Source organism: Euphorbia lathyris, chromosome 1 (assembly GCF_963576675.1).
Source record: "Euphorbia lathyris chromosome 1, ddEupLath1.1, whole genome shotgun sequence".
Classification (NCBI taxonomy): Eukaryota; Viridiplantae; Streptophyta; class Magnoliopsida; order Malpighiales; family Euphorbiaceae; genus Euphorbia; species Euphorbia lathyris.
In genome coordinates, this window is record NC_088910.1 from 83,978,748 (window position 1) to 84,050,836 (window position 72,089).

At 34.9% G+C, this 72,089-nt stretch overlaps 3 protein-coding genes and 1 pseudogene across 5 annotated transcripts; 2 read left to right on the top strand and 2 right to left on the bottom strand.

Moving 5' to 3' along the window:
- Positions 1 to 2,256: 2,256 nt before the first annotated feature.
- On the top strand, positions 2,257 to 18,078 carry LOC136204170 (abscisic acid 8'-hydroxylase 1-like). Its single transcript, XM_065995371.1, has 9 exons — positions 2,257 to 2,588; positions 12,750 to 13,074; positions 13,162 to 13,311; positions 13,393 to 13,650; positions 13,727 to 13,813; positions 14,562 to 14,640; positions 14,731 to 14,837; positions 14,923 to 15,041; positions 17,312 to 18,078. The coding sequence occupies exons 1-9, from the start codon at positions 2,368 to 2,370 to the stop codon at positions 17,415 to 17,417; spliced, it is 1,452 nt and encodes a 483-aa protein (XP_065851443.1). The 5' UTR covers positions 2,257 to 2,367; the 3' UTR covers positions 17,418 to 18,078.
- A 2-nt stretch (positions 18,079 to 18,080) lies between these two features.
- Positions 18,081 to 31,413, bottom strand: LOC136218558 (toMV susceptible protein tm-1(GCR26)-like; annotated as a pseudogene).
- A 17,060-nt stretch (positions 31,414 to 48,473) lies between these two features.
- On the bottom strand, positions 48,474 to 50,148 carry LOC136204179 (heavy metal-associated isoprenylated plant protein 43-like). Its single transcript, XM_065995380.1, has 2 exons — positions 50,064 to 50,148; positions 48,474 to 48,804 (listed from the first exon to the last, which is right to left on the bottom strand). Exons 1-2 carry the CDS (start codon positions 50,146 to 50,148, stop codon positions 48,485 to 48,487), a joined length of 405 nt encoding a protein of 134 aa, XP_065851452.1. The 3' UTR covers positions 48,474 to 48,484.
- Positions 50,149 to 63,921: 13,773 nt separating this feature from the next.
- LOC136204190 (S-adenosyl-L-methionine:benzoic acid/salicylic acid carboxyl methyltransferase 3-like) lies at positions 63,922 to 66,471 on the top strand. 3 transcript variants are annotated; one of them, XR_010675076.1, is made up of 4 exons: positions 63,922 to 64,077; positions 64,148 to 64,472; positions 65,307 to 65,561; positions 65,957 to 66,471. XR_010675076.1 is itself a non-coding variant. In XM_065995390.1 (4 exons), the coding sequence occupies exons 1-3, from the start codon at positions 64,003 to 64,005 to the stop codon at positions 65,520 to 65,522; spliced, it is 696 nt and encodes a 231-aa protein (XP_065851462.1). In that variant the 5' UTR covers positions 63,922 to 64,002; the 3' UTR covers positions 65,523 to 65,561; positions 65,957 to 66,471. The 3 variants fall into 3 exon arrangements, 2 of the variants coding, with proteins under 2 accessions (XP_065851462.1, XP_065851471.1); XM_065995390.1 differs by having other exon boundaries at positions 64,148 to 64,552; XM_065995399.1 differs by having other exon boundaries at positions 64,148 to 64,552; positions 66,238 to 66,471.
- Positions 66,472 to 72,089: the final 5,618 nt, after the last annotated feature.

Genomic DNA, 72,089 nt, shown 5'->3' on the forward strand with positions numbered 1-72,089 from the left:
TAATAGAAGTTTCTTCTACACTAATTTAGAAATATCGGAAATATCGGTGAATGTATATTGCACAAATTTTATTATGAGTATATTGATTAAATTTGAAAATAAAATTAAAAAGAAATAAGTTTTTTTTACGTTTATAACTAATAGAGTAATTTTACACTTTCACATATGAAAGGACTGAAGAATTAATTAATTAAGATATAACTTATGCATCTAAAAAAAAGATGTATAGACCTATTAGTATAATATGTAAAAAAACAAGATTGTAAAAAATGTTAGGTGCTAGTCGAGTGGAACATAATCCTCAGGGATTAATCAGTGATTTTTTATTTTATTTTATTTTATTGAAAACATGGGGAAAATTAATGCTTATTTACAACCCCTACGGGACGTTTGGTATTCTATTGGGATAGAGATAAGGATAAAGGTTGAGATAGAGATAAGAATAAATGATTGGGATAAGAATAAAAATATGATAGTCGAGAATTATTATTCAATGTTTGGTACGTGAGATATGGATGAGGATAAAATAATACATTTTACTATTTTAACCTTATTTAAATTACATAATATTAATTTGAGGGATAAGATGATTTTTCCATCCTATTAAAATGGCAGGAGCTTATCCCACCTTCTTATACTAACCCCCCTCCTGGGTATAGGATTTGAGGGATAAGAAGATTATCCCTCATCCGTCTCACCCTTCTATCTCCCAAACAAACACGGGATAACTTATCTCGTGTTTTTTATCCATATTCCACCTTCTATATCCCTTCTAACAAACACCCTGTTAGAGTTGTATATATCATTTGCCATAAATTATTTATCATAGATCACTTGAATTAAAAAAAAATTATGTTTATCCTTTTTATTTTATTATATTAAAATCCGTAAATGTCAATGCCTTTTATAATAGAACTCCAATCCATTCTTAATAATAGATTGATTGTGAGGTTGTACTATCATGCCTCCAATTGGTTGAAAAGAAACTAAGAATATATCAAATCTTTAAAATCATTTACATTTCAAAAAGTCATAAATTATTCCACTACTTCAACGTCAGAATATTTTTTTTTCATACGAAAATATGATTTTTAGAAGATATACTATTTATATTATACAGTTTGATAGATGACATCTCATACATGAAAATTAAAGACGAGGTGGCATAAGTTTCTTCCCCACACGACGTGTGGAGCAGGATACACGGTATATGGAATAGAAGAAAACCTCCTCAAACTGTTTTTTCATTCCACAAGGCGTGTGTCTTGGAATCAAATGTTGTGTGAGATTAAAGACCTCGAATGAAAAGTTTATGATGTTAGCTACACTCAAAATCTCAATCCAAACCCAAAGATAAAAATATCAGATTTTCTGTTAGTTTTTTTTTTTACTATTTTGCCACTAATGTATTTATTGTTATGCGATTTATGGACAATAACCTAAATGACATTTATCCTTTATTTTCCTTTTTATTCATATCCTTCTTTATTAAGTTGCAACTCTAATTGGGCTTTATGGTTTTTTACTTTTAGAATTATAAGAGATATATAAGCTATAGAATCATCTTTTTATAATCAAATCATATTAATCTTCATTAGAGCTTATTCATTTTTTTTAGATTAATTCCTTCAGGTTTACTTTGAGATTGTGGTTTAAACAAAACCCTCAATTTCATTTCATGTTTAATTTGTATCAATAGGATTATCATATATATAATAATAGAAAGCATATATATATGTATATAATAGGATGAAAATTATATTCCACTAATTAACCAATTACAAGAAGTCTATTAATTACTCTATCTATCAATTTTGATGTCTCATCTTGTGTCATTTTCTAGTTTTCACCTTATAAAAAACCTCCTCTCCTATTTGTTTATTGGACTCACCATTAATAACATTATGGAAACAGCTGTTTAAATTTTATTGGGTAAATAAGAATACAATGAATAACTAAGTGTAATTCATTGAATTTGTTTTAGATAACTACAAGATTAAAATTGACTTTTTCCATTTATTTTATTAAAAATCACGATAACTAAGGTAACTATTTGTATTATGAGAAATTATCAGTTCTATTTTATATAAAAAAAATCATGAAGTTTAAAAAATTTACAAATCAAATTTCTCCCTCGTATTTACAATTTTTTATTAATAAACTCGTGTGTACAATTTTAGAAATTCATTAATTGTGGATTAAATTATTTGATAATTGAAATAACAAGAGGTAAGCAAATCAAAATTGAAGTAGAAGAGTTCATTGAAGAAATTAATTTAGATAAATACAAATATAAATATAAATATAAAAGGAGTAGTACCTACCTACCTAGTGTAAATCGTCTGATGATATATAAAAAAGAATGTAATGGGTGGGTTGATGAAGTTTTCAATGGAAGAGCTTCGTGTTGCTTTGTTTTCGATAGCAATAACGTTAACGTTTATTTACTTGAGAAGTCGGCGAAAGGCAGCAAGCGGTGGCATCTCCGGGCAGCTTGGTTTGCCATTGATAGGTGAAACCTTTTCTTTTATGTCGGCAACTAACAGTGCAAAAGGATGCTATCAATTTGTTAGGCTCCGCCGCTTATGGTTAGTTTTTCTCTCCATCTTTTTTTTTTGGTGAATACTAAACAGTAGAAGCAAAACCAGTGCAGCAGCACATCCTAGGGGAAGGAATTCCCAAAGTTTTTCTCTCCATCTTTACATCTACATCGCACACATTTCACCCAAAAAAAAAAAAAAAAATCTTACGATTTAATATATCAGTATAGCTCCTTCAACATGGATAGAAACAGTGTTTTGTTAGCTCTTCAATATGATTAACATTCTAAGTTTACATGGTCAAATAATACAAAGTTTTTAACAAATTAAAATATATATTTGTTTAAGTTTACATTCTCAATATATAAATAAACAAGTTTGTGAGAATATTAACTCATTATAAACAAATTCGAATAGTCAATAAAACACTCTAAGAAATTTGAAATTCGTTTATAATTCGAATAGTCAATAAAACACTCTAAGAAATTTGAAATTCGGAAACAGGTTTTTTTTAGTAAAATTAGAGTATAATAATGTATTAAACCTTTATTTACATTTCTTTAATAAGCTTTTGAATTTTAATTTGGGCTTAGATTTGTGGTTATATGTTTCGGATAATCTAACTCTTGAATGCTTAATCTATCAAAATATCTCTTATTCAATAGGATTTCTCTTTTTAATCGAGATAAATATTTTTTTTTTTGAGATAGAGATAAATAATTTATCAGTATCTAGATTTGTACATATTACACTAGTTAGTTCATTTATTTTAAAAAACAAACTATAAAATCATTACCTTTTGATAAAATTAACTATTTGGTACATTCGTCCATAAATTTTATATAAATGACAATTTTATTCTTATATTATTATTTTTTGATAAAAATGCCATAGATAACTTCATTAGATGAAACAATACAAATACATCAAAAATATTAGGAGAAATAAAACTCCAAACCCATACAAGAAAGAAAAAACACTATAAAGAGAAATATAAACCACATAAGGAACAAATAAAAAAAACAAACATAACAATCATATCATTCTCATAAGTTGAATTCTGTCGAAAAAACTACTGCAATCTATTGTTCATCATTTAGACTCTTCCGGCATTCGAATCTAAATTCTTTCTTTGTTTGTAACCATATAGATGTATAAATTTACAGATAAAATGAACTTTTTCCGCTCTTCTTAAGACCGAAAAAAGTAAAATTGAAAGAAGTATAGCTAACAGATGCGGATCTGACGGAAAAATAACATCGACAAGATATATAGATTTCAAATCAATAAAAAAAATACAAATATAAAATTAAAAACTAAAACGAAAATATAGATATGAGAGGAAGAAGGAAGACAAATTTCCTTCTTCCTCTTCTTTTAACAAACCTAGTTAAAAGACTAGAAAGGATGAAAGTAATAAAAAAAGAAAGAACGAAAGGAACAAGGTGATGCCAGTGGTTGTGAGAACCATAAGGGATGAGGACCGAGGAAGGAAGTAGTTATAGTAGAATGAATGAAGAGCAAAGCAGTTGCTTGATTATCCTTAGTAACAGAATTACTTTATATAGATATTGTTTAATTAAATTTTATATAAAAAATTTATTATATTAATGCAAGTATGAAAATTAGAGTTTTGAGATCTATCTCTTCTCTTTTAGATCTTTCTCTCTCTTTTAGATCTATCTTCTCTTTTTCAGATCTGTCTTCTCTCTCTCAGATCTGTTGTCATGGTGAAGAATTTTTATGAAGATGGAGAATTTTGAGATCTATCTTCTCTCTCTCAGATCTATTTCTCTCTTTTAGATCTTTTTCTCTCTTTTAGATCTATCTCCTCTCTTTCAGATCTCTCTTCTCTCTCTAAAACACATGATCAATTTTATAACTCAATTTTTTTTTCTCTCTCTCTCTCTCAATTAGTTATAACTAAATTAACTATAACTAATAGTAGAATTTAAGACCTAAATCCTAAAAACAAACGGGCGATTCTTTTGGCGATTTTTCATGGCGAAGGAACGGGAGGCTAGGTCTAGGGTGACGATGGGAGGAGCGGGCGGGCTGCGAAGGAGGCGGCGGCTCGTGTGGCGGCGAAGGGGCTGGGCGTGGATCTGGATCCGGATGGAAGATTGGCGGAGGAGGCTAGGAGATCGGCGGATATTTCTCCGCGGGTTAGACGGTTCAGTACCGACCGTATCCGTGAAAGGTCGAGGGAACGGGTTTTTGTTCCGGAGGAAGGCGTTGCTGGGGCGGGGCTTGGTGGCTCGGAATGTGGCCAGATTATGGCCGCGGCTTCGGGGGCGCTGGGACTGGTTGATGGTGTAGGCATGAGCGCTGGCTCCGTTTCTCTGCCGGCTGCAAGAGAGGGAGAGCATGAGCGGGGGGCGGGATCCTTGGCCTGTGTTGCGGATTTTATCGCCCCGGCTGGGGAGGGCGGTAGGCCTTCGCCTGGCGCTCCTACGAGTGTAGGCAGCGACGCGGGGTTACCGGCACTAAAGGTGGATGCCTAAGGCGAGGCCCCGAAGGATGGCACGGAGTTTAGGGATGTTGGGGATTTTGTGGCTCCCCCGTTGAGCGGGGCTTTGGCCCAGGGGGCTGTTTGCCTAAAAATCTCAGTTCCTAGGTCTAATCCCAGTATTCATGGTAACCCTGGATTAGGGTTGGGGAATTTATCCTGGAAAGACAAGGTAATGGGGGTGGTAGAGGAAGAACCCATGATTGAGGATGACATTATCGAGGAGGTTTCTGAGGGAGATGTTTCTAACTCAGATATTGAGGATGGTGAGCAAGAGGACCCTTTGTGTCCTATTATCCGGCTTTCATCGGAAGACAAGCGGGTTCTTAGATCCAAATGGAAACTCTCCTTAATTGTCACTGTTCTTGGGAAAAGGATAAGCTTCAATTACTTTGCCCAGAGGATCCAGGCCCAATGGGCAAAGAAAGGGAAGGTTACCATCACGGATCTGGAGAATGACTATTATGTCATAAAATTTACAAGGGCAGAAGATTACAATTCAGTGATTAATGGTGGACCTTATATCATATCCAATCATGTTTTAGCGCTGAGGCCTTGGGTACCAAATTTTAATCCGCATGATTGCTCTGTTAATAAGATCCTTACTTGGGTTAGATTCCCAGGTCTACCCATTGAATACTATAATGAAAGATTTCTGAATAAGATTGGTGGCCTGGTTGGGAAAGTTCACCACGTTGACAAGACTACCGTGGGGGCAGAAAGAGGCAAGTTTGCCAGGGTTTGTATTGACATTGATCTTGCTAAGCCGCTTCTGTCTAAATTCTCCGTTCAGAATAAGGTCTTTTATATTGAATACGGAGGTATTCACAATATCTGCTATGAATGCGGTATGTTTGGCCATACCTATGATGGCTGCCCCAGAAGAAGGAAAGTGGTCGAGGAGGTGGTGGTGCCTATCATAGGCAGAGATGAAGGTAGCAAAGGTGAGGAGAAGAATTTTGGGCCATGGATGTTGGCCAAAAGGTCAGCCCGAAGGAAGCCACGTGCTTATGCTTCTCGGAATCAAGTTCCAGACATCAGCAAGGAGATGACCAGCTTCCGGTTCAGGATCTAGATTCGGAGCCCTGTCTATTGTGGATGGTCAGGATTCGGAGTTACCAGCTGAACACATGGAGTTAAGTATGCCAAGCCTGGAATCTGCTGAGCCAGCTACCATCCTTGGTGACTCTATTAATCCTCTCTTCGATCCCAAAGCTTATGCCAAGGGGAAATCCTAGATCACTGGCTCAACAGGGAAAGCAAAGCTTAATGAGGTTAGTGTCCTGAATCCCCTTGTAGACCCCCTAATTGGGAAGTCTATAGGAGTTAATAAGTCTCTTTTGAAGAAACCTAAGGCTAACCTTAAAAAGAACCTTGGTTCTTTGGATTCTTGGGATAAAAGAGGGCCGGCTGGCACCTCTTCTAGGCTCTCAGGAGCCCCGAATAAATACCTGCTCTAGGGTGTGTGCCTGTGATCAGTTGTCTTCCTTCTGATGGACTTCTTTGTTTGGAATGTTAGAGGTGTGGCTAGCAAGGCAACCCGCATCCATGTTAATGATCTTATTAAGCAATTTAACCTTTCTTGTTTTGCTCTTCTTGAAACCAAGGTTAGTGGTTCTAAAGCAGATGAGGTGGTTAAAAAGTTTAAGAATTGGAAGTGTGTCAGGTCGGAGGCGACTGGTCGAGCAGGGGGGGTCTGGCTTTTTTGGAAGCCAGGTCGTGTAAGTATTGATATTATTACTATTGATAACCAATTCATTCATAGCAAGGTGTGTTATCCTGGCAACAAACCTTTCTTTGTGTCCTTTGTCTATGCCGATCCGATCCTGACTAACCGGAAGAGGCTTTGGGCGATCTATAGATTTCCTGAGGTAAACGTGCTGAACCTCCCTTTTCGCCACTCGAACCATAGTCCTATCCTCGTTAAGCTGGTTAAAGGTCATCGGCCCAAAGGGAATAGACCGTTTAGGTACCTTGTTGCTTGGGACACCCATCCTGAGTTTAGGAACTTTGTTAAGGATAATTGGCAACCCCATTCTAATGTTCTCCTTGTTGCTGAGGAGTTTAGAAGAAATGTGGTGGGATGGAATAAAAACATCTTTGGCCATATTATCCGAAGGAAAAATAAACTCTTAAGGAGGATGGAAGGCATTCAACGCTGTTTGGAGATCCGTTTTGACCACAGTATGAATTGTCATCTTAGATCTCTCCAGAACAAGCTAGAAGCGGTCCTTAGACAGGAAGAGCTCCTTTGGTTCTAGAAATCTAGGAAGGCTTGGATTAAGGATGGTGATCGGAACACCAGATTCTTCCACCTTTCTACTATTATTAGAAGGCAAAGGAACCAGATCGATGCTATTAAAGATTCTAATGGTGACTGGATTTATGAGGAAGAAGATATTCGTCGCCTTGCTCTTGAGTTCTATAAAAACCTCTTTAAAGAGGAAGTTGTGGATCTGGACAAAGCCCACTCTGGGGTCACCTTTCCTAGGCTGGAGGAGGAGGTAATTGTTGATGCCTTTCATCCTATCGACCGGAAAGAAATTGATCTTGCCTTCACCAGTATTGGAGCTACTAAAGCTCCAGGGATCGATGGTATCCCTGCTAGTTTCTACCATAAACACTAGGACTCGGTGAAGGAAGGTGTCTATAATTTTATCTTTGGAATCTTCCGCGGTTCCAACGAGATTAGCCTGGTGAATAAAACCCTCCTGGTTCTGATCCCTAAGGTTGAAAAGCCCTCCTCCTTTTTACAAATGAGGTCGATCAGCCTATGTAATGTTTTATACAAAGCTATCACTAAGATTGTGGCGAATAGGATCCGGCGGATCCTTCCTGAGATTATTAGCCAAAATCAAGGTAGCTTTGTTCCTGGTAGGCAAATGATGGACAATGTGGTAATTGCCCAGGAGATGGTCCATTCCATGAAAATGAGGAAGGGTAAGAAAGGGATCGTGGCTCTCAAGCTCGATCTGGAGAAAGCTTATGATCGTTTAAATTGGAGCTTTCTTTTGGATAGCTTAAGTAAAGCTGGTATTCCTGAGAACTGGAGGAGTTTGATTGAAGGTTGCGTGTCTTCTCCTGTTTTCCAGGTTCTGATCAATGGAGATATGTCTGATGAGTTTTCTCCTTCTAGGGGTATCCGTCAAGGAGATCCTATGGGCCCTTTCCTTTTTGTGATAGCAATGGAAAGGCTGGCTCACCTAATTCAAGAAGCTGTGAATAAGGGGAGTCTCCATCCTGTGTCCATTAACAGATTTTGCCCTCCTATTTCCCACTTGTTCTTCGTTGACAATGTGATGATCTTTGTGGAAGGGAATGAGGAGCAAATTGGTGTGGTCATGAATATCCTGGAGTGCTTTTGCGTTGCTTCTGGCCAGAAGATCAATGTCCACAAGTCCCGGATGCTTTGCTCTAAGAACATGGATAGAAGCCTCTATAATAAGCTTAGCGATCTTTCGGGTATCCCTCTTACCCAATCCTTGGGAAAGTATCTTGGGATCCCCCTTCATAGTGACAGAGTTTCCAAAGCCTCCTTTAAGGAGACTCTAGACAAAACTAATGGGTTGTGTGCTAGTTGGAAGGCCAATTCTCTTTCCTTGGCTGGCCGTCTAACCTTAATTCAGTCTGTCAACTGCGCAGCTCCCAATCATATCATGCAAGCATGTAAGTTGTCTGAGCCGGTTCTCAATGAGCTTGATAAAATCAACCGGCGTTTTCTTTAGGGTGAGTCTGGAGAGGGTAGGAAGATTCACCTAGTCCCTTGGAAGGAGGTCTGCCAGCCTAAAAGCAGGGGGGGTCTTGGCATCAGACAAGCTAAAGATAACAATAAGGTCTTGTTGATGAAGCTCCTCTGGAGAATGTGGCAGAACCCTTCTTCTCTTTGGGTTCGATTGCTTTGTGGCAAGTATCGAAAGGACAAAATCTTTGGGGGCCCTAAAGAGAGGATTGGCAATTGTTCTTTCCTTTGGAAAGGGCTCAGTGCTGTGTTTGCTGAGTTCTGTACGGGGGTTGGCCTGGAGGTGGGTAATGGTAAGTCCATAAGCTTCTCGTATGACACCTGGATCGGAGATAAACCTCTTATAGAGGTTTGCTGCTCTCCCCCCGCCTAGCAATTTCTGCAACTGGAGGATTGCCGATGTGGTGGACTCTGATGGGGACTGGATTTGGTCTATGTTTGATTCCTTCTTGAGCCTTGATTCTCTCCTCAGAATCAGGGGAGTGAAGATTAGTAACCTTGAGGAGGACAAGGATAGGCATTGCTGGGCCCTGACAAAAAATGGAGCTTACTCTTGCAAGTCTGCCTTTGAAGCTTTTACTCTTGACAGATCTGACCCTCTTTCGGACACTTGGAAATCCATTTGGGCTCTGAAAATCCCTTACCGAATGAGGAGCTTCCTGTGGCTTGGAGTCAAGGACAGGTTGCTGACTAATTCGGATAGACATAGACGTCACTTGGCGGATTCAGGTGCTTGCAGTAGATGCAGAGGCCAAGTTGAATCTTTGTGCCATGCCCTTAGGGATTGCCCTAAGAGTAAGGAGGTTTGGCAGAAAGTTCTTCCGCACCACATTCTCCCCTCCTTCTTTGCCTACCTTGAGAATGACTGGTTCTCCAATGGGGTTAAAGGTAGGTTAATGGCTAGCATGGAGCAGGGAGACATTTTATTTGCTATTATCTGCCACCACCTTTGGAAGTGGAGAAACGAGGAGATCTTTGGTGAGAAGACTGTTTTTATTCAGAACTTACCCGAGTTCTTCTCTAAAAATCTCCTTACCATTACAGGGAGCTTCAAAGGGGACCCCCTTGCCAATTCTACCCAGAATAAAGAGGTTCAACTCGTTGGGTGGTGTAGGCCGAAGGATGGGGTGGTTAAGTTGAACACAGATGGCTCCTGTCTCAACAATGGAAAGATCGCGGCTGGAGGCGTGCTCAGGAACGCGGGAGGTGCCTGGTTGTCTGGATTCACCCATAACCTGGGTTTGGGCTCATCCTTTTCAGCGGAACTTTGGGATATTCTTTCTGGAGTCAAGCTTGCCAGAAAACTGGGTATTAAAAGGTTTGCTGTGGAGTTTGATAATATGGAGGCTAGTAGTATGATCTCTAATAATCATGCTTTTTGTCTTAGTAGCCAGAACCTTATCAAAGCAATAAGAAGTCTTGGCTCCTCCTTTGAGTCCTTAGAGTTCAGCCACATCTACAGAGAACAAAATCGAATTGCGGATCGCTTGGCGGCGGCTGGGCACGGGGGGATGTTAGGTGTTTCCACCCTTTCTGATCCTCCTATCTATCTTTTTCTCTCCTTTTAGAGGACAGAGTTGGGGTTAGCTTTCCTAGGCTGATCCCAGGTTAGCTTTTGTCTCGGTGTTGGTTTGTTTTCTTTCCTGTTTCTACCAAAAAAAAATATACAAAATGACAAGGTTATTTATCTAACATAAATTATTTTAGTATTTTATAATGTTCAATAAATATTAAAAAACACTAATTATTATATATTATATGAAAAAACCAATAGTTAACTATTTGTTACTAAATCGATTAAGATTAGCTTGAGTTTTTAAGGACTTTGAATCACTTAAGAGATCTCAATTCGAGTTCTAATTTACACATAAAACTTTAGTTAGAAGATAATCCATGTAAAGGGTGTTTAACGAGTCTCAAACAAATAATCAGATAACTTTCATAAAAAACTATTATTTTACTGAAATAGTATGTGTTAAATTTAAATATTTATTGATTCATATTAAGTTAAAAAAATTAATGACTATTTGATTTATGTTTTATTTTTTTTAATCGATCATTAATTAATAAATTAAAAATTCCATCACACAACGAAGCATAAAATAAATATTATATAAAAGATTTTTTTATAAATTAAAATCCTAAATTATAATAAATTTGATTATATATTTTATTACAAATGCACTAAATATCATTACAATTTTATTATGAATATTATTTTCATGCTTGTATTAATATATAATAAAAATATATATAAACTCTAATTAAACATATAAAAATATAAAAATCAATTAGTAATAGAATGGTAAATTTGTTATTTATATAAAAAGTTATGAATGGAAAGAAGGAATTATTTCAAAACTAATAAACTCTATAGGGTATTTTTTTAAAATAGAAAATTGACTGATATAATATGTATAAAATTAGAACTAATAAATTATTTACTCTAATTTTTTTTTAGCTTCTATTAAACTAATTAATAGAAAATGAGAGACATGTCTAAAAGATTTGTAAGCTAAAAACTAATAAATTATTAAAAAAAATATATATCCTTCATCCATTTTAAAAATAGATAACTTTTTTAGAGATTTTTTTTAATTTCATAGTACAAGGTATTTTAATTTAATTCTACAAGTAATTTTTTTTAATCAAATATACTTTTTTAAGCTACCTTTGCATAAGTGATGCATTAATTCACTGTTCAAAATTAAGGCCATTTGGACCATTTAGATCTTATCTAGGCACTCGAAATCGAGAATTCGTCCCGATTTTTTTTATTAGTCTTTCTAAACATCCTTTTAGCCCATAGACAATTTTTAGCTGCCTAGACTACCTCGATGACATCTGCACGCCTAAGCGACAATGAACAAACATATTTTTTTACTGTGAATTTATTTTTTATTTTATTATAATCTACTTTTGGATTGTTTCGTTGATATTGTTGTTGAAATGTTGATGTTTGTATATTTGTAAAGATATATGTTACAAATACACATGTTTTTCTATATTAAATAATTTTATATTATTATTTTTAGATAGTATAATATATATTTTAATCTCCAAATTCGATTAATCTCCAAGTAATTCCCAGCTAATTTCTGATTAATCATCGAGGATCTTATCCGTCTGACTAGTACCTAGCATTTTTACAAACTTTTCAATGAGTGATGCAATTAATATAATAACAAAGTCATTTACTTAAAAGTATTAAATCAATTAATTAAATTTATAAATTTGCATGCATACTCTTAAAAACTCATCGAGTAATATATTCTGCTCCCACGCAGTTGTTAGATATAATTGTATATTGATTTAGACCTTGTTTGTTTGTCGAAAAATATTTTGTTTTGAAAAATAAATATTTTCTGATGTTTGGCTACAACATCAAAAAACGGAAAAAATGGTGGATGACTAGTGTTTTCAAACAGGTAAGAAGGAATGTAGTAGGCTTTCAAAAGCTTGGAAAAATATTTTACTCTTTTTAAAGGGTAAAACATTTTCTTCACTTTTTTCGTAAATTTTCCTATCAACTAACATGAAATTTTCTGTTGACTTATTTTCAATAACAAACAAACACCCAAAAAATCAGGAAAATATCTTTGTGTACAATACTCTTTAGATATTTTTTAGCAAACAAATGAAACCTTTGTATATAATTACACATCTAAATATATAACTTTTTACGTTTTTGACACAATATATTTACATTTAGAACTATCACACTTGTGAAATTTGGAACTTCCATATTCTTAATGTTTTCGCAAACTTCAAATGTGACTTGTGAAGTCATGCCATGTATTGGGCGTAAATATAGCCTATAATTAGAAAATAACATTGAAATAATTTCAATCATTAGACTGAAAATAAATTACTGATATTCAATTATGTAATAAATTTTAAATTTTGAAAAATTAATGATTTTGAAAAAATGAAATTGATGGAATATTATAAAAAAATATAGGTATGGGAAGTGGTTCAAGACAAGAATATTTGGGAAGATACATGTATTTGTACCAAGCAGAGAAGGAGCAAGACAAATATTCAGCAATGAGTTTGTTGATTTTAACAAAGGTTATGTTAAATCAATGGCAGATGCTGTTGGAATCAACAGCTTACTCTGTGTACCACACCACACCCATTCAAGGATCAGACGTCTTCTTTCTCATCCTTTCTCATTGCCTTCTCTCTCTATATTTCTTCATAAATTCGACAATATTCTCACTCACAAACTCAGCACTTTGGAACTAACTGCTCAAACCTTTTCCCTGCTTGATTTCACCATGAAGGTAAGTAAGCTAATCAATTCTTCTTCTTCTTATACATTCAGATATAACGCCTGAGTTTCTAAAAAGAAATGTGTCTTCCTTTCATAGGTGACATTTGATGCAATGTGCAACATGTTAATGAGTATAACTGAAGAATCATTGCTACAAATGATAGAAAAAGATTGCACTGCTGTTTCTCATGCCATGTTATCTTTTCCTCTCATGATTCCTGGCACAAGATACTACAATGGAATTAAGGTAAACAAGAGTTTCAAAATCATATGCATATTTTAGATATGATTACTTACACTAATAGATGACATTAATTAATGAAAACAGGCACGCAAAAGGTTGATGAAAACATTCAGAAAAATAATAAATGATAGAAGAAGAAGAAGAGGAGTTGAGGGTCATAATGACTTCCTTGAGACAATGTTACAAAGAGATTCATACCCATTAGATGAAAAGCTGGATGATTCAGAGATAATGGATAATCTGTTAACATTAATAATTGCAGGCCAAACCACCACTGCTGCTGCTATGATGTGGAGTGTCAAATTCTTAAATGACAACGAAAAAGCACAAGATAGGCTTAGGGTGACTCACAAATTTCTTTTTCAACTTCTTTTTTTGTTCTTCTTTTGACATCCATTCATTTTTATAAATTTTACAGGAAGAACAACTATCTATAGCCAAAAACAAGCAATGTGGATACTCACTTACCCTTGACGATCTTAACAAAATGCCCTATGGCTTAAAGGTTGGTGCATGGGTTGAACTCAAGATTTAGGTTTAAGAGGGAAAAGAAAATCATAATTCTATGCAATCATAATCTAATTTAATGCCTCTAAACTTTGTATATATGGGTTATTGAGCTCTATAACTTCAGTTTTATTCTATTTAATCCCCTAAACTTTATAAACTAAAAGATAGACTTAACGTACTTTGACTCATCCAAAGTGTTGGTCTCTGCTCTCTGACCTATTATTTGGTAAAACATTGGCCTCCTGATCCAAAAATGGTGAAATCTCAACCAATGATAGGTTACTAGTTGAGATATCACCCAATTTGGATAGGTAAAAGGGCAAATGTTACCAAATAATAGACCAGGGAGGCAAAGACCAACATTTTGGATAGGTTAGATGCCAAATGTTACCAAATAGTGTCATGTAGCAAATACCAACATTTTGGATAGGTTAGGAGGCAAATAGTGCTTTAATCCCTGAAACATATTAAGGTCTTTCTTACATAAAACAACATGCATGCACTATAATAGAATTGACAAAAACAAAACAACTCTTAATTCGTTTTAATTACAAACTTTAGGGGCTCAACATAAGAAAATTAAAGTTGTGAGGCTCAGGAGCACCGATATGTAAAGTTTAATAACTTATAAGAATAAATTTGAAGTTGAGGGACTAATAGCACAAAGGGGTAAAAGTTGAAGGGCTTACAAATATGTCACACTCATATATATTGAGATCCTTGGTGGCAATTTCATTCTCCAGGTTGTGAAAGAAACATTGAGAATGTCAAATGTCCTGTTATGGTTTCCTCGAGTTGCACTAAAAGATTGCACACTTGATGGCAAGTTTTCTCCCTTCGAAATTACAACTTTTGCAGAAGAAACAAAAGTTCTCCTTGCAATATTAATTGATCTCTACTTCTTTTTGTCAGGTTATGAAATAAAGAAAGGATGGCATATAAATATTGATGCAACATGTATACATAATGACCCAGATACATACAAGAATCCCATGCAATTCAATCCATCAAGATTTGATGTAAAGAAAACTTCTCCTTCAATACTCAATTCCATTTCTATTATTATAAAGAAAAGATGAACTAACTATCATTTGGTATGAACAGGAAATGCAAAAACCATACAGTTTTATACCTTTTGGGTCAGGACCCAGGACTTGCCTTGGAATGAATATGGCTAAAGTCACAATGTTGGTATTCCTACACAGGCTAACTAGTGCATACAGGTCACTCACTTTGTACTATACTCAACCCTTCTTTCCTTTACTTGCTCTCAGCCATCTGTTAGCCAATTAACAAAAATCCATAGTCACTTCATCACTAATAATACATACATATACATATATTTACATAGTTGTTAAAGGCGCAAGGCGCGGCCCTCAGGAACACGAGGTGCAGAAGAAGAAAAAAAAACTCTTTTACTAGTTAAAGCATAAACCAAAAAAGCACACATACTTATGTCAAAAAAAAACTAAATCATAAATGTCAAAAAACATTAAGTTAAGTTCATACTTCGTAGAGACATTAATGTATATTTAACGTCTTAACCTAAGTACCTAACTAATGCTACTAAACTAATAACCATTCATTGTCACTTGATATTCTTCTGTGCGTTTGTCGCAATTTCTGTTTGAGTGGAGTGGAGGAGACGCTTCTTTACGTGACGGCTCTTAATCCCTCTCTAGTCTTTCTATATTTAGGTATGTGTCTTGATATTCTTATTTAGATCAAGTTTAAGATTAATCTTATTTAAATTAGATTAGTGGTTGAGATTATTCAAATATTTTTTAATGAAAGATTGGGACGCGATTAAGAGGTTAGACATCCCAACTAGGTTGGCACCCCTAACGCACTTAACCAACCCTGAATATTATTAATAAAAAATGGAAAATTACAAAATAGGGAGAAAATTAAAGGAAACGAATATGAGCAACATCACAAAGGTCATCGAAAACATGAGATTGGCAAAAATAAGGCGCAGATTTGCCAAAACAGGCAAGACGATCGGTAGCTTGATTACCTTCCCTGTAGATATGAGTGATTCTGCAGTTCATAGACGAGCAACGTGATAAGTAACTTAACCATTCTTGCTTAATCCTCCATGGAACCGCAGTAGATTTTTCACTTAGCAACTTAACCGCATATGCCGAGTCAGATTCAATCCACAAATTGTGCCAACCTCTTTCCCGGGCAGCATCAATAGCAAAGACGATTGCCATCAGCTCAGCCGTATGAGCATAAGATTCGGCAATGTGAAAGGCGAAACAGCCCGTTACAAAACTTCTTTCGTTTCTGAAAATCCTGCCAAGAGCACCCTCCGCAGCCCAGTCGGTGTTTACCTTAATCCAGCCTGTCGGGGGCACACTCCAGCGCACCGTAATGAAGTCCGGTTCCGGAGGTGGCCTGACCCGAGACGTTGAAGAGGAGGTCCATTTAGGCTCGTGGAAGAGGAAGAAGAGACGGTTTAGAAGAACTTGGATTGATAGATTATTCAAATATTTGTTTTACACAAAACAGTAAAAAAAAAAAAAACCTTAGTGAAAACACAGAGGCGCCCCTCGATTCAGGCTCCAAGGCCCGGGCGAGGCACACAAGGCGCGAGCCTTTTAAACAGGGCATCACTTTCTGCAATCAAGGCTCACTACCTTAAGCCTTGAGTGAGGCCTGCTTTTAACAACTATATATATATATGAGGGTTTTAAACATTTTCTAACTTGTAGTGGTGATTAATTATTATTTAAGACATGGAATTGCCATTGACAATAATCTCTGAATGTATTTTCGTATATATTATAATATTTCATTACTATGTGACATAACATGTATGCATTAAAAAAACAAAACAAAACAAAAAAGGAATGCACTTTTTCGTTTTTCTTTTCAAAATCATATATGTGTATGTGTGTGTGCACTTCTTATTATATAACACGAAGGTAATTGCTAATTTAAAATAACTAATATTCAACATACTTTAATATTTATTTACCTTTTTATAATTATAAATAATTTATTGATATAGAAAATTTTAAACTTGGAGATAATAAGATGTAAAAAGAATATTCCACATTATACATATAGAGAGAAGAGGGCGAGCCTTGGCGCAACGGTAAACGTTGTTGTCGTGTGACCAAGAGGTCACGGGTTCGAGTCTTAGGAGCGGCCTCTTGTCAAATAAATTGGTAGGGGAAGGCTTGCTCCCGGTACACCCTTGTGGTGGGACCCCTCCCCGGACCCTCGCTCAGCGGGGACGCGTAGTGCGACCGGGCCGCCCTTTTTTTTTTTATATACATATAGAGAGAGAGAGAATCAATAATCAACCAACAAAAAATGTATAATGAGCTCTCAAGAGCTGCCAACTTTTCAACCTGACGATTAACTTTCTAATTATCATTTATAGCTCTAACACATTATCATCAATATTTTATGATATTGTTGCAAGTTCTCATAATTCAACGAGCAATCTTAATATTCTTAATTCTTGCGATCATAAACACAGGTGGAGAGTTCATGACTTAGACCCTAGCCTGGAGAAGAAATCCCATATTCCAAGACTGAAAAGTGGCTGTCCAATAACCTTGGAAGCTTTAAGTGTTGGACAATAAGGCAAAATTTTGGGACCATAATTAGCATCAATTACATTGTTTTATCTTCTTATTGTTTTTACTAAATAAGACTCTGATTGGAGTTATACTGATCAGAATTTTAGCTGAAACAAGTTCAATAATAGGCTTAATACATCTTTAGCCCCCTCTACTTGTCCAAAAAAAGTCAGCTGCCCCGTATACTTTGAAAATGTCATATTTACCTGCGGAACTTGCTTATATTGACCTATTAAATTTCTCAACTTTCTTAAATAGCTTATCCCCCCCCCCCCCCCCAAACTTTCTTAGGGTAATCTATTGACCTATTAAAGTGTACGTGCATTGTCAAAATCTCCTCACTCTGCCACGTGGATTTTAGGGGTGAATAGGTCAGTTTTAGCAAGTTCAGGGGGTTAATAGGACGTTTTTAAAGTATAAAAGGGCAGTTGACTTTTCTAGACAAGTACAGAGGACTAGCCAATTTCTCCTTTTTGTCAGTATCAAATAAAACATTTATCACACAATAGAGTTGGTGTTTCAAGTTTTATTTATGTACTTAAATGTAAGGCATTAAAAATCTAACACATTCAATCGTTATTGAGATTTACAATATGTGAATCTTGTACTTAGCATCTGAATATTGTACGTACTTATTATTTGGTAGCTCACGAAATCGGATTAGGATTCTGCGTACCTTATTCTGCTTACAGAAAGATAAGGAGGGAATTTGTTGTTACATGCATCCTCCTTGAAAGCCTTATTTTTTGCTATTTCTTGGACAAGGGAACGAAAGAAAAAGATGATCTGTGGAAACTGGTGCCCTTCATATATAACCATTCAACTTCGATATAAGGAGGAAATTTGTTGTTAGATGCATCCTCCTTGAAAGCCTTATTTTTTGCTATTTCTTGGACAAGGGAACAAAAGGAAAAGATGATCTGTGGAAACTGGTGCCCTTCATATTTCCATTCAACTTCGATGGCATATAGATAATAGTCTCATTTGAATGAAATTGATTTATACTTCTGCATTGTGCTTGTTATAGCTTGTTCAACAGGAAGTCTCTCCATGCTTGATGCGCCATAGAATCCATGAAATCCCTTGGTTCTCTTCAGTATGAATCTGCCTCTACAAGACCAGATATGGGACCTGAAATCATGTTGGAGAATTTGGGTACTAATATTGTTTGAACATCGATCAGTAATTATAAAAATTAGGGAAGAAAATTGTTGAACCAATTACATAAATGCTTGAAAGTAATTTTGCTGTGCTGAAAATCATCAGAGAATACAAGTAACAAAGTAGAAGTGTAAACTTAATAAGTTGGAACTTGAAAAACAAGCTAAAATCAGGCAACACTATGACAATCTTCAAGGAAAATGATGAGATTTGGCACTTAGCACAATTAGTTTGGTTAGTATGCTTCAATTTTTGGCACATTTAATTCATGTACTTGATTTATTCTCAAAAATTGACAAATGACATGCACTATAAAAAGGCGTCTATGCAACAGCGTGTTATTTGGAACTATCAATTAACAGCTAAATTTTGCAAAAAATAAATAATAAAGTATAGGGGGACAAATATCAAAATTGAAGGACTTAAATGACAAATTGTACTAAGCACAGGGGCAAAATGTCCCAAAATTAAAGTGCATGGGCTAAAATGACATTGTTCTGGCTAAGCTCTATATGTTACCCAATGTTATATGTGATTGATAGACTTAGCATGGCCATGACTATGTAAGAAAATCAGAAGTAAAGATCTCTAAATGCAACCCGCAAGTAATTGAGTTGTGATTGCAACAACAACAACAACAACAAAGCCTTAGTCCCGAAATGATTCGGGGTCGGCTAACATGAACCATCATATAAAACCGTGAAAATCAAGTCGTGTCAGCGACACAGATTCGCTCCCTCCACTCTGTCCTATCCACTACCATATTTTCCTCAATTCCCAATAAACTCATATCACTCTCGATCACCCTCCTCCAAGTTTGCTTAGGTCTTCCCCTACCCCTCACCACTACATCCCTTTGCCACTCTTCGGTTCTCCTAACCGGCGCATCAAGCGCTCTACGTCTCACATGGCCAAACCACCTTAGTCGGTTTTCTCTCATTTTATTCTCAATAGATGTAACCCCTACTTTTGTCCTAATTATTTCATTACGCACCCGGTCCTTTCTCGTGTGACCACACATCCATCTCAACATACGCATCTCCGCCACCGACATCTTATGGATGTGGCAGTGTTTCACTGCCCAACACTCCGTACCATATAACAATGCTGGTCTAATTGCCGTCCGGTAGAATTTTCCCTTCAATCTATTAGGCATGCCGGGATCACAAAGGAAACCCGTAGCACTCTTCCACTTCGACCAACCAGCTTTAATCCTATGGGCAACATCTCCATCTACTTCTCCATCCGTTTGGATAATAGATCCTAAATACCGGAAACAATCCGAGGCCTGAACAACTCTCCCATCTAGGGTGATTGTCCCTGCCTCCCTACTCCTACGGCCGCTAAACTTACACTCCAAATATTCTGTCTTACTTCGACTCAACTTAAAGCCTCTAGATTCTAGAGTTTGCCTCCATAGTTCCAACTTCATCTCCACTCCTTCTTTCGTCTCATCAACCAACACAATATCATCTGCAAACAGCATGCACCATGGTATACCATCTTGAAGTGAACTTGTTAGTTCATCCATAACGATGGCAAAAAGAAATGGGCTTAGTGCGGAACCTTGATGCACTCCAATCGTAATAGGAAACTCTTCAATTTTCCCAACACTAGTACGTACACTCGTGCATACTCCCTCATACATGTCCTTTATGATGTCAATATATTTCCGCGAAATGCCTTTCCTTATCAAGGCCCACCAAAGTACTTCCCTTGGTACCTTATCATATGCTTTCTCCAAGTCAATGAAAACCATATGCAAGTCTTTCTTCTTATTTCGATAGTGCTCCATTAATTGTCTCATTAGATGGATGGCTTCCATAGTTGATCTTCCCGGCATAAAGCCAAACTGGTTTTCCGAGATCTTCACCGTCCTCCTTAGCCTTTGTTCAATCACTCGCTCCCAAAAAATGGTTGACAAATATACAAATGATAGAGATTTTCATAACAAATCACATACAAAGAATCATGTCATGAAAATTTTCAAATAAAGAACGACAACTACATTAGAAGAAACAAAGTTTTGGAGTTCTACCTCCATGACAAAGCACAATAACGTTGGGATTTACACCATGTGCAGCATCAGCAATAGCTTGCACAAGAATTACACTCTCCTCCAGTGAGACAGCTGTTTTTGCACCAATAGCCCCAGATGTGGTAAGCCCCATATGGGCCACAATGATGTTGGCACCAGCTTTTGCCATTTCCGTGGCTTCATTTTGGTTGAAAGCATATGGGGTTGTCAAAAGACCCATTTTATGTGCTTTTTCAATCATTTGTACTTCCAGGCTAACCATGAGAAAATGAAAAGGTTGAAGCGACGACAGAAAACCAACTAAACCTGAGAGATTAAATCTAAGCAGAAAACATAGTTTTGAAGACATACCCATATCCCATTCCTGTCTCCTCAAGATTCTGTCTAAAATTACCATCAAACAGACCAACAGTAGGAAAATTTTGAACCCCAGAGAACCCAATTGACTCTAACTGTTTCAGGAAAGGGATCAGTTCCACATACACCAGCAAGGACTGGTACCTCCTTCACAACCTAATTAGTTTTTTTATTCTTTACTCAGTTTCCAGTTTATTCAATGAAATTTATCAAGGTTTAAAATAAAATAGTACACAAATATCTTAGTGCATAAAACATATGACAATAGTCTAATATAATGTTAACACACACAAGAACTATTCCATTTTAAATTGAGAACACAGAAATCATTACGGCATCTTTTAGAGCACAACTGATTTTGAATTAGCAATCCAAGAAAAGTTCCTTGTAACTACTATTGTTATTTTTGGCAAGTGAATCAAGCACCTTTAGGTTGGCCCCTCTGCCAATGAGAGTCTGCTCAAACTCAAGATCTCAAGCTTAAGCAACCCAAAGCCCTTACCACTTAAGCCAACCTTAATTGGTCCTCGTAACTACTACTCATTTGACATGTGCAATCATACATATGAAATTTCTTTTCTAATATCTAGTTTATTCAATGCTAAATATGATTGGAGATTTCCATTTGATATAAAAGAAATGCAACACTATACTCGACAGTTATTTGTACATGTGTCTTGTTCTGGAAAAGTTTGAATCCATAATCAAATAAAAATGAAGAAAAATGGAACCATAGCACTAACAATACATATTTTGTCCTTCTATTTTATTTTCATACATTACATTTCTAATATTGGTTTCTTAACTACCCTACCTAACTAAGAGTAGAAGGGCACGCACTGGTTATGTTTCCAGAGTTTGATAATCAATGTATGTGAGACCAAAACAAACAGAAGAGCTCAAGCAGATGGAAAAAGAAAACTTGGTAACAGCCACTTGTTTAAATACCCTAAGCTTTAAAAACTTACTGGTAAGACTTCATTAGCCATGTCAACTACTGCATTTGCATCGGCAAAAGGTAATAAGCCTGCTAAGGAACCCCTTCCTGCCATGTGAAATCTGTAACAATTTGAATTGTTCAGTGATTGTTATTGATGTATAAAACAGTATATATACAGAATACAGCTTATGTTTGATTGAATGACTAAATCTAGAATCTAGGCTAGAAATAGGGAACTAACTATTTTATACAAATAGATAAATGACTAAATCTCTAATACACCCCGTAGTCGAAAGGTTCGGAGGTCGAACGTTGAGACTATTGTGGAAATCCTCAAACAGTGGTGTAGGCAGCCCTTTGGTAAATATGTCAGCAATCTGATATCTGGACGGAACGTGGAGTACACGAACGTCGCCTTTTCCAACCCGTTCCCAGACAAAATGGATGTCCATCTCGACATGCTTCGTGCGATGATGGTGAACAGGATTACCTGTGAAATAGATAGCGCTGACATTGTCACAGTACACAATTGCGGATTTCTGAATTGGACAGCCGAGTTCAAGGAGGTTGCGAATCCAGCAAGTTTCAGACACGAGGTTGGCAACTCCACGATATTCTGCTTCGGCACTTGATCGAGAGAGTGTGGGCTGCCGTTTTGCTGACCAAGAAATGATATTGTCTCCAAGGAAGGCACAGTACCCGGAAGTTGAACGTCGAGTATCTGGATAGCCGGCCCAGTCCGCATCAGTGTAAGAAGTTAATTGACAGGGAGAAGATGCCAATAAAGTGAGACCAAAATCAAGAGTACCCTGTATATACCGAAGAATGCGTTTGAGAGCTGCCATATGAGAGGTTTTGGGGTCGTGCATTAACAAGAAGATCTGTTGGACAGCATAAGAGATATCAGGTCTAGTGAGAGTAAGGTATTGAAGAGCACCTGCTAGCTGTCTGTATTCCGTGGGGTTGTGATAAGCAGAGCCAGAAGAGATACTGAGTTTTTGCTTTGTGTCGACTGGGGTGGAGGCAGGGTTGCATGATGCAAGGCCGGCCTAGGAACCAGGTGAGTGAGTGACTGATATCCCCAAGAAGTAATGTAGGGGTCCCAAATCCTTCATTGCGAATTCGGAATTCAATTTGGAGAGAATAGAGCATTGAAGTTGGTCTGAGGAAGTGACAAGGACGATATCGTCGACATACAGTAATATATAGGCTGTCTGAACCGTGCTGAACCGTGCTGATAAATGAACAGGGAGTGATCAGATACACTGTTTGTGAAGCCCACTTTGGTGACAAACGAAGCAAACCGATGGTACCAGGCCCAAGGCGCCTGTTTCAGCCGATACAGAGATTTTTGTAGCAGACAGACATGGTCAGGATGCTGAGAATCACGGAAGCACAATGGCTGGTGCATGTATACTGTTTCATTCAAATCTCCATATAGGAATGCATTTTTAACATCTAGCTGGCGAAGGTTCCAATTCTTGGATAATGCAATACTGAGAACAGCCCGAATAGTTGCCGGTTTGACTACATGACTGAATGTTTCACCACAATCAACACCTGACAGTTGCCCTGACCCATTTCCAACCAGTCTCGTTTTGTATCTCTCAAAGGATCCGTCTGCTTTGGTTATGTGCCTGAAAATCCACCAACTACGAATAACATTAGCAAATTTTGGACGGAGTACTAGGACCCACGTCTTATTTTGAATAAGAGCCTCAAATTCGTCAGTAATGGCCTGTGTCCAATTTGGATCACGTAAAGCGAGGATTGGTGTTTTAGGAATCGGGGAAATGGCGGGGGATGCAGACACAGATAGGTTGAGCATTCGACGGGGCTTGTGAATGCCGTGTTGGGCTCAGGTGGTCATGGTATGTGCGTTGGGATTGGGCAGGGGAATGGATGTGGTTGGTGAATTTGCATCATCAGTATCAGTAGATATCGAAGGTGAAGTGGGAGGGGGAAGTGTGAGATGCAGGGACGGACGACGACGGAGAGGACGGCGTCGAGTTATGACGCGGACCAGGAGAGGACGACGCGGTGGACTGTGATAGGGGCGACGACTCGACAGGAAGAACATGTGTTGGTGGGGGGTTGTGGGAAGACGACGGTCGAGGTGGACGAAATGCGCAAGGAGCAGAATTGGGCGAAGGAGCAGAGACATGGGGGAGGAAAGGTTCGCTCAGTGTGGTATTATCAGGACCAGACACGCAAGGCGTTTGTTTAGGCGCAAAGGGGTAGATTGATTCATTAAAGACAACGTGACGGGAGATAACTATTTTATTTTTGGACAGATCGTAGCACTTATATCCTCTATGGTTCGGTGGATATTCGAGGAAGACACATGGGTAGGAACGGGCTTCAAGTTTATGACGAGATGTAGACGGGATAAGAGGAAAGCATAAACACCCGAAAACACGTAGATGAGAGTATGTGGGGTCTCGTTGATAAAGGATTTTAGTGGGAGATTGATAATCCAGGATTTTGTGAGGATATATATTGAGGAGATACGTGGCAAGTTCAAGTGCATGATGCCAAAAATTGAACGGAATTGATGCATGGTTCATAACAGTGCGAACAACATTATTAAAAGTTCAAATTGTGCGTTCGGATTTTCCATTTTGAGGTGATGTGCATGGGCACGAAAAACGAAATTGCATCCCATGATTATTACAGAATTGACAAAAGGAATTATTGTTAAATTCACCCCATTGTCGCACTGGAAAACTTTGATATCACGCTCAAATTGGGTGCGAACAAAGGAATGAAAATTAAGAAATACAGAATAGACTTGGGATTTATGAGCTAGTGGAAACGTTCACAGAAAGTTTGTATAGTTATCAAGAAATAATACATAGTAACGATGACCACTAGAACTTAAAATTGGAGATGTCCAGATGTCACTGTGAATTAAATCAAAAGGCATACAAACATAATTGTAAGAGGAGTGAAATGGTAATTTAACTTGTTTTCTATTAACACAAGAAGAGCAAACAGAAACAATTTTATTCCTATTACAAGAAATCAAATTTTTATTCAGCAGGGCGTTCAAAATGGGAAGCCCTGGATGTCCTAGACGGTTGTGCCAAACATCAGAAGACAGTGCAATAAAGGCGGAAGGAGAGGAAGGTGACGTGAATGAACTAGACATGACTGGATAGAGATCCCCGGTACTGTTACATCTCATGATATGTGTTCCCGTCTGTAAATCCTTCATAGAAAAACCCAACGGATCAAATTCTACAGAAACTTGGTTATCTTTAGTAAATTGACGGACATAAATAAGATTTTTGATAAGTTGAGGGGCATGCAAGACATTATTTAATTTTAAAGGATGGTGTTTAGAGTCTAGAATAACATTACCAGATCCACAAATAGGAACACAGTGACCATTACCGACAATAATATTTCCATTGAGGCTCGAATTAAAATAAGAAGTGAGTGTACCTTTGTGAGCTGTCATGTGGGAAGTTGCTCCTGTGTCCATGTGCCATTGATCTGGAGGTGGTGTAATTGTCATTGTGTGCATGGCCTCTGCAATATCTGTTGGCATATACGGCTGAGGTGCCATATTGATATGAGCTTGCTGGGTGTTGGGGCGAGGGCCAAGTATGCCCGATTGGTTCTGCTGCCGGCCGGAGGAATACTGTGGTTGCCATGAGTTCGTTGGAAACGGACATGGTGGTGTTGCCCACGGCTGCGGCTGCCCCCACGGCTGTATATAAGCCCAAGGCGGGAATAATGCAGGGCGGTAATGGGATTGCGCCGCCGGCCTGTGGTATCGACCCCCCCTTCTGCGATTTATGCGATTGCCATACCGTCCTCCGCGGTGTAACTGATTCGAACGGTGAAGCACTGGGCGCGCCAGAGGAAATTGTGACGGCGGCGCGGAGGAGTCGGCGGACGTAGCTGTGAGGGCGACGGAATCAGGCAGAGCACTGTGCTTGCGGGATCGAGCTGTTTCTTCAAGTATTAGCATGGACCGGGCTTTGTGAAAGGGTGAAAGTGGATCCCCATGACGAAGCTGAGTGCCAACCGTGTCATATGCATCGGTTAGACCCGAGATGAGTTGAAGAACCATCTGGTCGTTGGTAACTGAGCAGTCTACATTGGATAGTTGATCAGAGAGGGATTTTAAATGTTGACAGTAAGAGGAAATATCAGAGAAATCATCAAGTTTAATTTTGGAGAATTCTTGTTGAAGAAATAGGGCACGGGAATGTTTGTTATCTGAAAAAATGTCTTGGAGGCGGCTCCAGGCTGTGGCGGCGGAATCTGCTTCAATAATGGTGTGAAGCAGGTCAAGAGAGATAGTGTTGTAGATCCATTGGAGGACCACAGCATCAATACGGGACCATAGTTCAGGGTTTGTGTTTTGGAGGGAGTTGTCGGAATCGTTTGTGGGTGAAGGAATAATGTGATCAAGAACTTGGAAGGCTTTGGCATGGAGTTTGAACAAGGCGGCCCAGGTTGGATAGTGGCCTTTTTCAATGTCCAGGGTAATTTTGATGAAAGTTGAGATGTTGGATACAGTAAGGGAGGGGTGGTTGGTAGGAGGTGTTTCGTTTCTGGTTGGTTCGTTATTGGAATTGGCGGTGTTTGCAGTGTTGGTGTTGGTGTTTGAGGTTGCCGACGTGTTAGTCATGGCGGCGGAAAGGTGGTCGGCGGCGGTAGGGTTAGAGGAAGAAGAAAGTAATTTCGGTGGAAGAAGGAAGGAAGAGGTAGATTAGGGTTAGGTTTAGGTCTCTGATACCATGTAACAATTTGAATTGTTCAGTGATTGTTATTGATGTATAAAACAGTATATATACATAATACAGTTTATGTTTGATTGAATGACTAAATCTAGAATCTAGGCTAGAAATAGGGAACTAACTATTTTATACAAATAGATAAATGACTAAATAATATATATCTCTAATAAAATCGACCTGAATTGTATATTACTATTAAGTCAACACCACCAGCTTCCTCAAACTTCGCAGATATTCCAGTTCCTGCACCAACCCCTATTATGGGCAAACCTTTTTCTATGTTTGAGTATTTAGTTGCTGCAATATTGCACAAGTCTTCTGTAAAGTTTCTGTTGCACAAGTAGTTTTCTCATTAGTCAATTCATTCCGTATATGTTATCCATAAAGTGCTGGTTAAAATTTATCATATCATATCATCAATAAGAAATATGTTTACAACAATCATAATGGAGTTACAACCTGGCCTAGCATCTGGGAAGTTGCTTGGGCTGTAACAGACTGTCTGACAACTACGAGGTTTGACATTGGAAATGTTATGGTCTTGAGTAGGTTCATGAATATCAATTGGATGAGAATTGGAGTAAACAGGGTTCTTTTTAAAAAGAATAATCTGAAATAGATTGAACACAGATAGAAATGGATAGAAAATGGAGAATAGAATGTTATTAAATTCAAAAGAGTAAAACAGAATGAAAGATAGATAAGAGCACTATACTAGCACCGTTCCAGGGAGAAATCCCTCACTCATAAGGAGCCAAAAAGTACCATAAACATTCCTGCCTCTCACACCGTACCCTGCCCTCTAAATAACTAATCAGCTCAATTCCCAAGGGCCTAACTAACTATTGCCAGCTCACTCCCCTCCAGCCAATTTCTTCCTTCTAGAATACACATGGATGATTCTTGGGTTTTTGGGAACATGGGCCAAGGCTTGGCTATTAAGAGGTGGATCTCTATCAGAGATTATCATCTAAGTTTCCCAATCCAGCAAAAGAAAGACAGACGAGACTGCACTCACTTGTCCTTTGAGATAACACAAGAAAATCAGAAAGGACATTAACAAAACAACATGATTGGAGTTTGAAAATATAAATTGTAGTTATCATGCCAAAAGCAAATGCATGCCAGTAAAACACAGTAGACAAAATACGAAAAGAAATGGGAGGATAAACAATAAAAATGGCTTTTACCTGCTCATTGTGGATATGAATCTTTCTCTATTTAAAATCAGGAGGGATTGTGTCCTTAGCTCCAAAATTCACCGTGTCCAAGGCTCCAACACTCAGGACCAAAGGAACTTCCTCTCTAAGATGGTATCAAAGCAGGAACTATCACAAGCTATTACACCTCCAACAACAAAATCTGCAACCTCTGTTGTTGTAATGTCTAAAACACCCTAAGCAATAAAAAAAAAAGGTGAAAGATATAGAAAAAGTGGCTGCACCAAGAAAGAAAATTAACAGTTCTTATAAATTATGGACACACCAGACGTATATTAAACTAGCATTTACCAAGGGGCCACTAATTAGTAGAAGGAATCAGAAAGTTAAACTTATAAAGTTCAAAATACGTTAGAATAAAAATGACGTAGCATAGTTGTTAAAGGCACAAAGCCCACTAAGCCACTAGGGGTTCTGGAGCCTAGGCCCAAGGCTCAGGGGAGCCCCGATGAACAGAAGGAGCAGAAAAAAATGTATACAAAATCTAAATATTAATATTGGATACTAATGTCACTAATACTCTATTACTAGTAGAAGAAACATAAATTATGATGGACAAAAAAGCACACCTATAGGCCGCTCCTAAGACTCGAACCCGTGACCTCTTGGTCACACGACAACAACGTTTACCGTTGCGCCAAGGCTCGCCCTCCCACACAAACAAGACAAAACCACATAAAAACATATTAAACGTTAAAAACACCAAGTTAAGTTCATATAGACATATACTTCACCTAACTAATGCTAATAAACTAATAAACATTCATTGTCAATAAAAAGAACACAAAAAAAAAAAATTAATAATCATCATCAAGATCATCCCTGTTATAGACCATGCAAATAGAGAGGAATCCATAGGATACCGTGTAGACTAAGATAATACATTGATATATTTCAACTTGTTACAAATACACACACATATATACATAGAAGGAGAGGAGACCAGATACCTAGCAGACCCATAACATGCTTACATTATTACACTCCCGCTCAAGCTGGAGCATGGATTTTAATATGCCCAGCTTGCTACAAATACAAATAACAGTCTTAAAGACAATACAACTTAAAAGCAATACAACTCAAAAACAATAAAACTCAAAAACAAAACAATTAATACAACTCAAAAACAGATTAAACAGATAACAAAAGGAGAGGCCAAGAATGCAATAATCACTGCCAACCCACACAAAGAATCCAAACACTAATCCAAGTTGCACATACCATACAAGAGGGTCGGAAATGACAAGGCAACGTCGGAACACCAAAAGAAGCCGGAAACTGCCACAAGCTGGGAGATTGGTCACTGGAATTTGCAGATCGGACGAGAAAGCCCGTGGGAGGGGCAGTGAGACTAAGTGAGGCTTGGAACACTAGGTCCAAACAGTCTGCTGAAAGAAATAGCCCAAAAATACAAACCCATCCAGAAATTCTGCCCATAAGGCAGAAAATAAAGTCTGGAATCTCAATCCAGAAACCCAAACCAGAAGCCAAAACAAGGCTATAAATAGAGAGGAATCCATGGGATACCATGTAGACTAAGATACTACATTGATATATTTTAACTTGTTACAAATACACACATATATATACATAGAGGGGGAGGAGACTCATACCTACAAGACTCAACCATGCTTATATTATTACAATCCTCAAGATTAATATCGCCTCTACCTCTTCATTATCATTTTCATATCCAATTTCTTCCTCCCCCATAGATGGCCTAGCTCTCACATGAGGAGTTATTTTTGCTTTTTCCTTTTACTTAGCCTTTACATCGAAGGTGGAAGCAATACTTTTGTTTCGAGTTGTATATATTTCATCCTCAATCCCACTAGCTCTAGCAACTGCACCCCAAGTTAAACCATCATCCTCACATCGTCATCTACTTCTCCTTCCATTCTACCCATCAACCATTCATTATTGTCATCTATATCCTTCAAAGAGATGCGATCCATGCGATCTCGTGTCTCATATCAAACATTTCATGATATAGAAGGACTCTTTTAAGTCTAATTCACCTCCCTTATATTTACGTCTCTTCTTATTCTTTTTTACTTTATATTAGATCAACGGTTTAATTTAAGTTCACTACATAAGACAAGTGGTTGAGATTAATCAACCTTTTATTTTAATGCAGTAAAAGAAAATTACAAAATCTAACAACTAGGCGCGCGCAAAGAGAGCCTCCAAAGCCCATGCAAGGCGCACAAGGGAGCCTCGCCTAGGGGTAATAAGGCGCAGTCCCATGAGCCTTGCATAAGGCGTGCCTTTAACAACTATGATCGATAGTGGCACCCACTTGATTAAGAGTTCTTAGATCTTAGTAGAAGCTTGATAACATACAATTTAGAAGATCTAATTTTAATCTACATTTTAGTACTGCAAACATATTCCAGTCCAATCCAATGATTTACTAAGGCTTTGTTTGATAACCAAACTTAATCACTTAAATTAAAATATTAAGCATTTATTTAATTTAAGTGCGTTTGATAACGGTTGTTTATCCACCACTTAAATTAGTTAATTAAGTGAGTTTATTTCATTCATTAACAGCTGTTTAGATTTCGATAATGCTGATAATTTATTCAAGCTCATAAGGCAATGTAAAATAACTTCATTTAAGATTAAGACCTCAGAAATGACAATGAAGTTAAAAATTTCAAGAGATATTATTACCTGTATGAATCCCTCCCTAACCAGAGATTCCATGGCGCTGCCCCCAACCGCAGTGGCATGGAAAACAAGGGTCTCATAACCTTCTTTTACTAATCTTTCTTTGACAGCATTTACACATGGAGTTGTAACCCCAAACATAGTAATACCAACAGTTAATTTCTCACTAACACCATTCGATTTCCCAGCATTTTTAAGCCTTCCAATCACCATTCTAGCAAAAGCAGCTCCAGCATTTGATAACACAACCCTACTCACACTATTAATCCCACAAACATCAACTACAGATGGAATCAAAATCAAATCTGAAGTATCCACATACGGTTCAGTTAGACCACTAGCTACAGTAGACACAATCATCTTAGGCAATCCAAATGGAAGCAATTTAAAAGCAGATGACAACAAAGAAGTGCCTCCGCTACCTCCAAGGCCAATAGTTCCAGGAATGGAATTATCCTCTTGAGCTTTCTTCAAGAAATTTCCAAGTGCTTTACTCATTATAGCAACCGCTTCCCCTCTATCATCAGGAAGCACATTCTCTGTTTGGAATGAAAGAACATCTTTTCTTGATACAAATGAGAAATCCCCAGAAATATCACTTTCCGTTTGACCCACTGAAACATCAACAACCACAACCTGTCATCAACATTAACAGATTTAGCAACACAAATCTTAAGAAATGGAAGTGGAAAGCTAGAATAAGAATATAAATTACCTTGGGAGAAGAGTTAATGGAAAGGGAACTGAGGCTGGATCGGACAGACTCCGACAGGAATCGGAGTTCGTCGAGCTTCGTATCGGCGGTTCCAGAAAACGCGCTGAATTTTGTGTGAAATGGGCATTTTTTTCTGTTATTTTAGAAATCAAGAGTGAAAGATTTGCAACTGATGAGATATTTGTTTAAATTATTTCAAAACTTGAAGACATGCAAATGAGATTGCGTGGTAAAGTAGCGAAAATCAACTGTATCTATCAGTGCAAACTGCAGATATCTATGATGTTTGGTGCTTCATAAACGGTTACGAACTTGACTAGAAGTTTAAATTAGGCTTCAAACTTGGCAAAGTACACTTTTAACTTTTTAAATAATTTCACACACTTATATTTATTTTTTACAAACATACAATATTTATAGTTGGTTTTAAAAATCTGTTATACATTTGATTCATTGGGATCTTTTATACACAAAATTATTGATCTATCATCTTTGACAAATAAAGTAAAATATAAAACGAACTCATACACTTTTTTTTTCTATAGCACGCATGTCACTTCATCCATTAAAGATGATATATCAATGATTTTGTATATATGAAGTCCAAATGAGACAACTATAGGTGTGCGATAAGTTCTTAAAGTCAACTATAGGTATATGATCGGTTTTTAAAACTAACTATAGGTTGGTGATACGTTATTTTAAAAGTTCATGGTGCCAATAGGCAAACATGCCAAGTTTTAAAGGTGTAAATATACGTTAAGCCTTAAAATTACCTTATATGTGATCTGTTTATTTAATCTTTTAGGTCTGCTTGTTTTGAGGTTAGATGAGGTTAATTAAATGGTGGTTATTTAGCTAATTTTAGCTAGAAATGAGTTTAAACGGAGGTGGGGTTAAATAGTGGTTAAATGAAGGTTAGAAAACCTTGAAATAACCTCAATTTCAGTCCCACTAAATTGATGGGATCTGAAGGTTCACTAAATAACATCTCCTCCACTTCCTTTAATGAACCTTGTCAAACCTTCATTTAAACAGACACTTAAATATATATTATTACCATAAAAGCAAAACATAAACAAACACGTTTATAGAAGCAATAGGATTATAAATTGTAATTAGTTATTATATATAAGGGTAAAACTATATTTTACTAGGTTCATTGCATGTCAAGTGCGAAACGAAAAAAAAAAATCTCATAAGAGAATAAAGGTTCACAGAAGGTTGAGAAGTAGTACGCCCGGTTGGTTCGGTTATCCTTAAATTGGATTATTAAGTCATATAATCATTGTATATATACCATCTGTTTAAGTTAGTTTTCACTGACTTTTCTAGGTTTTTTGTTTTATTCATTCCCACGAATAGAACATGCCTCAGACAGATTTATGATTAACAATCAATGGATACTTCATTCGGGTTTATAGCACAAGATATAAATAGAATGAATTAATGTATTTATTCATATAACACTCATACAATGTATTCTAACAATATACATAATGTTCAATACATAGCATAGAGCAAATGCCTAAAAACTAGAACACACCAAAAATCTCCCACTTGACCTATGTCTAAGTAGGGATTGCCCTAATTCCTATATATCTAGTGTGACCATCATGCTTTGTCTGATGTAGCATCTTGGTCAAAGGATTTGCGACATTGTCCTCTATGTTAACCCTCTCTAATGGTATTTCACCTCTATTTATGATTTCTCGAATGTAGTGAAAATTTATGAGCACGTGTTTGGATCCCACGTGTGACCGGGGCTCCTTAGTTTGTGTGATGGCCCCATTGTTGTCATAGAATACTATGACTGGGCTTAGGATAGTGGGAACTACTCTTAAGTCAGCATCACCTCCAACAATGTACTCAGCTTCCGTTGTAGAATCTCCAACTAATGGCACCACCGTTCCAAAGAAAAACGTATCCAAATTGTGACTGGAATTCATCCTGATCAGTCTGAAAACTTGCATCAGTGTAGCCCGATATTGCCAGGTCCTTTTATCTTCCGAACAACAGGAATGCGTCATTTGTTCGGTTAATGTACTTCAGGATTACCTTAACTTCCGTCCAGTGCTTCTCACCGGGATCTGACTTGTATCGACTTGTCATGTTTAATGCAAAAGCAATGTCAGGCCTTGTACATAACATGGAATACATGATAGATCCTATAGCAGATGCATAAGGAATCTTCTCTATGTGTTCTCTGCCCTCTTTGGTCTTTGGACTCTGCTTCTTACTTAGTTTCAACCCATAATGAATAGGAAGGAATCCCTTCTTTGCTTTGTCCATACTGAACCTTTTAAGAACTTTGTCTATGTATCAGGCTTGACTTAAATCTAAAAGCCGTTGGGATCTATCTCTGTAGATTCTGATCCCTAAGATTGTTTCGGCTTCTCCTAGGTCCTTCATTATGAAGCACGTGTTCAACCACTTCTTGACACCTTGCAGTGTTGTAACATCGCCTCCAATGAGGAGTATGTCATCGACATACAACACTAGAAAAGTTTATACGCTCTCACTAACTTTCATATACACATAAGGCTCATCAAGATTCTGCACGAATCTATATTCTTTGATGGCTTCATTGAATCTCTAATTCCAAGACTGAGATGATTGCTTTAACCCATAAATGGATCTTTGAAGCTTGCATACTCGGTCAGGATATTTTGGATCGATAAAACCCTCTGCTTGTGACATGTAGACATCCTCGAGTAACTTCCTATCCAGGAAAGCGGTTTTAACATCCATCTGCCATATCTCATAGTCATACCATGCAACTATGGCCAAAACTATTCTTATGGATTTGAGCCTTGCTACTGGTGAAAAGGTTTCATCATAGTCAATTCCCTGAATCTACTTGTAACCTTTTGCAACCAGTCGCCCCTTAAAAATGTTATCATCTTTTAACTTGAAGCACCATCTGCAACCTATCACCTTAACACCTGGAGGTGGATTCACCAAGCACTAGACTTGGTTATTTCACATAGATTGTATTTCATCCTCCATGGCTTTATGCCATTGATTTGATTGTGGGCTCTCATTAGCCTCTTGATAGGTTCGGGGTTCCTTTTGATCGACGACCACGAGGTCCCCTTTATCATTGACGAGGAATCCATACCTCCCAGGTAGTTGATGCGTTGTATCAGACCTTCTAAGGTCTTGTGTAACTGACACATCCTCCTTAATTTCTTGTGGATCTGGTTCAGTTCCCATAGCATCCTCAGCTTCAGCTGCATGAGTTTGTGAGCTTTGAACTTCAGCGAGTTCAAAATTGCTCCCACTATCTTCTTTGGAAAGGAATTCCTTCTCCAAGAAAACACCCCCTCCAACTACGAATATTTTATTCTCAGCCAGGTTGTAGAAGTAATAACCATTAGTTTCGTTAGGGTAACCCATAAATTGGCATTTGATACATCTCGACTCTAGGTTACCACCCATCAATTTCTTGATGTGTGCGTCGCAGCCCCAAATCTTCATGAAGGATACATTGGGCTTTCATGCGGTCCATAATTCATATGGCGTACCTTCAATTGTCTTGCTTGGTGTATTATTTATAATGAAAGCTGTAGTTTCCAAAGCATATCCCCAGAAGGATATTGGGAGAGAAGCTTGATTCATCATTGAGTGAACCATGCCAAGTAGGGTTTTATTTCTCCTTTCGGAATCTCTATTCCATTGGGGAGTTCCGGGAGTAGTGATTTGAGATACTATCCCACACTCTCTCAAGAATATATCAAAGTCTTTACTTAGATATTCACCCCCTTTGTCTGACTGTAGTGTCTTTATCTTCTTGCCAAGTTGGTTTTCAGCTTCATTTTTACAGTCGTTAAACCTTTGGAGGATTTCAGACTTATGCTTCATTAGATACACATAACTGTACCATCTATAGTCATCTCTGAAGGTAATAAAATAAGGAAAGCCCGTTTTAGCACTTAAACTCATTGGTCCACATACGTCTGAATATATTAGCCCCAATACCTCAGTGGCCTTTTTATTAGTCTTGTTGAATGGTGCCTTTATCATCTTGCCACGCAAACATGACTCGCATGTATCATAAGATTGTAATTTGAATGACCCTAGCACTCCACAAGAGTAAAGCCTAGCTATGCGTTTCTCGTTTATGTGCCCAAGACTATAGCGACAAACGTACATAGGATTCAAATCATTTTGTTTGATCCTTTTAGCATTTATGTTATAGATTTGAGTTTCTCATTTTAGATCAAGGATATAAAGCCCATTCTCAAGAACGTCATTCCCATACATGACATTGCCATATTTAATAGAAAAAATTCCATATCCAATATCAAATGAAAATCCAGAATTATCCAAAGTAGAAATTGAAATAATATTCCTGCACATTGCAAGCACAAAGTAACAATTTATAAGCTCTAAAATGATCCCACTAGGCATTTCTAAAGCGTAGTTCCCGATCTCTAATGCCTCTACATGAGCGCCATTGCCAACTCGAAGATCTACCTTGCCAGATCCTAACAAGTCCCTATTTTTGAGCCCTTACAAATTCGAAAAAATGTGAGATCCGCATCCCGTGTCTAAAACCCAAGATGTTGAAATAGCTAGGTTAATTTTAATAACATAAATACATGAAGTCAAAGTGATAACCTTGCCCTTCTACTTCTCTCTTAGCTTTGAGCACGCACTTTTCAGTGCCCTTTCTCCATGCAATCGTGGCAGAGGTCATTGAAATGTGGCTTGAAAGCCTTCTTGGCATTGGGCTTCGAATTTTGGGCCTCAGCCTTAAACTTAGAGTTGGCCTTCCCATCTCCTCTTGCCCCGCTGCCCTTACTGACTAGCAACACTTCTAGGGTCATCTTCATGGACTGCTCAGCTTGTTTTAACATGCCATGCAGCTCCATAACAGATTTATTCTAACCCTAGATGTTGTAGTTCAGAATAAAGTTATTGTAGGACTCCGGGAGTGAGCCTAGAATGATGTCCACCTGAGTTTCAACAGTGACCGGTGCACCCAAGCTCGATAAGCTATCGATGTAGCTCTTCATCTTTAGCACATGTGAGCTAATAGAAGTACCAACCTGCATTATCGTGGTGATCAATGCCTTGGTTGTCAGGTAACGTTCCTAACGTGCCTAATCATGGAACATCTTTTTCAAAGAGTCCATTATATCATAAGCATGTTGATCCATGAACTGCTTTTGCAGATGATGGACCATGATACCAAGCATTATGCAGGACGCCTCTCTGTCATCCTTTACGTGATGGTCATACTGCGCAAGAGCTTCCTCAATAGTTCCTCTACCAGTCGGACGATCTCTTGGAAATGGAGCGTTCATCATGTACTCATTTTCCTCGTGTCTAAGAACAATGAGCATGTTCCTAGACCAATCAAGGAAGTTCATCCCTAATAGCTTCTCCTTCTCCAGGAGTGGCCTGAGTGAATTACTTGCTGTTGCCATTAAGCTTGTTTAGTGAATACTTTGGTTTTGATTCTACAAATGAAAATTAGAGAGTTAGAATTTTAAGGTCTTGATTAACCAAATGCTCAAATTATTAATCTGTTACTAATTTGTTTTAGTGATGTGATTTGGCTATTTATACCAAGATCCACAACCCGTCAATGACTGGCTGAACTAGGGTTTGCTAACCAACCATTGAAAGATTTGGAAGGATAAACTACCCAATTCTCCTGCCTAGAGAACTCTTGGTTTGATGAGCTTATTGGTACTTAACTCATTTGTTCTTAGGGGCCTGCTCTGAGCTAAATGACTATCCCATGTTGAGTCAAACCTCCATTTACGTGTTAACCATACCGAAGTATCTTAACACTCGATGACCTACTAATTACTATAATGTACTCAGCTAGGGTGTGACGCACCGCATCATTACTTGGGAGGAAGAGTTGTGAATTAGGATAACACTTTTAATTGACTCAATATTTTAATTCCGGATTAATTAGGTGATCGACTTAACATACAAAGTCGTGAGATGATTTGGTGATCATATTGCATCACTACTTATACTAGATATCTTACAAAAAAAAAACAATAGACATCATATGGGCTAACTAATACAGCCTAAAATTATCTAAAACATTTTGGGCTTTTCTGGCTGCTTCTGGGCTTCCACCATGTGCCTTAGCTCATATGGGCCTCCTTTATGGGCTTTGATTACATATAATTACATGAAATAAAAGTCTAATCTAATTACAAAATAATGCGTGCCAAAATAATGATGGCACGCAGGACATATTTATCAAAATTGAAATTAAATTACAACAATACTTCATATTTGCACCCATATAACTCTATTATTTAAAACATATTGCTGCAGGGTTAGCCAAAATAAATACAATGCATGATCATGGCAAATTCATACACACTTAAGCCTTTTAGTTAAACCGAGTTACTTAGTGTGTGTCATGAAACCGTTTTAGCTAAAAGCTCGAGCTGATAGTTAAAGGTCCACTTTATATTAATAGTTGACACACCCCCACACACGAAAGCACACTTGGGCTTGAAGCGTGACAACACAGGCCCATATTACCATGTCCTGCAAATAACTCAACAAATGGGGCTGCCAAGAATCGAACCCTGGACCACTTGGTCACACTGGCTCTGATACCATGTCATGGAACCGTTTTAGCTAAAAGCTCGAGCTTTTGGTTCAAACGGTTCCATGACATGGTATCAGAGCCAGTGTGACCAAGTGGTCCTGGGTTCGATTCCTGGCAGCCCCATTTGTTGAGTTATTTGCAGGACATGGTAATATGGGCCTGTGTTGTCACGCTTCAAGCCCAAGTGTGCTTTCGCGTGTGGGGGTGTGTCAGCTATTAATATGAAGTGGACCTTTAACTATCAGCTTGAGCTTTTAGCTAAACGGTTCCATGACAGTGTGAAACCGTTTTAATTTTACCAATTTATGACTGAGGCCTCTGAAGGCCCAATTATGCAGAATTATCAATTCTGCTCCGACTGAAATTTGGATCATCATTAATTCTAAAGTTAAAGCTCGTTCAATGCCCGGTGCCACGACCTATTGAACTAACTTCATAATTAACACCATTTTATTTAGAGTTTTACTATTTACCGCCTCCAAAGTACTTAAAATCGCCTCCATTGGACAATTTTGCCCTTGATATATTTTTTTTTTCAAAATTGGGAAAAAAATTCAGAGAAAATTCAAATTTTGGCCTAAACGAATGCAGCATACCCCCTGACCCATGACGGGAACAGATGCCGCATCCGTTCCCGCCATGGGTCGGGCGGTATGCCGCATCCGTTTAGGCCAAATTTTGAAATATGCAAAATCATAAATTTTTTTGTGACGAAAAATGCAAAATCGTCATGAAAAATATGTATTATTTTCATGAGTTCTTTGATAAAAAAAGATGTAAATCTTAATGTTTCCGACTCGTAATCATCCATTTTTGGGATTCAGATTGTCACACATCAATTATTTTCATAATTTTAATTATTGTTGTTCGGGTTTATGATTTCGGAGAGAGAATTTTCAGTTTTTGATCAAAATTATGAAAAGGGCAAACCGCTATATAGGTTTATGAAAAATTCATAGTTTTTTTATCATAACATAAAATAAAACTATATAATAAATAAAATGCATGTCAATCATAATTCATTTTGATTTAAAATCATTTAAACTAAATAATTTTAAACCTTGAATTTAATTAAAATTAAAACATTTTGAATATGAAAATATTTTCAATTTAGTGCAAAAATGACTCTGGGTTTAAACCATTAAAACATGGCTCCTGAAAATAAGCAAGGGCCACGACTTGTCAACCCGGTGGTTGTCCATCATGGACATTCGCCTGGTCAGTGCTTCTGTGGCCACAGGGGGTGGCAGCAGCCACATGGATGGTAACGACCACAATAGGGATTGCAAACAGTAGCCCCTACGACCAGAATGGGGCTATTCGAACAGCCCTATAAAATCGACAGGGGTTTTTCGAGCATCCCCGAATTCCATCGGTGCCATGATAGTGACACCCCAACCAAAACCTAGACCCAACAAACCTCTAGCCCCAACCCCGACACTGTCAGCCCAACCAGTGAATCCCATGAATCCAAAAACAGAAAATATATTTTGTTTTAATTTTCGATTTTCAAAACAGAAAACACAAACACTCAAAACACAAACATATATATATAATAAACTCAAAGTTTCAAAACTCGAAAAGGCCAATCCATCCAATCTAACGAGTCGTATCTCTGATACCAATATGGGGGGATTCATCATAGAAAATAAACAAAAGCGGAGAGGAATGCTACCGTTTAAAATTTTTTAGAATCCGTAGACCATGTTAGATTACCACGGATTAAACCTTAAAACATTTTTCTAGAGTTATCATAGACTTACAGGTTAAATATATCTTCTAGAGATGTCTAAATAAATTCACAAGTTGTTTAATTCTCCAAAGGTCTCGTGCACCAACTCTATCGGAATGAAACCAGTGCTAGCCGAAGCAAGAACGGATTCGATGAAGACGAGCAAGGGGGCTGCTCACTCTTGGCTGAAATACTTAGTGTGTAGGCTAGGGTTAGGTGTATTCTTTTTAATTAGGCCTTAAATACTTTCCTAACTAGGTTGTATGTAATTTTAGTTAATTATAAATTAACCCCTAATTAATTCAATCTCATAAATAAAACCCAAAAGTATTTATTTAATTCAATTGACATTCATTGGTTAATTGGAATAACCAACAATTACGATTAAGGCCCGAAAGAACTTATTTGAATCATCAGTTTCAGTAATAAATTACCCGATGCAATATAATTAATCAATTGACTAATTAATTATATTAGGAAGTTTATTAATTAACTATAATCAATTTTACATACTAAATTGATTAACTTGTCATTTAACAAATAACCAATTAGTCCCTATAGTTAATTAATTGACAATTACTTAACTTGTTCCTTTCTGATTAAATACATAACATGTATTTATTGCTTAAGTTTCATCCTAAAAATTGTGTGTGCACGATCCTATGGGTCCGTCCTCAGTCAATCATGGGCCTAAAGTCCAATGATCGTAAGTGGGTTCTAGCAAACCATTATGACTCCCAACTGATACGAATTATTTCAGCTGTCTCAAGGAGACATGAAACCCAGTAGATGATCTCCCAGTATTTCTTACCAATTGCATATCGATATTATAAACCAGAGACATGGAGGCTTTCATTCTCTGTATGGTTTATTATATTTCTTGATTGAAAGTGAACTGATCAATTAGATAATTAAAACTACGTATCAGGGTATGATCATACACTTGTTCAGTTCCACTTATAAAGTGATCGGTGATATCAGCTCACTGTTAGGTGAGTGGTAATTTCTTTACTTCACTTCTCCGCAATGTGTCCACTGATTCACCCAACATACCCATATTCGGTATCCTATTACGGACCTGCTAGGCGTATATCAAAGTGAACCAGATTCCATGTCGTTACTATAATGAAATCAAGTCTGGAAATAATAGAATTCTACATATAGAAAGATAAATGATACGTCCACCATGAATCTTTTCAGAACGGATCCAGTCCCATATTGAGCTACATCAACACGTACCTACATTCATATCTTACTATACAAGTATTGTAGTCGTATGTTCAACACTACTGCATATATACTGAATGTATAGGTCTTTGGTTTCATTCATTCCCACAAATAGAATAGGCCTCAGACAGATTTATGATTAACAATCAATGGATACTTCATTCAGGTTTATAACACAAGATATAAATAGAACGAATTAATGTCTTTATTTATATAACACTCATATAATTTATTCTAAGAATATACATAATGTTCAATACATAGCATATAGCCAATGCCTAAGAACTAGTGCAAACCAACAACTTCATTATCCATCCCCTATTTTTCAAAAATTCTAAAATAGCACCAAGATCAAATCCCCCTCTTTCAATTTATCAAGAAACAACAAGTACAACACTTCTCGATGCCAATACTTCATCATCCCAAATAACGATAAATTAGATATGAAGGGGGGGATATATGATATCAGGAAAATATAACTATTCCTCGTGGCATCGTAGAATCCCAAACCAACTCTTAGAGGCAGAAAGTACGCGACATCTCCTCAATGAAATAAGGTAATACGACTACGTATCAAGGAGCTTGATATGGGAAATCTCACTAAACCCAGTCAAGTATCCATTTTTTTACCATAATCATGCATGATCCTAAGAATCACGGCACAAGTGAGAGGGATATTAGGCCCTGATATCTAGGCATGCTTCCTCCTATCAATAAGAGACACGTGGCCCACCCCTCTCCATAATCTATAATCGTCTTCTAAAGTTCGACATCAATATAAATAGAGTAAGCTCAACTCAAGGTAAACGAGTTCATTCATTTATATTAAGCTTGCATTATATCTTTAGTTTACTAATTGTGATCATCCTCCGGTTCTTGCATAAACTAACTTATGCATCAGAGCGGGTTCATTGTGCAACGTCCCTCTTTGACCTTGATTCCGTGTAGTTGTAGGTTGACACGTGGAATCTCAAGATTCAACCACATCAATTATGTTTGGTTTAATATAGGATTAGAATTTGAATCCCTTTGGAAGTGTTTGGTTCTCTAAATGTTCGGAATTGGAATCAGAATCAATACATGAGTTATTAATATTAATAATAATAAACATTTAATAATAATTATTATTATAATACATTATTAAAGATTTTAAATGATTTTAAAAAATTATTATGTATTTTAGATATTGTATTACGTTTGTTTGATAATAAGTGGCTATTTTTTTTACTCTCGAGTAATATTTCTATTACCAAGGCATTGTCATAGAAACGACATGCTAAGAATCTGCGGATCAATCCCTCTTTTTAGGGCAAGTACGAACGATATGATATCCGATAGAACATGCTATAGAATCATGCTTATCTACTTGTTTGTTGGCTTTTTTTGCTTCCATCTATTCTACCCTTATAACCTCCATGTGCATAATATGCTCAACTATGAGGAAATTAATTGATTCTTAGATGGAACATATATTGCAGATAAGTTTTTTTTGCAATCCCATCTATGAAACTGAACTGGTCATGGTCAAAGAACTACAGTCATACTTCGATCTACTAATCTAACGCTGGAGTAATATACGACGACTCTAGCAAATTGTTACTCGCATTAACTAGGACCTGATTCCTTGTCAACGGCGGTGAGCTAAATGATAAAACTGCTTAACTGAGTCATAATGCACTTTTGTTCAATCGAGGCTCACTAAACCACTTGATGTTTGGATTTCCAAAATTGGATTGTTGATCATATTGATTACCTTGTCTCGAGAGTTCGAAGACTTCCAATTGCTACAAATCAATAGAACCTCTGATAGCCATGCAGACACATTATCAAAGCTTATATCATCAATGGAAACAAAGGGAAGATTGGTTCATTTGGAGGAACTTAAAAGGCCAAACATAGAGGAGAAAATTGTAACATGTATTGAAGAAGTACAAGATTGAAAAACCTCTTTTATAAGATCCTTAAAGATAGGGGAGCTCCTAGTTGAACCTATTGAAGCGAAAAAGTTAAGGATGAGAGCAACCCGTTTTACCATGGTAGGGATGTTTTGTATAAGAAATGGAGCTGGTAAGGGAAACTCGAGTTATGCATCCTCTAATGTTTGATGTAAGTTTTCAATGGAAAATGGTTAGGTTTCTTTGCTATTAATATTGAGATTTGTACAACTGTTCTGGCTGAGTTATAGGGCCTGTTTTTTGAGGTTGAAGTTTGCTTGGAGTAAATGTTATCGTATGGTGATAGTTGAGTTTAACTATCAAGTTTTTATTCAACTTATGATTAGAGACTCTCATAATCATCATTGTTTCCATTGGATTATTAATAAATATAGGGAGTTAATTAACGAAAGCAGGAAAATCATGTTACCTCGCATCTATCGTGAAGGTGAGTAGAAGTTTGGATGAAAACTTTGCACGAACTATTTCCTTAGATCATCACGAGTGTGGCGTGCCACATGTAGACATCGATAAGTTACTTTTTGTTGATTTATATGGGCTAGTCTCTCTTATTTGATTTAGTGTTAACTTTTACTTTCTAGAGTTTTAACCCCACCCTTACATAAATGAAGCAATGATAAATATGAATAAGTGTCTAATTAGGGTTCTTTGTCTGAATAGGATTCATTATTAGTATAGTATTCTATTTTATGTTATTCTTAGTTAGATACAAATATTTGCCTATATATATGGTTGTATATGATATATTATTTAATATAAGAGAGTTTAAGACTTTTGTATGGTATTAGAGCCTGAGCCGCAAAGGTTTCAAAACCAAATATCTTAATCTACGGCTTCCGCTGGTTCGACGTCTTCCTCCAGAAGAAAGAAGAAGAAAAAAAATCAAAATTTCCATGTTTGATTGAAACCCCTTTTCGATTACTATTTATTGCAAATTTGCTTCATTTTCACCATATTTGATCTCATTCTTGTTTTGTTGTTTTTGTTGTTTTCTATTCTCCAATTGCTCCTGCTTCAAAGACTAAATCTATCTTCTCTCTATCTATTGATTTCAATCAATTTCCTTTTCATAGAGAAGAATTCATCAATTTATCGATCAAATATTTGGATTAATATATTCTTCCTTTTCAAGTTTCCCATATCTTGTAGTTCTTTATCATTTTTTAGTTGAGTTGTTTGTGACTTTTTTTAAGGATATGAAATTCGTTGGGTTTTTTCGGTTCCTTTTATTGGGCTTTTCTGATCCATGAGGAGTCCAAAATGGGTTAGACCCATGTGTTAAGCCTAGTAGTATATAAAGGTAAGTTTAATGTTAGATATTTCATAGTTGAAAGCGTCTTTTTTTTGTTGGTTTGTTATTTAAAGTCCTAGTTTCTAGGGAGTCCTACTTTTTAGCTAGATAAGATTGTGTTGATATCTGATATTCTAGTGACAACATTTTTAGCTCTGTAAACGTGGTTTTGTTATCTTTTCTGTTTGTTTTTGTAAGGCTATTTATAGCCCTCTTTTCTATTGAATAAATAATCCCTTTCAGCTATTCTTTATGTTATCATAGTTTCTGAAATTACTGCTTAATTTCTGAAACTAACATTTGGTATCAGAGCTGTGCAAGGGACCAAACTGAGTGTGTGAAAGTGTGAGATAAACGAAAATGTCAGAGAAGTTCGTGCAACCATCCATTCCGAAGTTTGACGGCCATTATGATTAATGGTCTATGATGATGGAAAACTTCCTGAGGAGCAAGGAGATGTGGAGTCTGGTGGATGAAGGGATCCCTGCAGCGGCAGTTGGAACAGCACCAGCGAGTGAAGCACAAAGGAAGTTGGTGGAAGAAGCTAAACTCAAAGATCTAAAGGTCAAGAATTTCCTGTTCCAGGCAATTGACAGAGAACGTCAAAGACAATTTGGGATTCAATGAAACAGAAGTATCAAGGATCCACAAGGGTGAAAAGGGCTCAACTTCAGGCGTTGAGAAGAGAATTTGAGTTGCTGGCCATGAAAGAAGGAGAGAAAGTAGATGTTTTCTTGGGACGAACCTTAACGGTGGTGAACAAGATGAAGTCAAATGGTGAGACAATGGAGCAAAGTACAGTTGTTAGCAAGGTACTTAGATCATTGACTACCAAATTTAATTATGTTGTCTGCTCAATTGAGGAATCAAATGATCTAAGCACTTTGAGCATTGATGAATTGCACGGGAGTCTGCTTGTCCACAAACAAAGGATGCAGGGACACCAAGAGGAAGAGCATGTTTTCAAAGTGGCTCAAGATGACAGATTAGTCAGAGGAAGGGGTCGAGGTGTGTTTAGAGGAGGACGTGGCAGAGGTAGAGGGAGACAATCTCTAAATAAAGCAGCCATTGAATGCTACAAATGCCACAATTTGGGACATTTTCAATATGAATGTCCAGATTGGGAAAAGAAAGCCAATTATGCTGAATTGGAAGAAGGAGAAGAGCTCTTGCTGATGGCCTATGTAGAACCTCAACAAGCAAAGAAAGAAGAAATGTAGTGTTGGGGTTTAGTGTCCTATAGACAATTGTTCTAGGATACAAACTTAATGTAAATGAATTGTTCTTTATATCATTTGTCTTAATGAGATATATGTTTTATAACTATATAAAGGCAATCCCTTTTAAGCACTAAATAAAGTCTACTAAAAGGAAATCCGTAAGTTTATTTAAAGTGATTATAAAGTGTTCATACAAGCATGAAGTGAGACAAAACTTTATAATAAACTAATAAACTTAAAACCACTCCAAGTCAAGTGATATGTTTAGGATTGATATATCACTGTTGAGACTTGTATGTAACAATGTCTTCTGTCCGATAGAAAGCTGACCTCACAAGCTTCATATATACAGATATCTGGACAGTTACATAGATCCGATGAAAAGTTGTTCATTAGGATTGGGGATCCAATTTGAGATAACAGGATGGGTAGATTCATCCTTGTCACCTATTCATCTCATTGGTATTAATAGGTATAACTAATCCTCAGACTCAAAGGAATATTAATTGGTATTCTGGATTACGGAATATGATGCTTTGACTCTGGTGTAACACGATCCTTAATAGAGATGACTCTGGGGTGTGAACAGTAGACGTTGGGTATCACAGGAAGTGATTGCGGGATCGTTATATATTGGATTGAGCATTTATCACTCCCGATAAATGGGAGATACATCCAAGGATCGCTTGTGGAAGACTCGACTCTAAATCCTTGCAAGGTGATATCTTAAGACTTGAAATACAGATTTCACTTAACCTGTCTATTTGAGTTGACTCGGCCTGTACAAGTAAAACGAACGTCTCGCTATATGTGACTTGACATCACCCATAGTCATAAGATTCAGTTCAAGGATGTAGTTGATAAAGGATCGAATTATACTGTAACTAATACGGAAAGGTTAACGACAGAATCAACCTATCTTCTTATAGCTCTGGGGGAATGATTACGAACTTGCTAATCACATACTCTGTACATCATTCCGTTATGCAAAGATTAAATATAATTCTTTGAAAATTAATTTAATAACGTTGCATACGGCTAGAAGCAATAAGAACCTAATGGGTCACACATAAGACTTGGGACCTAAAAGAGAGATAGATGTTAATTAATTGATGGAAGCCCAATTGAGCCCAATAAGGCCCATGGACCAAAGGGGGGTCGAAATTCATGTAGTGATATACATGAATAATTAATTTGATTTTGTTAAACCTAATTGGATTAGGATTATGAATTAAATTAATTAAGAGATAAATAAGTTAGGAGTTTTAATTAGATTATAATACTCCTATTATTATCCAACTATGTCACATTGGCTTGCAGCAAAAATAATTCTAAGGTACTTGAAAGGTACAACTAATCTGGGATTTTTTTATAGAAAAGGGGACAGCAGCTTGGAGCTTAAGGCATTCACTGATAGTGACTATGCCGGTGACTTAGACGATCGGAGAAGTACTTCCGGATTTGCATTTATTCTGGGGTCTGGAGCTATTTCTTGGGCATCAAAGAAACAACCAGTGGTAGCTCTCTCTACTACGGAAGCAGAATACATAACAGCAGCTCTATGTGCGTGTCAATGTGTCTGGCTCAGGAGAGTGTTGGAGAAACTTGGTGTTGAAGAGAAAACAGAGACTGTGATCCTGTGTGATAACAACTCTACTATACAATTATCCAAAAATCCTGTGTTTCATGGAAAAAGCAAACACATTGATGTCAAGTTTCATTTTCTTAGAGACTTGGTGAATAATGGAGTTGTGAAGCTGAACTACTGCACCTCTGAGAATCAGATTGCAGATGTGATGACAAAACCATTAAAGCTGGAGCAGTTTGAAAGGCTTCGAAGTATGCTTGGTGTTACTGATATTACAGAAATAAGCTAAGTGCCAGCGGATTAGCTTAAGGGAGGGATTGTTAGATATTTCATAGTTGAAAGAGTCTTTGTTTTTCTGTTGGTTTGTTATTTAAAGTCCTAGTTTCTAGGGAGTCGTACTTTTTAGCTAGATAAGATTGTGTTGATATCTGATATTCTAGTTACCACATTTTTAGCTCTGTAAACGTGGTTTTGTTATCTTTTCTGTTTGTTTTTGTAAGGCTATTTATAGCCCTCTTTTCTACTGAATAAATAATCCCTTTCAGCTATTCTTTATGTTATCATAGTTTCTGAAATTACTGCTTAATTTCTGAAACTAACATTTAAGAGAGCTTTTGGTAACCTAATTGTAGTCACAAACATAAAAGAGAAAAGAGAAAATTTGCATCTTCTTTTCCATCCGTCTAGCCCTAAACAATTGACTATAGCTGGAGATCAAACCGTTAGATCATCGCGATCGTTGGACATGAGCTTCTATACGGCTTGTTCCTTATTCTGACCGGAGGGATCATTGTTTGGAGGTCCAGAAGACCAGTTCGTGTAGGGGGTAGGTTGTTGGCAGATTTTGTCTCTTAGGGTATTTCTCATCTTTTGTATTTTCTATTTGATTCCATACTTCTTGAATGAGATTTCCAAAAGTGTGATGTTGATTGTGTATGCTTCTAGTATTGTCTAGGGAAGAACTATTGTATTGCCCATTATTTTTTATATAATGGAAGGTTTAAGCGGACTACGGTTCCTGTGTTTTTTACTCATAATATTTTGGAGGTTTTCCACGTAAAAATTATTGCCTGTTGTACTTGGTGTGTGGCTGTCATTTTCTATTAATCATTACATTGTTGTGTTTGGTTATTGCTCTATTTAATAGTTTCCTCTAATATTTATTCAAGTCGGGAAAAGATTGATAACGAAGTTTAATTCCACACTGTTATTGTTTCCGTTGTTAGTTCATTTTCCCCATCATTTTTATTGTGATCTTGTTTAAAAGCAATTTTATGCTCATATTCAAGCGATTCAATTTGTCTCGTTTTCTCAATTTTTGAGTTTTTAACTCTATTTCTTCTATCCGATCTTCTAGGTTATGTTATGTTCATTTAGGTGTGTTTGATATTTTCGTAGATGAATTTGAAGCAGTTTGCACAAGTTTTGTGCATGCAGAAAGATTTTCAAGAAACATGCGCATGATAATAGTAGCTTGTTTAACATAGTCCTGTAACGGTAGAAGATTTATTTGCACAAGTATGCTTGTTTAATATAAGAGAGTTGAAAATTTTATACCTAAATATATATATAAAAAAAAAGGGATAGACAAAAAAGTGAATGAGTAGTTACATAATAGAGCAAGATGGATTGGGTTGATTATAGGAATCATAGCCGGCCATTGGTACAAAAACAATTCTTGGGGGATAATTGAGATGATCATTGAAATGGATTTCAGGTTTTTTCTGATCTGGTTTCTTATTATCATCTGGTTTCTTTTGTGCATCCTGAGGCTGTGGCTGTTTTGGTGGAGCTGGTGGAGGCCCAATACTCACTACCTCTGCATGTTTTCCTGCTTTTCTTGTTCGAACTATTACCTCGTACGGATCTACATTTCCTGTTACTATTAATGTCCCCTTTCCTTCATCTACTTCTATCTTATCTACACCTGCATATCATCTTCATTAACTCATATTTTTTTCCTTTTTCTTTTTTAACCAATTCATCAACTTTATAAACTTCCCTTAAAAAAAAAAAAAAAAAAACAGGACAAGATCTAAATTTACTCCTATCGATTTTAGGGAACTTTAGATTTACCTCTGATCGTAGGAAATGATGTAATTTTATGTCTTGCCAAACAAAATCAATTTTGACACTATCTAACATAAAAATTTGGAAGCTTTGATTTGACATATCCAATTTTCCAAACAAGTTTAGATTGTTTGTAATTGTGTAACAGAATAAGTATTCTTGGCATAATTGATGTTTTAGTATCTGTTTGGTTTCATTTTTTGGAGGGTAAATAATTTATTAGTCCCCTAGTTTTTACCTAACACACTGTTTAGTCCTCCTATTTTGAAAAACACATTTTAAGGTCCCTATCTTTTGTCAATATTAACCTTGTGGTCCTTTTATCTATTTTTTTAGATTTTTAATCGAACATATCTTAGCTTTTAGGATAACCGCAGTACAATACAAGTTGACCAAGTTACTCTGTTATTTTATATATGTCTGTTTATGCTAAAATATATCGATTACAAGTCTAAAAAACTAGACAAAGGGACCAAAGAGTTAATATTGACAAAAGGTAGGGACCTTATAATGTGTTTTTCAAAATAAGGGGACTAAACAATGTGTTAGGTAAAAATTAGGGGACTAATAAATTATTTAATCTTTTTTGGAACTAATTTTTGTTTTTTAATTCTAAACAAGAGATAAAGGTGTTCGGTAGAATTATAGAAAAAATCAATTAATAACTATCAACAACAACAAACATGAACAAGTGCAGTTAATATGACAATTAAATAACGAGTAAAAAAGTAGTACCAGTCTGTTTAACAATTATAACAAAGTCAAACCTATCCCAAAATAAAATAAAATAAAAGTGAAATTGGATCAAGGGTCAACTTAGCCCTTCATCATCATGTATATTTAATACATCACATAATTAAAATTCAACTTCAATTTGGTTTGGAATGCATTTGAAATCTCCGAATGACACACTGATAAATTTGCATATATAATAAACAGTTTGACTTTAGAACTACGGTTCATGATCATGATCAGATAATCTAATGAAGAACTAGTAAACATCTAAAATTCCCCCTAAGATGTAGGAAATTAAGAGGAATTTAATGGTATTGTTCAAAATGGATGAGAAGAATGAGGATGAAGAAGAAATATGCAGAAAAGAAAAGATGAAGGTACCATCAAGTGTAGACACAGCTTTAAGAATCTTCTTCTTGCATTTTTGGCATGAAATATCAACCTTTAGCACAGTCCTTTGTACCATATTATATTAGCAAACCAACATCCCTCCCTCTCTCTATATCTTCAATATATATTAACGAATCTTTGGGTTGCTCACCCTCCCACATATTTTATGTCTTTTACGTAATATATTCTACCCAAACTTTATTATTTATATTAGGCAAAAAGCATTATTAGGTCCATCATCTTTCATTTTTTGATTTATTAAATTTTTGATTTTTTATTTGAATACATTAAGTCCCTAATCATTTATTTTTGGTCTCATTAAATCATTGACAACCAAAAAAAAGTAATTTTGAATATAAAATTCGGTTAACAGACTGTTATTCATTGCATCTGCATTCGAAATTTGTATTTTTTCACTGTTTGAAAACAGTTATGGATGTGTAATGCGGCTATAAAAAACTGTAAAAACCTTAATTCATACTATTTTTTTTTAATAATTTCAAATAAATGTGAAGTTAATAATGTCTTTTTAACATAATTACATATTTATAACTTACTAATTTGATCATCAATGGTTTAATGGGATAAAAAATAAAAGATTGAGAACTTAATGCATTCAAATAAAAAATTAAAAACTTAATGAATTAAAAAATAAAAGATCACGAACCTAATAATACTTTATATTAATTCTATTTACTCAATTCAAACTTTGACATTTCCTTCGTTTCGTTTTTTTCTTATAACTGTTGCAGGCGGTCGACACAATGCATCCATATGTCGTAATCCCAATTAACCAAGTATGCGAATTGTAGCAGGCATATATAGAAATATTCACAATTACCAAAATTTAATCCAATTAATATCATATCGTCCTACATATTTATAGAAGCTTCTAAATTTTTCTTCTAGCTTAGAGTACAATACAAGTGCAGGACTCTCCAAGTTTCTTCAATGAAATAAGAAATTGGTTACAAATTCATTATATTCAAATTTGTAAGTACACGGTTGTTTTTTTTTTTTTTTTCTTAGGTAAGAAAGTTGAATTGAATCTTTCCTTCGGCCGGCATTGGGTAGGTTAGGAGTGTGCCGGTCTAGAGTTCAGGTTTCGACGGATCCAAAAATATTTAATAGGTGTTATTGGCAATATTTTTTAAATATGCATATTCCCAATTAATTTTATTGGTTCCGGATTGTAAAATGCGCGTTAAACTTGATTTCTTGAAAATAAAACGATTGGACGAAAGATTCAAAAATTGAAAAATAAAAACTTTCTTGGGTTCCTAATTCTACTATAAAAAAAATTTACTAGCTCAACTAATGACACTACGAATAGAATAAAATTGACTCAATGATTTGAAAAATTTTCCTTTGTATTTATTTTGTAAGTATTGTTTTGATTGTATAAGAATTGGAAATGAAAGCGACAATTACAGACTACGTTAGTTTCGAGAAGAAATTACGTTTGACAAGAGCAATTAATCGTAAAAATGTAAATATTGACAAAAGCTGAAATCGAGATTAACAAACTTGAAAATGGAAGTAAATTGATGATTCGTCCGTGCCTGGAGCTGAAAATTTGTCACGCATTGTGGGTGACAACGGTTGTGATTGATCAAACGGAGAATTGAATGAAGATATAGACCAAAAGCTGGAATTTGTTTTGAAGGATGCTTGTGAGCTTGGAGAAGATGATAATGGTGGCTTGATGTAAACTTGATTTCAAACAAATTGAAAGCTTGGGGAATGAAATTAACGGTTTAAGGACAAAGATTAAAGCTTTAGAACGAAGTTTGATCACTTGAAAATTGGATTTTGATTGGGCTTTGGAATGATGATTTGTGGTCCTATTTATAGCAAAAAAAAAAAAAAAATCAAGCTTCATGTCCCACGATTCTCTATATTTTCTCTCATCATTCTCACTAATTGATATTCCCGAGATGGAGCAAAAAAATGTGGGTAATGGAGGCATGGGTGTCGAGAAAATAACATTAGGATTGCGTATCGTCGAGAACAGGAGCTGTCTCATTGGGACGTGTCAATCGAAGGGAAAAAAAATCCCACCAAACCGTCTCGCCGAAACAGGTTAAAAGATATATCATTTTATTGTTTTTTTTTTTGCTAATTTTTGATATTTTTTTGTAAAATAAAATGATTTATTATTATTATTGACCCCTAACAATTGTCCTCATCTTTTATGTGTAAAGAAAATCTTTTAAATTTGATTTTGCACGTAAAAGAAAAAGAGGCACTTCATTTCTTTTGTTTATTTTGAATTTTAAGTTTAGACATCTACAACTAAATAAGAATAACTTCATGTACTCTATCTAAAGTTCAAACTTTTAGGGGACGTTTGGTTTGGGGGTTTCAGGAAAGGGTAAGGGAAATGAGAGGCTTCATTCTCTTTGTTGGTGTTTGTTTTGCTAAATCAATGATTCTCTTTGCCATTTTTTAGTTTTAGGTTTACCCCTAACTCCTCTAACTCATTCCCCACTTCCCCCTAGGTTTGATTGGATGGGGGGTTTGGGAGGGTTAGTAAGGGAAGGGTTTGGGAGGGTTTGTGGAAACCCTTGTTCGGAGGATATAAATTTAGAAGGGTAAGGATTTGGAAGGGTTTGGGAAGGGTTTGATTTGTGTATATTTGTTTCAATTTTCAAACCCACCAATTTGGAGGGTTTAGGAGGGTTACAAATTTCATTTTCCATTATTACCATTGTTAAAAGGGTAAATTCCAAAAACAACCCCTGTGGTTTGATGTTGTTCCAAAAAAACCCTTGTGGTTTGTTATTACAAAAAAAAGGACTGTGGTTTGCGCCGTTAACCAAAAAACGGAAAATGACTTAACGGTGTTAAAATGCTGACGTGGCACAGGGGTAAGGTTGGAAATTCGATTTTTTTTATTTTTTTTTAATTTCTCTTTTCTCTTTTTCTTTTTCTTCCCTTCTCCCTTCTTCTTCCTTCTCTCTTCCTCCTTCTTCCTTCTTCTTCTTCTTCTTCTTCTTTTTTTAAATTTCTGAAATTTTATTTTTTTTATTTTTATTTTTCTTTTTCTTTTCCTTTTCCTCCTCCTTCTTCTTCTTCTCCTCCTCCTCCTCCTCCTCCTCATTCTTCTTCTTCTTCTTCTTCTTCTTCTTCTTCTTCTTCTTCTTCTCCCCTCCTCCATTCTTCTTCTTCTTCATCCCTCTTCTTCTTCCTTTATTTTTTTCTTTTTTTTTAAGTTTCGGAAATTTCCAGATTTCTGAAAATTTCCAGATTTCTTCGAAAATCTGGAAAATTTCCAGATTTCCGTATGAAATCTGGAAAATTCCAGATTTCTGACGGAAATCTGGAAATTTTCCAGATTTCCGAAGAAATCTGGAATTTTTCCGAAATCTGGAAATTCCAAATTTCGAGAAAATTCCAAATTTCTTCGAGTAAGGGAATTTAAAAAAAAAGAATAGAAAAAAAGAAGAAGAAGAAGGAGGAAGAAGAAAAAGGAAGAAGAAAGAAGAAGAAGGAGGAGAGAAGGAAGAAGAAGGGAAAGGAAAAGAAGAAAAAGAAAAAGAAAAAGAAAAAGAAAAATTAAAAAAAAATAAAATAAAATTTCAGAAATTTAAAAAAAAAAAAATAAGAAGAGAAGAAGAAGAAGAAGAAGAAGAAGAGAAGGAAGAAGGAGGAGGAGAGAAGGAAGAAGAAGGGAGAAGGGAAGAAAAAGAAAAAGAAAAATTAAAAAAAAATCGAATTTCCAACCTTACCCCTGTGCCACGTCAGCATTTTAACACCGTTAAGTCATTTTCCGTTTTTTGGTTAACGGCGCAAACCACAGTCCTTTTTTTTGTAATAACAAACCACAAGGGTTTTTTTGGAACAATATCAAACCACAGGGGTTGTTTTTGGAATTTACCCTTGTTAAAATTTCATTATCCCATTGTTTTTTTTGGTGCATTACCGCAAAAAGAAAAGCCGATTTGTGGTTGTCAAACAAACCCATACCAATACCAATGTATTTTTTCATAATTCATTTATATTAAAAGTTAACTTCATTAAGAATTTATTATAATTTAATAGATATAAAAATTAAATAGTTATTATTTTTATTAATATTATTAACATATAAATATAATAAAATAATAGAATATATATTTCATAATTTAATTTAAATTATACTATAATTTATTAGATTTTTAAATAAATAATATATGAAATTGGATAATTGTTATTTAGATATGTAATTAAAAACAATTGTAAGTAAGGTAAAAGCTATGCTTACTTTGTTTTTTACAAAGTAAACCTCACTTTGTGTGTTTTCATTATTGGATTAATTTTATACTTCATCATCCAATGGTGAAAACACATCAAGTAATGGTACTTTGTCAAAAACAAAGTAACCATAGAAGGCACATTGTAAGTAATATGATTTAATTATATGAGAAGTAACTAATATACATAATTAATTGAGTGGGATATTTTAGTCACTTTATAATATTTTATTCCCTTACAAACCCTTCATTCCAAATAAGGGAAAGGTACAAACCTTTATAAACCCTTACCATCCAACCAAACAAGAGTAAGGTTAGTGCTTCCCTTCCCCTTCCTCTCCCTTCCCTTCCCTTCCTTTATTTACCCTCCTAAACCCCCCATCCAATCAAGGCCTAAGGTTTTCTATTCCCTTTTCCCTCTCTTTCTAACTTAAACTTCCACACTCCTTATAAAATTCTACTTTACTCTTTATTTTATTTTTTTATTTTTATTTTGGTCTCTATATTTTTTTATTTTTACATTTCTTTATCTTTGGATTAATTTCATTTTCGTTATATATTTTTAATTTTTTTACTCAAAAAATATTTTTGACTAAATTTTACTTTTTATTTTATTTTTGTTTAATCCTTATATTTATTTATTTATATTTTTTATCACTAGATTAATTTCACTTTTGATCTTTATACTTATTTATTTTTATCTTTTTACCCTGAAAATAATTTTGACCAAATTTTTTTCTTTTATCATATTATTCCGTTTTAATATTTATTTTTAATTATTTTAAAATAATTATTTTCTTTTTAAATATAATGTTTATGCATTTTCTTTGATTAATTTTATTTCAATTTCCTCTATTTCATTATCTTTTGATTTTAATTCTTATATTTTATTAATAGAGACACATGTATGTATAAAAATTGTTGTCAAAGATTTTCTTGGTGAAAAGGACAATGAAGATGCTTAAACTCTTTCCGATGATGAAGTATTATGCTTAGAAGACTATTGACTTTTGTTTTTGTTTTTTTTTTAATTTGTATGAACTTTGTTACGTTTAAATTTTAACTTTTATGAACTTTATATTATTATCAATAAGGGTAGCAAGTGAATGACGTTTTGGATTGCTTGGGATTATATATGAAGTTATTTCACGTTTTATGGAAACTATAGTAAAAGAGTTGATTTTTTTTTTGATTATATATGAAGTTAAAAAAAATAGTTTTGATTCCCAATTTGAACCAAACATCCACAAATGGAATGGGGTGGAATTGCATTCCCTTTCCTAAACATATCCAAACACATAGGGGTATGAATGCTTATTCCTTTCATTTCCTTTCCTTTAGTTTTCCTTTCTTGATTCCTTTTTCCTTACCCCTTGTGAACCAAACGTCCCCTTAAAACTTTCAACTCTCCTTTTCATATCACGTTTCTTCTTCTATTCATCTTTCTTTCAATTTTAATCATTCTTCTACATAACTAAAGAAGAAAAGCAAAGAGATTCACAAAGCTTCCAAGCATCATTCTAAGCATCATACAATAATGGCTATGTAGACTCTTTTTTATCTTCTTCTTCTTTTTATTTAAACCAAGGATGGCTTGAAATTTACTTTACCAATACCTTTCCCGTTATCGAAAGAACTTCTCTTTCAACAAGTTAGAAAAGTATTGTAATTTCTTGAATATGATGTATGAATTATATGTCTATGAAAATTAGAAAAATATCGACATTTGCTATATAGGAGTACATTGTGAGATGCATATATGGACTCTAGAATTGATTTGAAAGAAAAAAGGATTTGAAGTTTCATTTCTGGTTTTATTCTTGCTCCGTCTTTTGCTATTTATTTTTGTTTTGTTTTTAACTTTGCTTTTACTTTTTTTTTTCAATTTCTCTCGATCGTTGCTCAGAAGTGAATCTGCAATCCTAATGTCTCACAGGCTAGAAACGTAGGTTAGAAAGATTTAGATTTAGACTACATATTGGCTCTTAAACGATGAATTAAACAGATTGTGTTTTGATTTTGCAGGTACTTCTTCATATTTTGATGTCATTCCTGTTGGAACACAATTTCTGTTAAGTTTTTTTTACTATGACAAATATCATAATTAAGGCATAAGATCCCCAAGTTATTAAAATTTAGAGTTCAAATAATTATGTCTTATGACTAATATGTTTGCTAAGTGTTGAAATTATTAGAAGCATAAATACATAAGCAATCAAAGGCCTTAATGCAAATAAAGGCCTAAGCCGAAACATGCCCAATACCTAGAAGCTAGAACCAAAAGCCTATGACAGAGAAGTCAAATCAGGCGTTCCAATAATAGTAAAAAAACTCAAAAGATAGAAGACCATGTCAGCTCTCTCCATCACACAAACAAAGAAAGACAAAGACTGTAATGTCGCGGAGCCAGAAGTCAGAAAAAGATCATTGGACACACGTCTCAACGATCGATAGAAGACTAAATTCAGAAACGACAACTTTCCTTAAATGGCTAAAATGGCACATAGGTAAGAAGCAAGACAGAAGACATAAGCAATTTTGTTCACAACAACTCTATTCATTTCAAAAGGATAAGTTTGAAATCCTCACCTATAAAATCCAACCTCAAGCCACATTTTTCACATTTGATCTTCACGCGAAAAAGAGAAAAAACCTTCAAGTGAAAAACAAAGAGCAAATAACTATACACATCAATTTTGTATTTGTGTGATCAAAATAGAGAGAGATTAGTTCATTTGATTTCATATAAGAATCTTTTCTATTGTAATTCAAAAGCTTTGTTATTGCTTCGGTTATAGGCAAGTAACTAGAGAGATATAGCTGAGTGATTGTAAGTAAAGGATGGTACTTTACTTAGGCTCTGACTATTGTAAAAGGTTTGTGCTCTACCTACGAAAGAGTTGTTTAGTGGATTAAAGCTCAGAAGGTGGAATTCTGATGACTAGATGTAGACAGAAGGCCGAACCAGTATAAATCTGCTGAGTAACCTCTTTCCCTTACTTTGCCTTTATTGCTTCTAAATATTGCATGCTCTGAATATATATCTCACTTAGATAATTCTGAATATTTTGTGTATAGCGTATACCATCTAATCTTAAGGATCTTCAGAAGCTTTGTTAAACAAGCAGTCCTTTGAGTGCAAGAAGCAGAACCAAGCTCAGTAGATTGATACTCAGTAGACTGAACTTGCCTCTGATTCCGAGAGTTGCCTCTATGTTGTTATTAAACTAAAAGAGAAAAATATTATACGTTTAAATTGACTAATAGTTTCATCCACCCCCGTTTGGAACTAATCTAACTTTATTAGAAACCAACAATTCCTACTGATTCCATTTTAGGCAAGATGGTGAGACTGAGAGAGGTAAACTAAATTTTCAAAATCACCTGGTTAAAAGATAACCGAGTTTTATTCTTATTGTTGCATTTTTATTTTTCTCAAGATAGCATTATCACGCTTGGACCTACTGTTGAACCAAAACAAGCTCATTGTCTCCTATTCCCTTTATCTGGTGATCAATAGTTGGTGCTTCATCACAAAACATACCAATTTAACACTACCAAGAAAACTCTGATTTTTCCCCGCTTTGGTCAAGGCAATAGGCATCTGTAATTTCATCTATTTGAGTCAGTATGAAGTTCGTCTCAGTTAAATAGTGCTTGAAGGAGCTTTGAATTTTTGGTCTTTGCAATGCAATTTGCTTATCCTTCCTCTTGGCCCGGTGTGTATTACTTTGAGGGATGTTGTAGTTCTCACAGCAGTTTTTGGTGAGGAAGCTCCTTGTCGAGTTAAAACGCATGCTTTCTTTGGAATGTTACCACTGAAAAAATTGGCACTTATGCGAATTTGATTAGCAAGAAATCAACTTTGAAAGAGTTGACAAATGAAGACCATGTCCATTTTCTGTGGATATTGCTGAGCAACTTCATTTTTTGAGCTTACGAGTATATAGAGAAGATTATTATAAAAAAATATAGAGAAGATGAAAAGACATGTACAAAAATTGAAGAGACAATATTTAAGGAGGAGGTTAACTAATTTTTAAATTACATATGCAAAAATTAAATTGAAAATATTTAGGATATTTGTTTTTTCTGAAGTAAAGATATTTGTTGGAGTTTAAAATAAAATTTGTATTTTATTTAATTTTCATACATAGAGTCTATTTTATTTAATTTCATTTCATTTATGGGATTAATAAAATTATGGAAAATTTGTTCCTAAAATCATAAAAAAATACAAAAAAAAAGAAACAGACATTTAAAGAGAATTCAATAAGAATAAGTTAGTTAGTAGGGGGGCTTGGAGGGGTCCAAGCCCCCATCACTGAAACCCTCTATAGATGATTCGATTTCCTCGGCCTCTCTCCTATTATAGATGACTAGTCGAAAACCCGTGCGATGCACGGGGGTATGAAACTTTTATATAATTTAGATAAATAAATAAATTGACATATTTACTTTTAAATAATTTTATATCATGCTATAAAAAAATTTATATTATGTATATTTGAAATTAATATATATTTTTTTAATGATAATTCAAATTAAATTAATTTTAAAAACAATTGACTACTTTTTTATAAAATTTTAACTAAAGATGAATGATTTATTTATTTTTATAAAATTCAATGATTTGTACTTTTTAGGAATTTTAATACATTTTCATATTCCAAATATTCTGTGAAACAATAATAATAAAATAGCAGATTAATTAAGAAATATACTAGAATATAATAAAAAAAAACCAAAAATTGAATTAAACTATAATTAAAATTAAATATTATATTTACGATACAAAAGAATTACAATATAGGTTAAACAAAAATTGAATTAAACTACAATTAAAATTAAATATTATATCTACGATACAAACGAATTACAATCTATGTTAAAATGGAAGCAATATCAATATATTATTCTATAAACTATTACAATCAATATTTTTCTAATGTTGCATATGAAAAAACTTTATCAATTCAATATGTTACATATAAAAAAATAAAATTCGTAAGAATTAGTCAAAAATTCATCTTGATGATAATTATTTTGGTTGATGGAATTTCATGATCACCAAGTATTCAAATTCAATTATTCATTCTGCTACAATAACCCAATATATCTAATTGAATCAGTTTAAGATGAGGATTTCTCCTATTTTCATCTCGTAATATCTCATCAAGACATTCGATCAATTTGTTCTTTATTCTTTCACTATATAGAATATCAGCCATACTCGCAGATATCACTTATTTGACTTCATTAATATTTTCTAATAATTATATATTCTTGAATTTTGTAAGTAAGAAAAACAAACAAAAGAATTGAAAAAAAAAATGAAGAGACGAAAAAGATAATTAGGAGAGAACCATCTTCCTCTCGTGTTTTTTTTTTAAAAAAATAAGAGAGAATGTCGAGACATAAGCGTATAAAGAGGAGAGTGAAAATATTTTTTGCCCATTAATTAAACATTTTATTTTTTCTTAATAAAATATTAAGTCCATAAATTAATTTTAGTTAAATAGAATTAAATCGCAATTGTAACCACTCAGTACGAAAAAAAAACGTTTTATAATTAATATGTAAAATTAATTATATTAATTAGAATCATTATGCTCAACATTAGAGAATTTGAAGAGATTCAAATAATAATATTTTCTTAATTAATATTTTTCAATAATTTATCCTATGATCATATTTCATTTTCATCTGTTAAAAACTCTTGAAATACTAACAATTTTGTACGAACCATAATATAATAGTTAAAAATTATATAAGCCAATGTTGCAAAAGCAATTATCTCAATATCCATAATTAATGTACATTTTTAGGATTTTGAGCATCAAAATATATTTTTATTTACCTTGATTTTGAATTCGTATCTAGCATAATCCACATTCTTCAAGAATAAACATCTTATCAACCGTATTAGACGCTTACAATCTCCTTGTCTAGAAAATTGAAAAAAATAACTTCATGATGATAATAATAATAATAATAATAATATAACATAATTTATATTGAAATAAACTTCATTGTAAGTATAATATTCCAATATCTCTTTAATATTTTATTTAATATGTCTCAAACTTCAATGAACAACTATCGTGTGAAACTTTATATCTATTTGTACCAAAATGCATAAAAATAAAAAAATACAGTCCATATCAATTAGCTAAACTCAAACTAAAAAAAATGAGTGGATTTCAACATGTTCCGAATTAGAAAAATTAATCTAACTTCAATTAAAACTAAAAATTGAGTTCATAAAAAGCCGAAAATCTAAATTTTAGTTAGAGTTAACAATCAAAACGATAACACATAGGAACATATACTAAAAAAGAATGCAAATATACAAAATCTTTATTTTAGTCATTTTGAAAAATAAATAAATAAAAAAGAAAACATGGATAAGGTAGCGAGATGTATGGAATATGGATAACGACAGAAATGAAATTTCATCTCTGAAAGAATGAAACTATAACAACAATTGTTTAATAAAAATAAAATAACAGCACAATTGAGAAAGCCAAAAATTGAGTTCATATAAAGCCGAAAATCTAAATTTTAGTTAAGAGTTAGCAATCGAAACGATAACACCTAGCAACATATACTAAAAAAGAATACAAATTTACAAAATCTTTATTTTAGTCATTTTGAAAAAAAAGACAAATAAAAAAGAAAACATGGATAAGGTAGCGAGAGGTATGGAACCTGGGTAATGACATAAATGGAATTTCATCTCTGAAAAATGAAACTATAACAACTATTGTTTAATAAAAAGAAAACAAAAACACAATTGAGAACAAAAATAACTACAACATATGAAAAAAAAATCGAATAATTACCTTGAGAAACATAAAAATTTCTTGTAATTTTTGACACTTTTGTGTTTTTCGGTTTTAGCTGTTCATGCATCTTCTATTTCTGTCGGATTTCTTCAATTGAAGCTATCAGTTTGGAAAAAAAAAGACAAATAAAAATGAAAACATGGATAAGATATCGAGAGGTATAGAACCTGAGTAACAACAGAAATGAATCTGAAAGATGAAACTATAACAACTATTGTTTAATAAAAATAAAACAACAACATAATTGAGAACAAAATAACTACAACATATGAAAAAAAATCGAATATTTACCTTCAGAAATATAATACTATCTATCGTGACCAATGAATATAATGATGGAATACTATCTATCATGCTTTATATAGAAGTTTATTTGTGACTTTTGGATTTCTTTTGCTTTGTGTTTTTTCATCTTCCCGTAACTCTTGCTTTCTTTTATTATTTTAATTAATAGGCTAGTAATTATTTAATATATTATAAATATAAATTTGTTATTTTTAATTAATTAAATATTTATTTTTAATTAATTAAACATTTTTAATCTAATTTTTTACTACGTTGACAACTCATCAAAAAGACCTTTAAAACACTTCTTCTCATTTCTCTCTGCTTCCGTAATTATATATAGTATAGATTTCGGTCCCTTGTTTCTGACAAATTAAAGTTTAGATTATTAATCAGCTCATTGAGTTTATATTTAATTACAAAATCCAACTTCATTAATATATGATAAACTATAAATTTTTCTAAGTTTGTTCAAAACCACCCAATCTTACTTTTGTAGTCCAAATTTAGTTTAATTTTGAGAAGTTTTACAATGATACAAAAAAATTAGTTCTCGACTATTCAGATTATAACATGCATAACGGTTCAACCAGGTTGAACCGAACCAAAGAGGTAATCCGATCCGGAGGTAGCTATTTTATTACACTTTATAAAACCTCTTAAAACCCGATGACCCGACCGGTTGAACCACCCACCTGGAAACTCGATTATAGTTTTACAGTCCAAGCGATCATTAAAAAAAAAACAGACATTTAAAGAGAATTCAATAAGAATAAGTTAGTTAGTAGGGGGGGCTTGGAGACACTGAAACCCTTTATAGATGATTTCGGTTTCCTCGGCCCCTCTCTTATTATAGATGATTTCGGTCCCCTGTTTCTGACAAATTAAAGTTTAGATTATTAATCAGCTCATTGAGTTTATATTTAATTACAAAATCCAACTTCATTAATATATGATAAACTATAAATTTTTCTAAGTTTGTTCAAAACCACCCAATCTTACTTTTGTAGTCCAAATTTAGTTTAATTTTGAGAAGTTTTACAATGATACAGAAAAATTAGTTCTCGACTATTTAGATTATAACATACATAACGGTTCAACTAGGTTGAACCAAACCAAAGAGGTAATCCGATCCAGAGGTAGCTATTTTATTACACTTTATAAATTTATAATCAATCGAGTTATATTAAATTTTTGTTACCGTTAGAATATGCAATTTATAATTGATTATGATTAATCAAGTTATATATTAGAATATAAAATTTGAATTAACACTTTTATTATGTAAAATTGACCCCCAACAGGCCAATCGTGTATTTTTTTTATGAACCATGCTTAAACAAGGGAAAATGATCTCAGGCCTGACCTAGGTTTGATAAAGTCCATCTATATTAAGGTAGGCTTGAAATTTATAAAAATAGTACGAGTGACATCTTGACCCACCCTATTAATATTAATTATTAAATTTACATATTTATATATTAAATATTTATTTTTAAGTATAACTTTTAATTATTATTGTTAAAACTATATATAATTTTCAGGTAAGCTTAATTGGACCGAGCTTGTGATTTGATTTTAAGCCCGAACCCATCCCATTCCAAACACACCTAAAACAATAGCAAACTGGATTGGGTTTGGGCTAAGTATTTTTAAGCAATAACCAATTGGGCACAACCCAATCCATAAACATATGGATATAAAAGGCTTGATTTTAACTGAAATAAACACAACAAAACTCTTCTTTTCTTTTCTAACAATTTCTTCTCTTCTTTTTTGCCCTCTTATCTTCTTCTAGGTTCATTTAAGTTCTCTCAAGATTTTAATATGTTACTCAAAGTTCAAGATTCCAGTTACTTTCACAATATTTCTCAAAATTGTTTCATATTTCCAAGTTCTACAAGTGCTTAGCTTAGATTTTGAAGTTTTAAGATTGTTCTTTCTCAAGTTTGTTCTTCTACAAAATTGTCAAGTTTCTTTTGTAATTTTCAGCTCTCTCTTATTTCATTTCTTGTAAAAAAATTCAAAATTCAAAATCAATAAAAATAAAAATAAAAATTCTATTTTCTTAAGTTAATATAATGCAGCTAGTAAAAAGTTTTGTAATGGAGAATCTAATAAAGAATTTTTCAATTGAATCTTTTACTCAATCATTTGTTTTAGAAGTTCGGAAATCATAAAATTCATTTGGGAATTTATTTTTCTTGTAACACTCACAAACAGAAAAAATCAAAATGTTGAAATTGACATATTCTAAAAAACATAGTTAAAACTTTCAGAAATAATATTGAAATTAAAATATATTGATAATGACACTAAAACCTAAAAGCCATATATATAAAAACATGTTAAATACGTGGGTGTATTTGATTTGATTTGATTATATGGATATGTTTGTTATGAAATGGTGTGGTCCTTAGTTTTACAACATGGAGAAATTAAATTAAATTATAGATAAATAAAGATCCACGGATGAATGGAGTGTCTTGCCTTGCCTGCCTATAAATTCATGCACTCAAAACATAACTCAAATCACATAAGAGATAAGAGATTAAAAAAAAAATGAAAGTAAGTGAAGCCCTTCACATGAATGTTGGAAAGGGAGAAACCAGTTATGCTCAGAACTCATTGCTTCAGGTATGCTCTTCTTATATCACATTAACATTAAAATTAACAAAGACAAGACTAATGGTTATTTGAATTGCAGCAAAAAGTGATAGCAATGACAAGGCCCATAGTTGAGGAAGCAATGAGGAAGCTGTACATGAATAAATATCCTGAGAGGTTATATATAGCAGATATGGGTTGTTCATCAGGACCAAGCACATTCCTTGCTGTTTCAGAGATAATCAATGTAGTAGAGAACATTTGTGGGAAAATAGGTCATGGATCTCCAGAATATCAGGTTTTCTTTAATGATTTACCTGGAAATGATTTCAACAACATTTTCAGGTTCATACCAAGCTTCCATGAAAAACTCAAACAACAATTTGAAACTGGAATAGGACCATGTTTCTTCGCTGGAGTACCAGGTTCTTTCTATCACAGACTTTTCCCTGCTAATACCCTTCATTTTGTCCATTCATCCTACAGCCTTATGTGGCTTTCTCATGTATGTAATCTTCTCTAACACTAACTTCCTTTTAAGTTTTGGCTCACAAACAAACTTCATTATTCATTATTCATTTCATTTCATATGTATTTGGAATTTTTAAGGATTCAAATACATGTGAAATGAGTCATGTACTCTCCACAAAATTTGATGTTTATAACTAATTAACTTCAACTTATGCCTGAATATGTGAAAGATAAAAACCTTACGCCCTTTCTCCAAAAATATTTTTCTCATTGTTCCATGTTTGTTTGCTAAGAAAAATAATTTACCTTAGTCAACATAAAAAAAAATAAAAAAATAAGAAAAATGTTTTACACTTTTGAAAAAAAAACTTAAAAACATTTTCCTAAATCCTCTGAGAACTTAGAGGCTGTTTGTTTTACCTACTGTGTTTGCTGTTGCTGTGTGGTATCATGGTTTGATGTTTGCAGTTAGAAAAAGCTGATTTTCAAAAAAGCAGAGGTTTTTTGCTTTTGTAAAAGACAAATAGTAGGTTACTATAAAGTGAATAGTTAAACATGAGCATGAAAATGAGCAATCAAACATCTGTTACTTTTTTTTCTTACTCTTTTGGAAATAACAATCAAATCCAAAAATATTTTATTTTCCAATAATTTTTTTCAATATTTTCTAAAATACAATATTTTTGAACCAAAATGAAAAAGATTAGGACCACAAATGACATTTTTTATCTTTATTATTTTATAATAAGTAATAAAAGATATAAGTTGTACTTGTGTAATTGCAATAGGTTCCTAAAAAGCTGGAGGGCAATAAAGGGAATATTTATATGGCTAGCAGCAGCCCAGCAAGTATTCTGAAAGCATATTATAACCAATTTCAGAAAGACTTCTCAACATTTTTAATGTGTCGTTCAAAGGAATTGGTATCAGGTGGTTGTATGGTTTTAACTTTTTTGGGCAGAAGAAGTGAAGATCCTTCCAGCAAAGAGTGTTGCTACATTTGAGAACTTTTGGCTATAGCTCTCAACCAAATGGTCTTGGAGGTAATTCATCACATCTTTTTATTCAACCCTTTCAAATTTCATTAACTCTGTAAATAGAGTCATAAAAATTTAAATCCTTCGCCAGTCCTTCTAAAAGAATTTGATATCATAATAATTAATAAATGGAATAAAATACAAATTTAGCCATTAAAAAAAATGGAATTTAATATAGAATATATAAAAAAAGTGTAATTTTAAATCTAATACAATTTCAATCCTCTCGAACAAAAAATACACGTCATTGATTTCTATACTGCCCACATCAATATTCTCGTATTATCCACATGACATGACATGACATGCCATAAAAAAAAAAAAAAAAAAAGTAGAATCATGTGACTTGTACCTTACGCCCCTCTTCTCCAAAATCACCTAAATGATGCATGAAATTGCAGGGAGTGGTAGATAAAGAAAAATTGGAATCATTCAACATACCTCAGTATACACCATCCTCATTTGAAGTGAAATCTGAAATAGAAAAGGAAGGCTCTTTTAGCATTGATCGATTGGAGGTATCTGAAGTGAATTGGAATGCTTATAAAGATGAATCTGTAATTTCAAAGAAACACAAAGATGAAGGATATAATGTTGCCATATGCATAAGGGCTGTGTCTGAGCCCTTGCTCCTTTCCCATTTCGGATTCCATGAATCAGTTGTTGATGATATTTTTCGTAGGTATCGATCAATCGTTGCCGACCGAATGGCTAAAGAGAAGACAAAGTTCATCAATGTTACTGTTTCAGTGACTAAGAAACCTTAATTTTCTTATCAACAACACTGTGTATTGTATTGTATGGTATTGTGGTCCTTCTTTTTCCTGGATTGTAACACAATCGATTATTGTGGTCTGTAATGGACTTTGTTTGGTTCATCATTTGTTCCTATCTACTATTATTATTGTTGTTGTAATTCTTCCTAATCATCTTATTTTCCTTTCCAAATACTTATCAACTTATGTTTCTTAACTTTAACTCAATATTTATGTCCTACTATTTAAAGTGAAGAAAAAAGAGTTGTAATAAGGATAACCATATTAGTTTTTAGTTCATTATCATTCAATAAGAGAATTGTCTCACACATTCATTTTCTCGGATCCTAAACATTAGTAGATAACTAAACTTGGATACTCTGAAAAATAAATAGTCAAGTTAGAACTACGACATACACTAACACTAAATACTTAAGGGTATGATGGTTGGTGTACAAAATGAATTCCTTACCGATCAAATAAGGTTCCCATATTTTTGGTGAGCAAAAATGAAGTAAAATTTCTTATCATAAGTTTCTCATTTCATCATTGCTTCAATAAGTTTTTCATTAAAGTAGGCAAGACACTACTTCTCCTCCATTAGATTCCCTCTAATTAACTTTATGTTGGCATCACACTCTACTCCAATTTCTCTTCCCATAAAAAATCCCACCCTTTCTTTGGGCATTTGGTCAGAAAGGATAAAATAGTACTGAAGTTTCGAATAAACATGCGATAAAATGTAGCCAATACATGGAAACTCATGATTTGTCTTACATTTGTCAATACAAAAATCCCTCTCTCTGATTGTTCTGACCACATCTTTATCCAGTAGGATTCATTTCCTACTAATAATGTACCCTAAGAATATCAATACGAGTAGCATGAAATGACACGTTTTGGTGTTGGCAAATAGTTGGTTTTTTCGCATGTGGCCGAACACAACACTTAGGTGCTCCTGATGTTCATCCAAGTCTCGGATGTGCATTAATATATCATCAAAGTAAACCAAAACAAATTTCCTAATAATACACCTACAAAACGTGGTTCATTAAATGTATGAAAGTGCTTGGCACATTTGTCAGGCCGAAAATCATAACTAGCCACTCATACAATATGTCCATTGTCTTGAAAGCTCTCTTCATTCGTCCCCGATCTTGATCCAGATCTGGTGATAACCGCTCCTTAGGTCAATCTTTGATAAAAAACTTCAACCCTCTTATTTGATCTAGCATACCATCCAAAGCAATGGGAAAGTAGTATCAGATCGTGATATTATTTATAACACATATCCGCCATGTCTCATCATTCTTAGGCATAGACAGTGCAAGTACCGTGCAAGGACTCATGCTTTCCTGAAACTTCCCTTTCCGTGATAGTTCGTCCATTTGTTTCCTCATAACTACTGCATCAAGAGGTCTCATTTGATAGTGTGGAAGATTTGGCAGGCTAGCACTAGGCATGATGTCAATGTGATGCTGGATGTCCTATATTATTGGTACCCCCCGACGGAAATTCATCAGGAAAGATGATATGTGTAAATTATACTTAATTATTCAAGGTGTTTAGAAGTGATTTAGAGCTTAATTATGGCTTTTATAAGCCTTAAATCTTATTAATTACCTTTAATTTGCAAATTGTTCTCAGCATGGATCAGACCGTTCTCTATGGAGGTTTGCCTATTCAGTAAGGAAAAAGAGCCGCAGAAGGAAAGTTCTCATTGAGTGAAATGAAATCAAGGATGCAAAATTTAGATGAATGAAATTATTACCGAACTCTTGAATTTTGTCTAGAAAGACTGTTGTCAGCAAGGATCAAACTGTTCTTTGTAACAGTCTGCCTGTTCGCTGACAAAAATATCCAAGGAAGAAAAGGGTTCAAGATGAAGGCTGGAAATAACAAGTGGTGCAAAAACAATATATTTACTTAGTCTAAAAGGCTATATTTGGTATCTTTAAGGTGTTTGTCACTTTGTATGAATAAAAACATATGGGTTGTTTTGTCTCTTCTAATCTCTGCACTGTCAGAACAGTTTGTAAAGCTTATCATATCCACCTATCAAGAAAAACTACGCAGCCACCTTTCCACTTTTCAAGACAATATTTTATACTCCCTCCATTCTTTTTTATATGTCGTTTAAGGTTTTTCATCAAGACCAATGCAATATTAATGAGACTATTACAATGACTAATGTACCCTTAATACTTTTCTCCTGGATCTCTACTTTCTATGCAAAATTTCTCTCTTATTAATTTTTATGACTTAATTAAGATAATTTGCATTAATAACTATATCTCTCTCCTACAATAAATAGGGGAAAATTAGAGAAAGTATTGTAAAAAGTGCATTGGTAATACAAAACGACATATAAAAATGAACAAATTCAAAAGTCCAAAACGTCATATAATAAAAAACGGAGGGAGTATTATCTTTGTAGTGTTTATAGGCATATCATGGGAGATCAGAAATGATTTTTATCTTGGGAGATCAGAAATGATTTTTATTTTTATTTTTATTTTTCTTTCTTCTTTTACTTTTCTATGACAGCAGGTTGTTCTTCATTGCTTTTTGTATTTTTCTTCTTGAAGATGAGTGAGTAGTTCACTTTTCAGGCTGAAACCAGCAATGAGCTGGTAGTTGTAAGTCATATTCTTCTTTATTATGAATGAAAAAATATTTGAATGTTGTTTAATGGTTTATTAGTGTATTATAGGAGTAGCTAACCTATATTTTAGTTGAATGATCATGAGGAGACTTTGATTAGGAGATAGAAACACCATTAGACATATGTAATTAGGATTGGAGACATGAGTAATTGCATGCTATGGGGTTTTAGCAACTTATATGTTAAAATGATTTTCAAATCTTAATGTTTGGAAATAATGTAGACATAAAGGAGACTTAGTTTACATATTTCTAAAAAATGTTGGGAACACACCTGACCCAATTGATTCTAGTAAAAGATACCCTAAACCTACGCTCTTAATATCATTCATACGGAAAAATATGCTTGTTCGATACCTGTCCTGGTTGTGATTTCTGCCAACTCTCTATCATTTATAAGTAAAATCTATTAACTTGCGTACCATTTGTTACCACAATTGCATATTCATTTATTTCAATTAAATTTATTGCTTTTCAGAATTAAACCTCACATCTCAACTATAATAAAAGGTTAATTATTAAGGAATCTGACTATTTTGAAATATTTAGTTACAATATCAGACAATTCTATTCATGTGGAGACGATATTATACTTATCATTTTTTTACTTGTACTCAGTGCACTTGCTAGTGTTCATTTTTTTAGGACAACAAAAGACAACATGGAATGCCTTCATGTGTGCCCCGATATTCTATTAGTTGGTTTCTCCCACTCTTAGCTCTTAAGTCTTTGGTTTGATCATTAATAAGCAAGGTTGTAAAAAATGTTAGACACTAGTCCTACAGATAAGGTCATCTAGGATTATTCAGATTAATCGATTTATATTTTTGTATTTTCTTATTTCTTAATAAACAAACTAGTGAAAGAACCGAAAATAAGGACGAAAAAGATTTTTGAGACGGTTTTGAGAGATTCACGATCTTAGGAGCTAGGTCGCGCTGCCGCCGCCGCCGCCAGCTCTGCTGCCCCGTTCGATCTCCGATGGGGTCCTCGGTTGCTCCTCCCCCTCCCGAGGATTTCATTGGCATTGGAGTTCTCTTCAATCCAAAGTTAAGATTTGCGGATTCAACAATTGCTCTTTCCCCTACTCTGTCGGTTGTAAAGCCCGCGGTGGCGCCGCCGCTGTACTCGTCGGTCTTGAAGAACTCTATCCCGGAGGTGGCTTCGTCTAAGGCCAAGGTGAGTGCAATTGGGGGTATTAAATCAATCAGAATTTCACAGGAAGCATATAATCAAAGGATTGACCTATGTAAGCATTCGTTAATCGGTAGACTGGTCTTGTCCAAAGGGGATTCTCCATAGAAGGTGCAGGATCTTAAACAGAGACTCACTAAGGTCTGGGGAATTGCGGTTTGGCGCTTGATATCCATCGGCAAAGGTTATTTTCATGTTTTGTTATCTTCGAAACAAGCCAAGGAGCTGGTTCTGAGTAAAGGAATTATCGCCGTAAAGCCATGTACGTTTCGTTTTCAACCTTGGGTCCCTGATTTCAACCCTTTTGCTGAAAGAGCAACGAAGGCTCAAGTATGGGTCAGGTTGTATTCTCTCCCTTGGGAGTATTGGGACACTCAAATACTCTCAGATATTGCTCAAGGGATCGGACATTTAATGCGTTTTGATAATGAAACTCTTGAAGGGGAATTCGGGCATTTTGTGTTGAAACACCTTTCCACATGATTTTGATTTGACAAAATTATTTAAGTAAATGATAAAAAATATTCTAACACATTAAATTTAAATGCTTTGATTTATTCACACTAATGTGTTTGTTCAATGTTGAGTTTATTGATTTATAAGACATTAAGATAAAAAGCCTAAAGGCCCATAAGTGTAAGTCAAGCCCAAGTCAACAGATCAAGACCTCACGGCCGAAGAAGATAAAATGCAGTCGTATCAAATGAAACAACGACTCAGCATGAAGAAGGATCGAGAAGCCTTCTAACAAAAGCTTCAAGAGGAAGCTGCTGAGTTAAGCGACAATGCAGTCAAATCAGCAATAGAACAGAACCAATTTATAGACAAAGTATTTCTACTTTGGGTAAAGTTCAGAAGGCGCAAGAAACTATCTGGAAGACTTTGTTGAAACACCTTTCCACATAATTTTGATTTGACAAAATTGTTTAAGTATAATTTAAAATACATATTCTAAAACATACTAAGTTTAAATGCTTTGATTTATTCTACTAATGTGTTTGTTCAATGTTGAGTTAAAACTGTTATAAGACATAAGAATTAAAAGGCCCAAGCCCAATACGGAAGCCAATGCCCAAGTCAAACAACTCAGTACAACTCGGCCCGCGTTTGTCAAAACGTTGCCGTTCTGGACAAAATGCAACTCAGCATGAGAAGGATCTAGAAGACCTTCGGGAACAACTTCAAGATGAAGCTGCTGAGTAGATTCGACAAACGTACAAGACAGCAGCTGGCGAAGGAAAACTTCCAGACAAAGTATTTCTCCTTTGGGCAAAGTTCAGACGACACAGTATGCTATCTAGTTGACTTTACCATAAAAGGAGAGACAGTCTGCTGAGCTGACCGAGGACAGAAGATACACAATTCTGATTGGCCGAGAGCTCTGAGCAAGTCAGGATGACAACGACAGGAAGCCGTTTCCCTCCAACGGTTATTTCGAAATTCGAAATGACCGATGCCCAGACGTCTCTATAAATAGTGCCATCAGAAGCTTCACTCAACACAGAACTTGATCAAGCCATTACGCTGACCAAATTTCTACACAAGTTCTGCAAGCAAAGAAGCAAAGCAAAATCTTACACTACAATTCTTATATCTGTGTAAAAGTCTAGAGTGATTGTTTCAATCGTCTAAAGTGTCTTAGCAAATCTTTGTATAGGACAAAACACTTATCATTTCTAGAGATAGAAAGGAGAGGCTGAGTACTCGGTTTTAGTACTCAGCGAGAGATTAGGATTGAGTAGAGGTATAGAGGAAGGTACTCTTGTCATACTCAGTTGCTAAGATTGTAAAAGGTTTGAGGCTCTACCTTTAAAGAGCTCAGTAGAGGATTCGAAATCTCGGAACGTGTTCCGGGGACAGGACGTAGGCTTAGAAGAAGCCGAACCTGGATAAATCTGCTGAGTGAAGTATTTCTTACCTT

Coding starts and splice junctions, on each gene's coding strand:
- LOC136204170 (XM_065995371.1), top strand. CDS start 2,368: ATGGGTGGGTTGATGAAGTTTTCAATGGAAGAGCTTCGTGTTGCTTTG. Junction 14,641..14,730: donor AAAAGATTGCACACTTGATG/GCAAGTTTTCTC, acceptor TCTTTTTGTCAG/GTTATGAAATAAAGAAAGGA. Junction 15,042..17,311: donor AGGCTAACTAGTGCATACAG/GTCACTCACTTT, acceptor TCATAAACACAG/GTGGAGAGTTCATGACTTAG.
- LOC136204179 (XM_065995380.1), bottom strand. CDS start 50,148: ATGGTACAAAGGACTGTGCTAAAGGTTGATATTTCATGCCAAAAATGC. Junction 48,805..50,063: donor AGCTGTGTCTACACTTGATG/GTACCTTCATCT, acceptor GATGATATGCAG/GTGTAGATAAGATAGAAGTA.
- LOC136204190 (XM_065995390.1), top strand. CDS start 64,003: ATGAAAGTAAGTGAAGCCCTTCACATGAATGTTGGAAAGGGAGAAACC. Junction 64,078..64,147: donor CTCAGAACTCATTGCTTCAG/GTATGCTCTTCT, acceptor TTTGAATTGCAG/CAAAAAGTGATAGCAATGAC. Junction 64,553..65,306: donor GCCTTATGTGGCTTTCTCAT/GTATGTAATCTT, acceptor TAATTGCAATAG/GTTCCTAAAAAGCTGGAGGG.